Genomic DNA, 72,089 nt, shown 5'->3' on the forward strand with positions numbered 1-72,089 from the left:
TGATTCAGGATATCTGAATGAGACCTAGTTTTGGCCAGTTTTAAGTCTGTACGCGCCAGCTGATGCCTCCATCTTAACCCAAAATTGAAGTGGGGGCATATCCAGCGTGGCTTCCATTCCAGCGGTTGGTTTGCTGCTAATTCCGCTCGTTATGGCTAAGCAGGCCAATCTCTGCACCTTAGCAAGCTCTTTAGCAGCAACCTGCTTTTCTACCTTCTGCCACCACACTATGGCCTCATAGGAAATCCTAGGTCTAGTCATTGTGGTGTATATTCAGTGCATACCCCTGGGGCTTAGGCCCCAGTTTTTGCCACAAGCCCTCCTAGTACTCACTAAAGTACTTTTTGCCTTGGAGCAGATACTCTTAATATGAGGGATCCAAGTTAGCTTCTCATCCAAGGTTACCCCTAGATATTTCACTGCCCCCTTCACAGGTAGAGTTTCATCGAAGAGCTTTAGATTCCAACTTGCATGCTGAATATGTCTCTTCATAAATGGCACCTGAACATTCTTCTTAGGATTAACTCTCAGATCCTGTTTAATACACCATTTTTGCACAATTTCCAACCCTCCTTGTGCCATATTCCTGACTGTGTCAGTGAATTTACCAAGTATTACTATGACAACGCCATCTGCGTGTCCTTGGCAGAAGCATTGTCTAGAATTTAGTTCCTCAATGAGTTCGTTCACCACTAGATTCCACAACAGACGAGACAAAACTCTTCCTTGTGGGCAGCCTCTAGTGATCTTAATTACCATCTTTTCATTCATCATGGTAGCCTCTGCCTTCCTTCCACTAAGCATGGCCCTGGTCCACTTACATGTAGTGGTCCCCATGTCGTGCACCGCTGCTGCCCTTACCATGGAATCGAAGGTCGTTTTACTGAAGGCCACCTCGATATCCAGGAAGATGCAGAGGGCTATTTCTTGGAAGTGCTTCTTCCACGTTCCCAACGAGTTGGTGGAGAGCTGTCTCACATGATTTATCTGGTTGGTATGCGTGTTAGTACAGGTGGAAAGGGACCCTACTTAGCCTCCTCTCCCCAACATATACATTAACCAGTTTTTCCAATGTTTTGAGAATGAAGGAGGACAGACTGATTGGTCTCATATCCTTGGCCTTGGTATGATCAGTTCTCCTGGCTTTGGGATGAAGTCAACCTTCACTGCCCTCGAAGCATTGGGAATGATTCCTACTGCTCAGCTAACCCTGAATATCCTGCATAGGACTCTTATAAGCTTTCCTCCTGCCTGTTGCAAGAGAGCTGGAAAAATTCCATCTGGACCAGGTGACTTGAATGGTTGGAATGTTCCCACCGCCCACTGGATTTTGTTGAAGTTCACACACTCCTTGGCCGATTCCCAGTCCTCTCTTCGAGTGCCTGAGAATCGTTGTCTCTCTGGGGTCACATACTGGTTTGTGTTGTCAGGCGGAGTATATTGAGGAAAGTGAGTTTTTAGGAGCAATTCCAGCGTCTCATGTGCTGTCTTTGTATATTCCCCATCCTCCTTCCCCAACGTACCCCCTGGACTGGTTGGTACTCTAGTGAGAATCTTGTGAAATCTGGCTTGTGCAGCCGTGCCCTCCACTTCCTCACAGAATGCCTTCCAGGATGCCTCCTTTGCTTGTCTTATTGTAAGATTGTAATTGACAAGGGCCTCACGATATTTAGCCCATTGCCCTTTACGTCTCGCAATATTAAACAGTCTCTGTACCTGTTTTCTTTTGCGTTTCCAGTTTGTTATTCCACCAAGGAACACTCCTATTTGTGCACTTCAACAGCCTCTGCTACTTCCTCAAATTCTACTGGCTTCCTTATCGTGGTTTTAATTTCCGATAAGCCTAAGTCAAGGTCCCTCCTATATGTCTACCAGTCTGTTTTCCTGGGACTCCTGTAAGTCATGGTCTGTCTGATTCCCAGTTCAAGCTTGAATTTAACGTACATGTGGCCCGATGAGGATGGCTCCAAAACCACACGCCATTGTTTGACATAGCTACCCATCTTCATGGAACCAAATGTTATGTCAATTACTTCTTCCCTTCTGCTAGTCATGAATGTAGGTTCATTGCCCTATTCAGGACCTCTAAGCTAAGAGAAATTCAAGAAGGTACTCACCTCTACTGTTGGTGTCCTTGCTGCCCCATACTAGGTTGTGGGCATTGGCGTCGCATCCCACCAGCGGTTGGTCACTTTACCGATGGCAAGTCTCTACCAGTCTCCTCACCTCCAAGGGGGGGGGGGGGGGGGGAAACTGTCTTCGTAAGGAAGGTATGGTGAGGCCAAAATAATTTCCCTCGTGATACCTTCCTCAAATTGCTGCATTTTGATGGTCACTAAGTCCATAGAGCAGAAATCCATCATTAGCATGAAAGAAATGACATTTCTAACATAGATGCATGTTCTGGAGTTTCTTAGATTCCAAGTATAGATCAGCTTACCTCCAGTGCCTCCAAGGCCCGATACACCCCCTTTCTATAAGTAGGGTTCTTGTATCAGGGCCACGTCCACTTCCTGTCTCCCCAGGCTGCGGCTCAGGGCAGCAGAGGCCCCTTTACTGTGCTGCAGATTAATCTGCAGCACCTCCAGGCTCCGTCTCACTGTCATCTTTGAGAACCCTGACAGTGACCTGCGAGAACCCTAAAAACAGTGTCAGGTCCTGCTCCCGCATCGACTTCAGGGACTTCTCACCGACCTCCACCACCAGGGTTCGTCCTTTTGGAGCAACCTTCTGGTTAATCACCCTCCAGTCTTCTGTCGGGACTTTTGGATTCTGGGCCCAGAACAGAATCTTGGTAGAGACTTCCTTAAGGATATTAGGTACCCATAATGATATCTTTGCGGTCGTAAGAAGCTCTGCTGCCATCTTGACCAGCAGCTTCGCACCTTCCCATGGGGTTATCATGGGCACCTTGTCCTTGAGCCATTCTAATGAGTGCACCCCCTCACAGAATAAACTGAGTGCACCACGATCTAGATAGTCCCTCCTGAAGTTGGGACCTGGGCCAGCGTCCTCCCCCAATCTTTTCAGAGAAGGCCCTCTTTACTAGTTCCTCCTGCTGCGAGGTGATGGACACCAGTGAATAACTCTCCTGGATAACTTGAAACGTCCCCTTAGAAAAATTATACATGACTGTGCTTAAACTGACACACAATATTTTTTAGCGCAACGCAATCTGACTTTCAAAAATCCCTACAAAAGAATGGCCCTGACTAACATTAATCTATACGTTTCACAAATCACTTACCTCACAAAAATCTTCGTTACTCAAACTACTGCAATACAGCGAGCGCCAATACTGCTAGCTAAATAAAAGATTCAAACTACTGAAGGCACTAACTACTGATAGGCATAGTTAGCAAATGAAAGAATTTGATAGAGAACAAACAATGTATTTACCTTAATAGTGTTCAAAAGTCATAATATACATAGCGGTTCATGTCATCCAGTCCTACAAATTTCAAAACTCCGCCATTTCTCTCCCCACATCCACCACTGCTGGCGGCACACCTCCAACTGCGCAACGATATGCGCTGTTAACAGCCAACAGCCCAACACTACAATGGCGAATATTGCAACAATGCCACCCAGCCACAGATTGCACACAGCACACAGCCAGTGATTTTCATATAGAGCGCTACATGGCGTTACCAATATAAAAACCTAAACAGCCTACTTGCAAACCGAGACTGCAGTACCATAGGTCTGTTTCCCTATTTCTAGTCCCTTTATTTCCCTCCACTTGTTTTTAGGAAGCCATTATTTTACTTCCTTTTTCCTCTGTTCCCTGAGTAGCTCCCTCCTCTAGGCCGCAGACAAGTCTTTGACCTTAATCTGGTCTAGTTTCTCGATTACAGTTCCCACTTCTGGGTCAGGTCTAGACCCAGATTCTGTCCATGATGTTTGGGTATCTGAGGTCTCAATTTGCCCCTCAGTATCTTTTTCTGTATTTTCTATAGTGGTGTCCATGATGGTCCCTCGAGATTTGGGGATCTAGAAGGTCCACACCACGAATACTCCACTAGGTGAAAGGCAAACCACTCAGGGAGGTCGCTGGTATCTCTGAGGCTCCTTTTGCGACACATCTTCCAATGTGCCATGCATCCATCAGCACGGATTGCATCACAACTTGGGTTGGCTCAGGGAATGGGGTAGGACTAGGAGTGGAGAGGGCCAGACGGGACGTTGTGGGAAACTCTTAGTCTGATCCATCGGCAGAGGGCTTTCCGGCAGTAGGTCCTCTACCTTTGGCGTAGCCCTCAGCCTCACCCAGATACACAAGTCATTCCACTCACATGGACAGTGCTTCATCAAGGTGGTGTCCCCTACTGAATGCCCAGGAGTGATTCCAACTGTCTACTGTAGCCGCTTTAGTCTCTTATACAGAAGACAGAATGGTGCCTCTAGTATTCAATCGCAAAGCAATTATGTAACGGACAGAAGCTACTGAACTCCCAGGAGATGATCGATGGGGTGATGGTACGTCTCGTGGACAGAAGCTTCCATGGAGCCTGCAGTATTCAATCGCTACGTAATTTTTGTTTCGCAACGTCAATGTAAGCGTGCGAGGGTTCAACAGGCAGTAGACCATCGGATATAAGCTCTTGAACTCCCAAGAGAGGGTGCAACTGGCTACTGTACCCACTTTAGTCTCTTGGAGAGAAGTCGTCATGGAGACTGTAGTACTCGAACGCGACGCAATATCTGTGATGACAGGGTTAGAGTAAACGGACAGTGGTGCATGGGACACAAGCTACTGAACTTCCAGAAGAGAATCTATTTGGTGATGGTACGCACGTTAGTCTCGAGGACAGAACCTTGCATAGAGCCTGCAGTATTCAATTGCGAGGTAATTTCTGTGTCGAATCGTCAATGCAAGGCTATGAGGGCTACATTGAACAAATAGTGGTCCATCGGAAATAAGCTACTGAAATCCCACGAGAGGTTCCAAGTGGGTACTGTAGCGCTTCAGTCTCTTGGAGGGAATTCGTCATGGTGACTCTAGTATTCATTCGCGATTCAATTTCTGTGTCACATCGTCATTGTGAAGATGCAAAAGCTACAGTAATTGGGCATGGTGCAGCCGGCCGGGGTGGCCAAGCGGTTAAAGGCGCTTCAGTCTGGAACCACGAGACCGTTACGGTCGCAGGTTCGAATCCTGCCTCGGGCATGGATGTGTGTGATGTCCTTAGGTTAGTTAGGTTTAAGTAGTTCTAAGTTCTAGGGGGCAGACGACCTTAGAAGTTAAATCCCATAGTGCTCAGAGCCATTTCAACCATTTTTTTCTTGGGGGGGGGGGGGGGGGGCATGGTGCCACGGACACAAGCTACTGAACTTTCAGGACAGGATCGATGCGGTGATGGTAGACACGTTAGTCTCGTGCACAGAAGTCTGCATGGAGATGTCAGTATTCAATCGCGACGTAATTTCTGTGTCGCATCGTCAATGTAAGGCTACAAGGGTTACAGTGACTGAAGAGTGGTCAATCGGATATAAGCTGATAACACCCAGCAGATGTTCTAAGCAGCTACTGTAGCTGTTGCAACTGCGACCAGGACGGTCTCGGGGTTGAAATTGTCGAAAGCTCTGCGGATTCCGTGGAGAGGCACGCGAACAACAACACAACGGGAGAGGACGGACACGACCAACGAAGCACAGAAAGAACAACAACAAGATGGAACAACGGAGTCAGGATACCTAACAAACACGTCCACTCGTACACAGAACAAGAAAGTAAGACGTACGCGAGATTAGACTGGCTGGCTGGGCGAGAGGCAGGCGCTCTGTCGGGGGGGCGTTATTGGCCGCTGGAACCACGTGTTCCACTGTGGCGCCCTCACACTAAAAGCGGGCCAGAAAGCGCACGCCGAAATAGGAGGGGAACTTTACGGTTAAGGTATGCACAGTAGCCTCTTGGACAGATGTCTGCATGGAGCCTGCAGTATTCAATCGCGACGTAATTTTTGTGTCGCATCATCAATGTAAGGCTACGGGGGTTACATTGAACGGATAGTGGTCCATCGGATACAAGTTACTGAACTCCCAGGAGCGGTTCCATGTGGCTAGTATAATCGCTTTAGTCTATTGGAGAGAAGTCGTCATGGAGCCTCTTGTACACAACCGCGACGCAATTTCTGTGACGCATATACAAATGAGCAATGGTGCATCGGACACATGCTGTTGATCCACCAGGGGAGGATTGTTGCGGTGACGGTACGCACGTTAGTCTCTTGGATAAAAGGCAGTATGGAGACAGATGTATTCAACGCGCCGTACCTTTGTGTCCCATGGTCAATGTGAGACTACGAGTTTTACAGTAAACAGATAGTGGTCCATCGGATACAAGCTGCTGACACCCGTCTGAGGTTCCATGTGGCTACTTTAGGCTCTTTAGTCTCTTCGAGATAATTCGCAATGGACCCTCTAGTATTCAATCGTGACGCAATTTCTGTGTCGCATCGTCATTACAAATATGCGAGGGTTACACTAAAAGTCAAGTGATGCATCAGACACAAGCTACTGATCTCCCAGGAGAAAATCGGTGCAGTGACGGTAAGCACGTTAGTGTCTTGGACAGTCGTCTGCATGAAGCCTGCAGTATTCAATCGCGACGCAATTTTCTATGTCGCATAGTTAATGTACGCCTACTAGGGTTACAGTTTAGAGACAGTGGTCCAACGGATACAAGCTGCTGAACTCCCAGGTGAGGTCACAAGTGGTTACTGTAGCCGCTTTAGTTTCTTGGAGAGAAGTCGTCCTGGAGCCTCTAGTACTCAAAGTCGACGCAATCTCTCTGTAGCATTCATACTAAAAATATGCGAGGGTTACAGTAAACCGGAAGTGATGCATCGGACGCAAGTTACTGATCTCCCAGGAGATAATCGTTACGGTGACGGTACGCAAGGTAGTCCCCTAGACAGGAGTCTGCATGGAGCCTGCAGTATTCAATCGCGACGTAATTTTTGTGTCGCATCATCAATGTAAGTTTACGAGGGTTACAGTGAACAGATAGTGAGCCATTGCATACAAATTCCTGAAATCCCAGGAGAGGTGCCAAATGGCTACTGTAACCGCCTTTGTCTCATGGAAACAAGTCGTCACGGAGACGCTAGTATGCAAAGCCGACACAATTACTGTCTCGCATAGTCTTTGCAAATACGCGGAGATTACAGTAAAAAGGCAGTGGTGCATCGGATACAATCTACTGATCCGGAGACAGTACGCACGTTTGTCTCTTGGGCACAAGAGTCCTTGGAGCCTACACTATTCCATCGCGACATAATCTTTGTGTCGCATCGTCAATGTAAGGCAACTGGGGTTACAATGAACAGATAGTGGTCCATCGGATACAAGCTACTGATCTCCTAGGGGACGTTGAATGTGGCTAATGTAGCCTCTTTAGTCTCTTGAGAAAGAAGTCGTCATCGAGCCGCCAGTATTCAATCGCGACGCTATTTCTGTGTCGCATCGTCATTCAAATGGTTCAAATGGCTCTGAGCACTATGGGACTCAACTTCTGAGGTCATTAGTCCCCTAGAACTTAGAAATAGTTAAACCTAACTAACCTAAGGACATCACAAACATCCATGCCCGAGGCAGGATTCGAACCTGCGACCGTAGCGGTCTTGCGGTTCCAGGCTGCAGCGCCTTTAACCGCACGGCCACTTCGGCCGGCGCATCGTCATTATTAATACGATATGGTTACAGTAAAATGGCAGTGGTGCATCTAAAAAAAGCTACTGACCCCCCGCGAGAGGAATTTTGCGGAGACGCTACGCACGTTAGTCTCTTGGACTGCTTGGAACCTGCAGTATTCTATCGCGACGTAATCTATGTGTTGCTTCGTCAGTGTAACGATACTAGGGTTACTATGAACAAATAGTGGCCCATTCGGATAGAACGTATTGAACTCCCAGGAGAGGTCCAACGTGTCTTATGAAGCCGCTTTAGTCTCTTGGAGAGAAGTCGACATGGAGCCTCTAGTATTCAATCACGACGAATTTTCTGTGTCGCCTTCTCATTATGAATATGCGTGAGTTACAGGAAAACGGCAGTGGTGCATCTAACACAAGCTACTGACCCCCAGGGGAGGAATTTTGCGGAAACGGTATGCACATTAGCCTCTTGGACACAAGACTGCTTGGAGCCTAAAATATTCCATCGCGACGTGATTTATGTGCCGAACTGTCAATGAGAAGCTACTAGGGTTACAAAGATTAGATAGTGGTCCATCGGATACAAGCTACTGAAGTCCCAGGAGAGGTCCAATGCGGCTAAATTAACCGCTTTAGTCTCTTGGAGCGAAGTCGACATGGAGCATCTAGTTTTCAATCGCGACGCAATTTCTGTGTCGCATTGTCATTATAAATATGCATGGATAACAGGAAAACGGCAGTGGTGCATCTAACACAAGCTACTGACCCCCCACAAGAGGAATTTTGCGGGAACGGTACGCACATTAGACTCTTGGACACAAGACTGCTTGGAGCCTACACTATTCCATCACGACATAATTTTTGTGTCGCATCGTAAATCTAAAGCTACTGGGGTTACAATGAACAGATAGTGGTCTCAGGAGAGGTCCAATGTGGCTAATGCAGCCGCTTTAGTCTCTTGGAGAGAAGTCGTCATGGAGCCTCTTTTATTCAATCGCGTCGCAATTTCTGTGTCGCATTCTCATTATGAATATGCGTAAGTTACAGGAAAACGGCAGTGGGTCATCTAACACAAGGTACTGAATCCCCCCCACCCCAGAGGAATTTTGCGGAGACCGTACGCGCGTTAGTCTCTTGGATACTGCTTTGAGCCTACACTATTCCATCGCGACGTGATTTTTGTGTCGAACTGTCAAAGTGAAGCTACTAGGGTTACAAAGAACAGATAATGGTCCATCGGACAGAAGCCACTGAACTCCCAGCAGAAGTCCAATATGGCTACTGTAGCCACTTTAGTCTCTTTGAGACGCAATTTGTTTGTCGCCTTGTCATTATGAATATGCATGCGTTACAGTAAAACGGCAGTGGTGCATCTGGCACAACCTACTGACCCCCCACGAGGGAAAATTTGCAGAGACGGTACGAACATTGGTCTCATGGAAACAAGACTGCTTGAAGCCTGCAGTGTTCATTCGCGACGTAATTTTTGTGTCGCATCGTCAATGTAAGGCCTCAAGGGTTATAGTGAACGTAGCTAGTTCTCAGTCGCGACGCAATTTCTGTGTCGGCTTGTCATTATAAATATGCGTGGGTTACAGTAAAACGGCAGTGGGGGGAACTGGGAAAACCCCAAGCCCGGAGAGAAACTCTCGGACGCGGACCGCAATCGTGCAACCCGATCGCGGCCGACGTTCTGGGAGATGGACGACTGACTGCGGGAACAGGAGACGATAATTTAGGTGCCCGGGGAAGCTACAAACATGGGCAGCATAAGCGGCCAGCAAACGTTGACGCCGTAACCGCAGTGGAGGGACACTGTATGCTGTCCACAGGGCTGGTCCGGAAGGCACCAGTGGCAAGGCGTATCCCGCTGTGGAGGATTGGGTCCAGCACCCGCAACGCAGACGGTGATGCTGAGCCATAAGCCAGGCTCCCATAACCCAGCCGAGACTGGATTAATGCCTGGTAGAGCCGGAACAGCGTAGATCGGACGGTACCCCAGCTAGTGTGGCTCAAGCGCCGCAGAACATTAAGATGCTGCCAACACTTCTGTTTAAGCTGCCGAATATGAGGCAGCCAAGTCAACCGGGCATCAAAAACCACACCCAAAAACCTATGTGACTCTACCACAGTAAGAACTTCGTCGTCAAGATAAAGCCGCGGCTCCGGGTGAACAGTGCGTCGCCGGCAAAAATGCATAACGCAGGTCTTGGCTGCCGAAAACTGAAACCCATGAGCTACAGCCCAAGACTGCGCCTTACGGATAGCGCCCTGTAGCTGACGTTCAGCAGCTGCAATGCCAATAGAGCTATAGTAAAGGCAGAAGTCGTCAGCATACAGGGAAGCGGAGACAGAATTTCCCACCGCTGCAGCGAGCTCGTTGATTGCAATTAAAAACAGGCAGACACTGAGGACAGATCCCTGTGGTACTCCGTTCTCCTGGACTCGGTAGGAACTATGGGAGGCCGCGACGTGCACGCGGAAGGTACAATACGACAGAAAATTTCGGATAAAGATCGACAGAGCGCCATGAAGACCCCATCCATGAAGCGTAAAAAGGATGTGATGACGCCATGTCGTATCGTACGTCTTCTGCAAGTCGAAAAAGACAGCGACCAGGTGCTGACGGCGGGCAAAGGCAGTACGGATGGCCGACTCCAGGCTCACCAGATTTTCGGCGGTGGAGCGGCCTTTACGGAACCCACCCCGAGACGGAGCCAGAAGGCCCCGAGACTCCAGTACCCAATTCAAGCGCCGGCTCACCATCCGTTCAAGCACGTTGCAAAGAACGTTGGTGAGGCTAATGGAGTGGTAGCTGTCCACCTCCTAAGGATTCTTGACCGGTTTCAAAACGGGGATAACAATACGTACGTTCCCGCCATTGCGACGGAAACTCACCCTCGACCCAGAGACGGTTGTAAAGGTCGAGGAGCCGTCGCTGGCAGTCCACTGAAAGGCGTTTCACCATCTGACAGTGGATGCGATCGGGCCCAGGAGCGGTATCAGGGCAAGCGGCTAGAGCACTGCGAAATTCCCACTCACTGAATGGAACATTGTACGATTCTGGATGGTGGGTGCGAAACGAAAGGCTCCGACGTTCCATCCGCTCTTTAATGGAGCGGAAGGCCAGGGGGTAATTCGCAAAAGCGGAACTCATAGCAAATTGCTTTGCGAAGCGGTTTGCAATGAAGTCGGAGTCTGTACAAAATGCTCCACTCAGTGAGAGCGCAGGGACGCTGACAGGGGTCCGATAGCCATAGACGCGTCGAACCTTGGCCCAGACCTGCGATGGAGTGACTTGGAGGCCAATGGTGGACACATACCGCTCCCAGCACTCATGCTTGCGTTGGCGGATAAGGAGGCGGGCTCGTGCACGCAGCCGTTTGAAGGCGATAAGGTGTTCTATGGAGGGATGTCGCTTGTGACGCAGGAGCGCCCGCCGGCGATCTTTAATCGCTTCAGCGATCTCAGGCGACCTCCAAGGCACAGTCCGCCGCCGAGGGGACCCATAAAAACGCGGAATGGCAGATTCTGCGGCAGTAACGATTCCGGTGGTGCCCGATTGAACCACCGCATCAATCATTAGAGAGGGGCTCAATTGCGGCATTGGAGGAGAACAGGTCCCAGTCACCCTTATTCATAGGCCATCTGCTAGGGCGCCCAAAAGAGTGACGCTGCGGCAGTGACGGAAAGATCAGAAAGTGGTCACTACCACACAGGTCGTCACGCACTCTCCATTGGAGAGACGGTAAGAGGCTAGGGCTGCAGATCGAAAGGTCGATGGCGGAGTACGTACCATGCGCTACACTGAAGTGTGTGAAGGCACCATCATTTAAAATCGAAAGATCGAGCTGTGCCAATAAATGCTCAATGGTGGAGCCTCGACCTGTAGCCACTGACCCACCCAACGGAGGGTTATGGGCGTTGAAGTCGCCCAGTAACAAGAAAGGTGGCGGCAATTGGGCTATCAGCGCAGCCAGGACATGCTGCTCGACATCACCATCCGGTGTAAGGTAAAGACTGCAGACAGTAACAGCCTGTGGCGTCCACACCCGAACAGAGACAGCCTCTGCAGGTGTTTGTAGAGGGACAGACTCGCTGTGAAGAGAGTGAAGGACATATATGCAGACGCCACCAGACACCCTTTCATAAGCTGCCCGGTTCTTATAATTACCGCGATAGCCACGGAGGGCGGGGGTTCGCATTGTGGAAACCAAATTTCCTGAAGAGCAATGCAGAAGAAAGTGTGAAGTCTGATAAGTTGTTGGAGCTCAGCTAGATGGTGGAAGAAACCGCTGCAGTTCCACTGGAGGATGATATTGTCCATGCCTGAGAAAGCCGTGACGAAACTGGGAAGGCAGATTACGCCACTGGGTCACCTGCTGCCTCCGATTGAGCACCTGTGCTAGTGCTATCCATGGTGTCTGAGGGACCGGCGAGATCGAGGTCCTCAGCAGACGCCAGAATCTCCACCTCGTCCTGAGACGCAGAGCTGGAAGGTTACGGTGGGGTGGCTACTACCGCGAGTTCTTTGGGCTTAGAGTTCTTCTCCTTGGGTTTCTCACGCTGCTCCTTGGGTTTCACTCGCTGGGAGGGCTTCACCGATTCAGTCTCCGAGATGGAGGAGGATCTCGAAGCCCTATGACCAGCTGATTGTGGGCACTTACGCCACTGTCGGTCGTCAGCCTTCCCGCTGTTCAAAACCTGGGAAGGGAGGGACCCAAGGGACCCCTTGCGAGCGTGAGAAGTCGAAGAAGTTGGACACTTCTCCGGCTTAGAAGCGGGGACGAACATCCCCGATGGGTGGGATGGTGTTGCTCCTGAGGTAGGTGGCGCAGGAGCAACTGGGTGGGTAGAGCCCCCCACTGTCAAGGGGGCAGGAGGAGTTATACTACTCATCGATCCGGCCGGAATTCGAGAAACTGATGGGGCTAGCACAGGTGTTGTAGCAGCGGCGTAGGAAGATGTCATTCACACAGGATGGAGTCGGTCATATTTCCTTTTGGCCTCAGTATAGGTCAGTCGGTTCAGGGTCTTGTATTCCATAATTTTACGCCCTTTCTGGAAGATTCTGCAGTCTGGCGAGCAAGGTGAATGGTGCTCCTCGCAGTTGACACAGATGGGAGGCGGGGCACATGGAGTATCGGGATGAGATGGGCGTCCGCAATCTCGACATGTGAGGCTGGAAGTGCAGAGGGAAGACATATGGCCGAACTTCCAGCACTTAAAGCACCGCATCGGGGGAGGGATATAGGGCCTGACATCACATCGGTAGACCACCACCTTGACCTTTTCCGGTAATGTATCACCATCGAAGCCAAGATGAAGGCACTGGTAGCAATCTGATTTTCCTTCGGACCCCAATGAACGCGTCGGACGAAATGTACACCTCGGCGCTCTAAATTGGCGCGCAGCAAAAGAAGGTCCTTATGGTAAATAACTCCCTGGACCATATTTAAACTCTTATGGGGTGTGATCGTAACAGCAACATCCCCCAACTTGTCACAAGCAAGTAACCGTTGTGACTGGGCAGAGGATGCCGTTTGTATCAGGACTGACCCATAGCGCATTTTGGACAAGCCCTCCACCTCCCCAAACTTGTCCTCTAAATGCTCGACGAAGAACTGAGGCTTTGTGGAGAGAAAAGACTCCCCATCAGCTCTCGTACAAACTAAGAATCGGGGCGAATAACTGCTATTGCCATCCTGAGACTTACGTTCCTCCCACGGTGTGGCCAGGGAGGGGAACGTTTTCAGATCGTACTTCTGAGCATTAAATTGAGCCTGAGAACGCTTAGAGACTGCTGGCGGCTGGCCACCATCGAGAGACGATGTACTACGCTTCATTGCGGGTCATCCCCCCTGATGCCACCTACTCCGACCAAGGGCCCTCCCCACAGACGCCACCCAGCCGCAGCAAGAGCCACCTGGCAGGATGGCCGTTGCCGGGAGTCCCGTTACCCCAGGAGGATAGGCATCTACTCCTTGGCATACGTGGGGAGTTAACGGCGCAGGCATCAGTAGAGCGATCCCTGTGTGGTCAGGGGGCTACAACCAACATGGCAGCCCCACCACAACGGACTGGCTACCGTGCTGGATGTTAGGTAACATGTGGTCCATGGTCGCCATCAGTGCAGAAAGGGGCACCGCACAGTGCAAGGTGTAATCTGCACGCAGGAACGTAGTCATGCCCAAGAGATGGAGAGTGGGCAGGACTGCGATTCAACGACGAATAAGTCGGTGAAAGGTTTGATCGCAAGATCGACACAATGCACCAAGTAAGGCGCCCTTCCTCAATCGGCTCGCTCTTCCGAAAAATTTTGAGAGATGGAGGTCAAACCCAACAGGGGACCATCACATAAGGCCAAAAAGTTTGAGACTCCTTTTAGTCGCCTCTTACGACAGGCAGGAATACCACGGGCCTATTTTTACCCCCAAGCCCTCACGGGGATGCTAAGTAGGGAGCTATTGTATCAGCGTAATCTGAAAGGAACCTAATCGGTATAAAATCTGGACCTGAAGACTTGCCCGTATCAAGCGATTTGAGTTTCTTCGCAACCCCTAAGGTATCTACTTCTAAGAAACTCATGCTAGCAGCTGTTCGTGTTTCAAATTCTGGAATACTCCATTCGTCTTCCCTGGTGAAGGAGTTTCGGAAAACTGCGTTCAATAACTCCGCTTTAGCGGCACAGTCGTCGGTAACAGTACCAACGGCACTGCGCAGGGAAGGTATTGACTACGTCTTGCCGCTTGAGTACTTTACATACGACCAGAATTTCTTCGGATTTTCTACCAAATTTCGAGACGATGTTTCGTTGTGGAACGTATTAAAGGCATCTCGCGTTGAAGTCCGTGCCAAATTTCGCGCGTCTGTAAATTTTAGCCAATCTTCGGGATTTCGCGTTCTTCTGAAGTTCGCATGCTTTTTCCGTTCCCTCTGCAACAGCGTTCGGACCTGTTTTGTGTACCATGTGGGATCAGTTCCATCGCTTACCAATTTATGAGGTACGAATCTCTCAATTGCTGTTCCTACTATATCTTTGAATTTGAGCCCCATCTCGTCTAACTTTGCATAGTCAGTTCGGAAGGAATGGAGATTGTCTCTTAGGAAGGCTTCTAGTGACACTTTATCCGCATTTTTAAATCAAATTATTTTGCGTTTGTTTCTGGTGGATTTGAAGAAACGGTATTGAGCCTAGCTGTAACGACCTTGTGATCACTAATCCCTGTATCAGTCATGATGCTCTCTATCAGCTCTTGATTGTTTGTGGCTAAGAGGTAAAGTGTGCTTTCGCAACCATTTACAATTCGCATGGGTTCGTGGACTAACTGCTCGAAATAATTTTCGGAGAATGCGTTTAGGACAATCTCGGAAGATGTTTTCTGCCTACCACCGGTTTTGAACAAGTATTTTTGCCAACATATCGAGGGAAGGTTGAAGTCCCCATCAACTATAACCGTATGAGTGGGGTATTTATTTGTTACGAGACTCAAATTTTCATATTCTTATGAATATGCATGTGTCACAGTAAAAAGGCAGTGGTGCATCTGACACAAGCTACTGACCCCCCCACGAGAGGAATTTTGCGGCAACGGTACGCACATTAGTCTCTTGGACACAAGATTGCTTGGAGCCTACCGTAATCCATCGTCCGTGATTTTTGTGTCGAACTGTCAGTGTGAATCTACTAGGGTCACAAAATACAGATAGTGTTCTATCGGATACAAGCTAGTGAACTCCCAGGAGAGGTCCAATGAGGCTCATGTAGCCGCTTTAATCTCTTGGACAGAAGTCGTCATGGAGCTTCTAGTATTCAATCGCGACGCAATTTCTGTGTCGCATTGTCACTGTGAATGTGATAGGGTTACAGCAAAACGGCAGTAGTGCATCTAACACAAGCTACTGACACCCAACGAGAGGAAATTTCCGGAGACAGTACGCACGTTTGTCTCTTGGACACAAGAGTCCTTGGAGCCTACAGTATTCCTTCGCAACGTAGTTTTTGGGTTGCATCGTCAATGTGAGGCTCGTAGGGTTCCAATGAACAGATAGTTGTCCATCGGATAGAAGCTCGTGAACTCCCAGGAGAGCTTCAATATGGCTACTGTAGCCGATTTAGTCCCTTGGAGAGAAGTCGTCATGAACCTATAGTATCCATTTGCGTAGAAGTTTCTGTATTGCATCTTTATTATTAAAATTCCTAGGCTTCAGTAAACGGCCTGTGGTGCATAGGACCCAAGGTACTGGTCCCCCTGGAGATCAACATTGTTCAGATTGTATATACCAAAGTATCTGCGACAGAAGTCTGCAAGGAGCCTTCAGTTTCCATTTTCGACGTAATTTCTTTCTCGAATCGTCGATGTATGGCGACTAGGATTGCAATGAACAGATAGTGGTCCATCGGATAAAAGCTACTGAACTCTCAGGAGAGGTTTAATGTTGCTAATGTAGCCTCATTAGTCTCTTGGAGAGAAGTCATCATGGATCCTCCGTTATTCAATCGCGACGCAACTTCACTGACGCATTGTCATTATGAATATGAGTGGGTTATGGTAAAACGGCAGTGGTGGATCTAACACAAGCTGCTGACCGCCTAGGAGAAGAATTTTGCATAGACGGTACGCATGTTAGTCTCTTGGCCATAGGACTGCCTGGAGCCTCCAATATTCCATCGCGACGTAATTTTTGTGTCACATCGTCAATGTAATGCTATTGCGGTTACAATGAACAGATAGTGGTCCATAGCATATGAGCTACTGATCTCTCACGAGAGGTCCAAAGTGGCTAATGTAGCCGCTTTAGTCCGATGGACAGAAGTTGTCATTGAGCCTCTAGTATTCAATCGCGAAACAATTTCTATGTCGCATTGTCATTATGGATTTCCGACGGTTACAGTAAACAGAAAGTGGTGGGGAGCGCACAAGGTACTGACGTCCCAGGAGAGGATCCTTGGGGTTAAGGTACGCCAGTTAGTCTCATGGACAAATGTCTGCATGGACCCCGCAAATTGCAATCACGACGTAATTTTTGTGTCATATCGTCAATGTAAAGCTTCTAGGGTTACACTGAACAGGTAATGCTCCGTCGGATACATGCTAGGGAACTCCCAGGAGTTGTTATAAATGGCTATTGTAGACGCTTTAGTTTCTTAGAGAGAAGTCGTCGAGGGGCCTCAAGTATTCAATCGCGACGCAATTTCTGTGTCGCATCGACATTATGGATTTCCGACGATTACAGTACACAGAAAGTTGTGGATCTCGCACAAGGTACTGATCCCCCAGGAGAGGATCCTTGGGGTGAACACACGCCCGTTAGTCTCATGGACACAATTCCACATGGAGCCTGCAGTGTTCAATCGCGACGTAATTTTTGTGTCATATCTTCAGTGTAAAGCTTCCAGGGTTGCAGTTAACTGGTAATGGTCTGTCGGATACATGCTACTCAACTCCCAAGGTTTGTTATAAATGGATATTGCAAACGCCTTAGTTTCTCGGAGAGAAGTCGACAAGGGGCCTCAAGTATTCAATCACGACGCAATTTCTGTGTCGCATGGTCATTATGGATTTCCGGCGGTTACAGTAAACAGAAAATGGTGGATCGCGCACAAGGTACTGTTCCCCACGAGAGGATCCTTGGGGTGAAGGTACGCCCGTTAGTATCATGGACACAATTCCACGTGGAGCCTGCAGTGTTCAATCGCGACGTAATTTTTGTCTCATATCTTCAGTGTAAAGCTTCCAGGGTTGCCGTTAACTGGTAACGGTCCGCCGGATACATGCTAGTGAACTCTCAGGAGTAGTTATAAGTGGCTGTTGTAGACACTTTCGTTTCTTGGAGAGAAGTGGTCAAGGGGCCTGAAGTATTCAATCGCGCTGCAATTTCTGTGTCGCACCGACATTATGGATTTCCGACGGTTACAGTAAACAGGAAGTGGTGGAGCGCGCACAAGGAACTGATTCCTCAGGAGAGGATCCTTGGGGTGAAGGTACACCGGTTAGTCTCATGCACAAAAGTCTGCATTGAGCCTGCAGTGTTCAATCGCGACGTAATTTTTGTGTCATATCTTCAGTGTAAAGCTTCCAGGGTTGCAGTTAACTGGTAATGGTCTGTCGGATACATGCTACTCAACTCCCAAGGTTTGTTATAAATGGATATTGCAGACGCTTTAGTTTCTCGGAGAGAAGTCGACAAGGGGCCTCAAGAATTCAATCACGACGCAATTTCTGTGTCGCATGGTCATTATGGATTGCCGGCGGTTACAGTAAACAGAAAATGGTGGATCGCGCACAAGGTACTGATCCCCCAGGAGAGGATCCTTGGGGTGAACACACGCCCGTTAGTCTCATGGACACAATTCCACATGGAGCCTGCAGTGTTCAATCGCGACGTAATTTTTGTGTCATATCTTCAGTGTAAAGCTTCCAGGGTTGCAGTTAACTGGTAATGGTCTGTCGGATGCATGTTACTCAACTCCCAAGGTTTGTTATCAATGGATATTGCAGACGCTTTAGTTTCTCGGAGAGAAGTCGACAAGGGGCCTCACGTATTCAATCACGACGCAATTTCTGTGTCGCATGGTCATTATGGACTTCCGGCGGTTACAGTAAACAGAAAATGGTGGATCGCGCACAAGGTACTGATGCCCCACGAGAGGATCCTTGGGGTGAAGGTACGCCCGTTAGTATCATGGACACAATTCCACCTGGAGCCTGCAATGTTCAATCGCGACGTAATTTTTGTCTCATATCTTCTGTGTAAAGCTTCCAGGGTTGCAGTTAACTGGTAACGGTCCGCCGGATACATGCTAGTGAACTCTCAGGAGTTGTTATAAATGGCTATTGTAGACGCTTTAGTTTCTTGGAGAGAAGTCGTCAAGGGGTCTCAAGTATTCAATCGCGACGCAATTTCGGTGTCGCATCGTCATTATGGATTTCCGACGGTTACAGTAAACAGAAAGTTGTGGACCTCGCACAATTTACTGACCCCCCAGGAGAGGATCCTTGGGGTGTAGGAACGCTCGTTACTCTCATGGACAAAAGTCTGCATGGAGCCTGCAGTGTTCAATCGCGATGTAATTTTTGTGTCATAACGTCAATGAAAAGCTTCTAGGGTTACACTGAACAGGTAACGGTCCGTCGGGTTCATGCAAGTGAACTCCCAGGAGTTGTTATAAGTGGCTATTGTAGACGTTTTAGTTTCTTGGAGAGAAGTCGTCAAGGGGCCTCACGTATTCAATCGCGACGCAATTTCTGTGTTGCAACGTCATTATGGTTTTCCGACGGTTACAGTAAAGACAAAGTGGTGGATCGCGCACAAGGTACTGATCCCCCACGAGAGGATCCTTGGGGTGAAGGTACGCCCGCTAGTCTCATGGACTCAAGTCTGCATGCAGACTGCAGTACACAATCGAGACCTAATTTTTGTTTCTCAATGTCAATGTAGTGCCTCTAAGGTTCCATTGAACAGGTAATGGTCCGTCGGATAGATGCCAGTGACCTCTCAGGGGTGGCTATAAGTGGCTATTGTAGACGTTTTAGTTTCTTGGAGAGAAGTCGCCATGGATCCTCTAGTATCCAATCGGGACGTAATTTCTGTGTCGAATCGTCATTATGAATATCCGACGATTACAGTAAACGGTCAGTGGCGCATCGCACACAAGGTGCTGATCTTTTAGGAGAGGATACCTGGGGTGAAGGTACGCCCGTTAGTCTCATGGACTCAAGTCTGCATGCAGACTGCAGTGTTCAATCGAGACATAATTTTTGTGTCTCAACCTCAATGTAAGGCCTCTAGGGTTACAGTGAGCAGGTAATGGTCCGTCGCATACATGCTAGAGAACTCTCAGGAGTGGTTATATGTGGCTATTGTAGACGATTTATTTTCTTGGAGAGAACTCGTCATGCAGCCTCTAGTATCCAATCGCGACACGATTTCTGTGTCCCATCGTCATTATGAATATCTGACGGTTACAGTAAACAGTCAGTGGTGCATTGTACTCAAGGTACTGATCCCCCCGGAGAGGGTTCTTGGGGTGAAGGTATGCCCGTTAGTCCCACGGACACAAGTATGCATGGAGCCTGCAGTGTTCAATCGCGACGCAATTTTTGTTTCGCATCGTCATTATAAATATCCGACGGTTACTGTGAACGGAAAGTGGTGCATCGCACAAGAGGTACTGATCTCCCAGGAGAGGATCCTTGGGTGAAGGTACGACCGTTAGTCTCATGGATACAAATCTGCATGGAGCCTGCAGTGTTCAATCGCGACGTAATTTTTGTGTCTCATCGTCAATTTGAGGCCCCTAAGGTTGCAGTGAACTGGTAATTGTGCGGCGGATATATGCTAGTGAACTCTCAGGAGTTGTTATAAATGGCTATTGTAGACGCTTTATTTTCTTGGAGAGAAGTCGTCATGGAGCCTCTAGCATTCAATCGCGAGGCGATTTCAGTGTCGCATCATCATTATGAATATGCGACGGTTACGGTAAATGGAAAGTGATGCATCACACACAAGGTACTGATCTCCCAGGAGAGGATCCTTTTGGTGAAGGAAGTTACGCCCGTTAGTCTCATGGAGACAAGTCTTCATGGAGCCTGCAGTGTCAATCGCGACGTAATTTTTGTGTCACATCCTCAATGTCACTTGGCGGAAGCAGCGGCCAGTGCCCCTCGCGGCAGGTAGCGCCTGACAAAGGAACAAACCAGTCTGCCACCCTACTCCAGGCTGCTCAGCGGAACGCCTCAGAGCTTTTAGCAGCTCACTGCAACATCCAATCTTTTGCTGCACATTACGAAGAACTTAGCCTCCTCTTCAACCAACTAAACTACCACGTAATCCTCTTATCTGAAACTTGGTTGAAACCACACATATACTTTGCATCTATTCATCTCCCAGGGTACACATTTCAAAGCGCAGACAGATCAAAAAAGCGAGGTGGCGGGGTCGGCGCGTATATACGAACAGATCTCAAAGCGAAAGTCTTATGTACGTTAAATCCCGCTGAAGAAAAAGAGGCTGAATTCATGTTCATTGAAATAAATATGCAAAGTCGGAACTTCTTGACTGGCGTCGTGTACAAGCCGCCAAAAATAAGCTCAGTGAGTTCCTTCCAGTCGGAATTACATTCACTTCAGTGTCAATACAAACATGTCATCGTAACGGGTGACTTGAACATAGACCTGCTAAGAGACACTCCCTCCGCAATAAACCTAAGAAGACTGTTTTGTTGCAATAGCATGAACATTCTTCCATTACAACCTACACACCATACGGCGCACAGCCATACTCTTATAGACGTAATCGCAACGAAACAGACTGACAAAGTAAGAGATGTTGGTCAAACATCGGCCCCTGGCCTCTCAGCACATGATGTAATATTCGTGGCCTAGTCTGTGCAGCCCCCAAGGATCAAATCGCGTTACATAACTTGTAGGAACATGAAACGTATTGACCTTGACGCTCTAACAACCGATTGCTCAGAAATCTCATGGCATCAAATAATCAGAGAACCTACAATCGACGGCAAAATTAATTAACTTGGTGATAAACTCACTGCCCTCTATGACAAACATGCTCCTGTGCGCACAATCCGTGTAAGAAAATCTCCTGCTCCATGGCTGACAGCTGAATTACGTCAAATGATGACTAATAGGGATGCTGCCTACAGGCGTTTCAAGGCAGATCCGAAACCCGAGCGTTTCGAAGAATACAGAAAGCTACGGAGAGAGTGAAACAATGCATTCGCAATGCTAAAATCAGGCACGCTCGCTCCCTTGTATGCAGAGATCTGACGCCCACGACTCTATGGAAGAATCTCCGTAGCTTGGGGGTCGGAAAGGCAAAATCGGAAACTACTTTTCATGTGTCAGCTAACGAATTAAATGAATTCTTCTCTGCACCTCTGAATACCAGCACGGCTGATAATTACCGTTCACAAGAATCCCCAAACAGGATAACTAACAACGATAGCTTCCATCTAAAACATGTAACAACAAATACGGCAAGAAAAGCAATAATGAGAATCTCTTCTGATGCAATAGGCAACGACAGTATCGGTATAACCATGATTAAGAATGTTGTCGATATCTTAGTACCCGTCTTAACTGACATATTTAATTTTTCCCTCGTGAACGGAATACACCCCACTGCATGGAAAAGAAGCATAATTCAACCCATCCCTAAGATCGAAAACCCGCCACTGCCTAGTGATTATCGACAGCATACTGCCTGCTGTTTCCAAAGCACTTCAATATTGTTCATGACCAAATCACTGAACACTTGCATGAATTCAGCCTACATGACAAATTTCAATCCGCTTTCCGTAAACATCACAGCACAAACACCGCTCTAATTAAAGTAACTGATGACCTGAAGTATGCCATCGACAATCGAAAGGCAACAATATTGACGCTACTGGACTTCAGCAAAGCTTTTGACACTGTTAACTTTGACATATTGCTCAGAAAAATGCAACAGCTTAATTTCTCTGATAGTGCAATGAGATGGTTTGAAAGCTACTTAAAAGACAGACAGCAATGTGTTGTCTGCGTAAATGAAAAATCTTCCTGGAAACATGTTTCCTCGGGAGTGCCACAAGGATCAGTCTTAGGACCACTTTTGTTTTCTTTATATGTCAACGATATTTCGTCGGTTCTGTCCTCCTGTAAATATCATTTCTATGCCGACGACCTCCAGCTCTACCTAAGCGTCAGACCTGAAGATGTAAACACTGCAATCGCTCAGATGAATGATGATCTGTCTTCAGCAGTGACATGGGCGAAAAACCTGGGGCTTAAACTAAATGCAAAAAAGACGCAAGTAATCTTAATAGCCCATCAGAAATTAATAAGTTCAGATTTCCGCGAACGGCTACCTCCTATTGTGCTCGACGGTACTCCAATACCATACCAGAAAACAGTGAAGAACTTGGGTGTAACTTTGGATGAGCATCTCAACTGGGCGGAGAATACAGTCGCAGTGTGCCGAAAGACGTCTGCTTGTCTCTATGCTCTCAAAAAGTTTCGGAACATATTTCCACAGGACTTGAAACGCCAGCTCGTGCAAGCACTCGTTGTACCGAACATCCACTATTGTGATGTGATTCAACAAGGCATGAGTAGTGAAAACAAAAGACGGCTAGAGCTAACCATGAATGCCTGTGTGCGTTACACCTGCAACATTCGCCGATATGATCGTGTTAGTGCTTCATACGGCGAACTAGGGTGGCTGCGGCCGGACAAATTCCGTGACTACCACACTCTGTATCTACTTCACCGACTCCTCGTCGTGCAAGCACCCCAGTACCTTGCTTCAGAGATTAAAAACCTGCCATGCCATCATAATCGAAACACGAGATCACTCTTATTTGGTATCCTAACTGTGCCCACTCACAAAACAAAAACTTTTGCAAACTCCTTCTCAGTTACCGCTGTCCGCCACTGGAACAAACTGCCCCTTACCTTGCGCAAAATTCAATCTCCTGCTGCTTTTAAGAAGAAGTTGAAGCATTTCCTACTATCATCCTCATAACGTTCTCCACAAAATTAATGTATAAGGCCAATCATCTCATCTGTCAAATAGCAAAGATAACGTCTACTATCTTGCTCCTGAGATGCCTTCCTCTTCATCTATCTCTATTAGCCGCGCAATCTTCTTTTCCTTTATATTTCCTTAATTGTGTTTCAGCATGTCTCTCTATTCTCCTCCTCCCTTCCCCATGAGTCTCCCTCATACTCCCTGCTGCCAGCACTCCTATCTAAAATCTATCTCTTCAATGATGTCTGATTATAACAGTACCTATGATCTACAAATATAAACTCTATATGTATCTATTTTTCCAGGTGTACCTTTCTAATTGTTTATTTCACTTTTTGTACTAGACGTAGTTTAACATGCCTACTAAAACATACGAATGTAAAATAAGTACAATGCCTGGTTAGATGTAAGAGAGTGCCTGATGGCCCTAATCTTGCCAGGTTCAATAAATAAATAAATAAATGTAAAGCCTCTAGGGTTACAGTGAGCAGGTAACGGTCCATCGCATACATGCTAGTGAACTCTTAAGAGTGGTTATATGTGGCTATTATAGATGCTTCAGTTTCTTGGAGAGAAGACGTCTTGGAGCCTCTAGTATTCAATCGCGACGCAATTTCTGTGTCGGATCGTCATTATGAATATCCGACGGTTACAGTAAAAGGAAAGTGGTGCATCGCACAGAAATTACTGATCTCCCAAGAGAAGATGCTTGGGGTGAAGGTACGCCCGTATGTCTCATGGACACAAGTCTGCATGGAACCTGCATTGTTCAATCGCGACATAATTTTTGTGTCTCACCGTCAATGTAAGGACTCTAGGGTTTCAGTGAACAGGTAATGGTCCGTCGGATACATGCTAGTGGACTCTCAGAAGTAGTTATAAGTGGCTATTGTAGACGCTTTAGTTTCTTGGAGAGAAGTCGTCATGGAGCGTTTGGTAATCAATGGCGACGCAATTTCTGTGTCGCATCGTCCTTATAGATATCCGACGGATACAGTAAACGGAACGTGGTGCATCGCACATAAGGTACTGATATCCCAGGAGAGGATCCTTGGGGTGAAGGTACGCCCGTTAGTCTCATGGACACTAGTCTGCATGGAGCCTGCAGTGTTCAATCGCGACATAATTTTTGTGTCTCATCGTCAATGTAATGCCTGTAGGGTTACAGTGAACAGGTAATGGTCCGCTGGATACATGCTGGTGAACTGCAAAGAGTGGTTATATGGGCCTATTGTAGACGCTTTAGTTTCTTTGAGAGAAGTCGTCATGGAGCCTCTAGAATTCAGTCACGACGCAATTCCTCTGTCGCATCGTCATTACGAATATCCGACGGTTACAGTAAACGGAAAGTGGTGCATCGTAAACTAGGTAGTGATATCCAAGGAGAGGATCCTTGGACTGAAGGCACGCCCGTTAGTCTCATGGACACAAGACTGCATGGAGCCTGCAGTGTTTAATCTCGACGTAATTTTTGTGCCTCATCGTCAATGTAAGGCCTCTAGGGTTACAGTGAACAGGTAATGGTGCGCTGCATACATGCCAGTGAACTGTAAAGAGTGGTTATATGGGCCTATTGTAGACGCTTTAGTTTCTTTGAGAGAAGTCGTCATGGAGCCTCTAGAATTCAATCACGACGCAATTCCTCTGTCGCATCGTCATTACGAATATCCGACGGTTACAGTAAACGGAAAGTGTTGCATCGCGTAGAAGGTACTGATATGTCAGGTGAGGATCCTTGCGGTGAAGGTACGCACGTTAGTCTCATGGACACAAGTCTGCATGGAGCCTGCAGTGTTCAATCGCGACGTAATTTTTGTCTCTCATCGTCAATGTAAGACCTCTAGGGTTACAGTGAACAGGTAATGGTCCGTCGGATACGTGCTAGTAAACTCTCAGGAGTGGTCATAAGTGGCTATTGTAGACGCTTTAGTTTCTTGGACAGAAGTCGTCATAGAGCCTGTAGTAGTCAAACGCGACGCAATTTCTGTGTCGCATCGTCATTATGAATATCCGACGGTTGCAGTAAACGGAACGTGCTGCATCGCACACAAGGTACTGATTTCCCAGGAGAGGATCCTTGGGGTGAAGGTACGCCCGTTAGTCTCATGGATACAAGTTTGCATGGAGCCTGCAATGTTCAATCGCGACGAAATTTTTGTGTTTCATCGTCAATGTAAGGCCTCTAGGGTTATGGTGAACAGGTAATGGTGCGTCGAATACATGCTAGTGAACTCTGAAGGGTGGTTAAATGCCGCCATTATAGACGCTTTAGTATCTTTGAGAGAAGTCGTTTTGTAGCCTCTAGTATTCAATCCCGACGCAATTTCTGTGTCGCATCGTCTTTATGAACATCCGGCGGGTTAAAGTAAACGGAAAGTGGTGCATCGCCGGCCGAAGTGGCCGTGCGGTTAAAGGCGCTGCAGTCTGGAACTGCAACACCGCTACGGTCGCAGGTTCGAATCCTGCCTCGGGCATGGATGTATGTGATGTCCTTAGGTTAGTTAGGTTTAACTAGTTCTAAGTTCTAGGGGACTAATGACCTCAGAAGTTGAGTTCCATAGTGCTCAGAGCCATTTGAACCATTGTGAAAGTGGTGCATCGCACACAAGGTACTGATCCCCCTGGAGAGGATCCTTGGGGTAAAGGTACGCCCGTTAGTCTCATGTACCCAAGTCTGCATGGAGGCTGCAGTGTTCAATCGCAAAGTAATTTTTGTGTCTCATCGTCAAAGTAAGGCCTCTAGGGTTATGGTGAACAGGTAATGGTGCGTCGGATACATGCTAGTGAACTCTGAAGAGTGGTTAAATGCCGCCATTTAGACGCTTTAGTATCTTTGAGAGAAGTCGTCTTGGAGCCTCTAGTATTCAATCACGACGCAATTCCTCTGTCGTATCGTGATTATGAATATCCGACGGTTACAGTAAACGGAAGGTGGTACAGCGCTAACAAGGTACTGATCCCCCTGGAGAGGATCCTTGGGGTGAAGGTACGCCCGTTAGTCTCATGGATACAAGATTGCATGGAGCCTGCAGTGGTCAATAGTGACGTAATTTTTGTGTCTCATCGTCAATGTAAGACCTCTAGGGTTATGGTGAACAGGTAATGGTCCGTCGGGTACATGCTAGTGAACTCTCAGCAGTGGTCATAAGTGGCTATTGTAGACGCTTTAGTTTCTTCGAGAGAAGTCGTCATGGAGCCTCCAGCATTCAATCCCGATGCAATTTCTGTGTCGTTTCGTCATTATGAATATCCGGCGGGTTGAAGTAAACGGAACGTGGTGCATCGCAAACAAGGTACTGATCCCCCTGGAGAGGATCCTTGGGGTGAAGGTACGCCCGTTAGTCTCATGGACACAAGTGTGCATGTAGCCTGCAGTGTTGAATCGCGACGTAATTTTTGTGTCTCATCGTCAATGTAAGGCCTCTAGGGTTACAGTGAACAGGTAATGGTCCGTCGGATACGTGCTAGTAAACTCTCAGGAGTGATCATATGTGGCTATTGTAGACGCTTTAGTTTCTTGGAGAGAAGTCGTCATGGAGCCTCTAATATTCAATCGCAACGTAATTTCTCTGTCGCATCGTCGTTATAAGTATCCGACGGTTACAGCAAACAGAAAGTATTGCATCGCACACAACGTATTGATCTCACAGGAGGGGATCCTTTGGCTGAAGGTATGCCCGTTTGTCTCATGGAGGCGAGTCTGCATGGAGCCTGCAGTGTATAATCGCGACGTAATTTTTGTGTGTCATCGTCAACGTGAGGTCTCTAGGGTTACAGTGAACAGGTAATGGTCCGTCGGATACATGCTAGTGAACTCTCAGGAGTGGTGATAAGTGGCTATTGTAGACGCTTTAGTTTCTTGGAGAGAAGTCGTCATGGAGCCTCTAGAATTCAGTCGCGACGCAATTTCTGTGTCTCATCGTCATTATGAATATCCGGCCGTTACAGTAAGCGGATGTTGGTATGTCGCTCACAAGCGACTGATCTCCCAGGAAAGGATCTTTGGCATGAAGTTGCGCCCGTTAGTCTCATGGACACAAGTCAGCATGCAGTATGCAGTTTTGAATATCGACGCAATTTCTGTGTCGCAGCGTCATGATCAATATCCAAGGGATACAGTAAATGGGCAGTGGTGCATCGCACACAATGTACTTATATCCCAGGTGAGGATCCTTGGGGTGAAGGTACGCCCGTTAATCTCATGGACGCAAGTGTGCATGTAGCCTGCAGTATTCAATCGCGAAGTAATTTTTGTGTCAGATCGTCAGTGTAAAGCCTCTAGGGTTACAGCGAAAAGGTATCGGTCCAACGTATACATGCTACTGAACTCCCAGAAGAGATTTGGTGTGGCTACCGTAGCCGCTTTAGTCTCCTGGACAGAAGTTGGCATTGATTCTCTAATATCCAATAGGGGCCCAATTTCTGTGTCGCATCTTAAATATGAATATGCGAGGGTTACAGTAAACGGGCAGTGATGCATCGGCCACTAGCTACCGATCTTCCAGGAAATATTCGTTGCGGTGTCGGTACGCCAGTTAAGCTCTTGTACAGAAGTCTGCATGGAGCTTTCAGTATTCAATCACGACGTAATTTCAGTGTCGCATGGTCAAGTTAAGGCTTAGATAGTGGTTCACCTGATACAAGCAACAACTCCCAGGAGAGATCCCAAGTTTGTACTGTCGTCGCTTTAGTCTCTTGTAGTGAAGTCGCCATGGAGCATTTAATATTCAATCACGACGCAATCTCTGTGTCGCGGCGTCCTTTGATATCGCGAATGTTACTACACTCCTGGAAATTGAAATAAGAACACCGTGAATTCATTGTCCCAGGAAGGGGAAACTTTATTGACACATTCCTGGGGTCAGATACATCACATGATCACACTGACAGAACCACAGGCACATAGACACAGGCAACAGAGCATGCACAATGTCGGCACTAGTACAGTGTATATCCACCTTTCGCAGCAATGCAGGCTGCTATTCTCCCATGGAGACGATCGTAGAGATGCTGGATGTAGTCCTGTGGAACGGCTTGCCATGCCATTTCCACCTGGCGCCTCAGTTGGACCAGCGTTCGTGCTGGACGTGCAGACCGCGTGAGACGACGCTTCATCCAGTCCCAAACATTCTCAATGGGGGACAGATCCGGAGATCTTGCTGGCCAGGGTAGTTGACTTACACCTTCTAGAGCACGTTGGGTGGCACGGGATACATGCGGACGTGCATTGTCCTGTTGGAACAGTAAGTTCCCTTGCCGGTCTAGGAATGGTAGAACGATGGGTTCGATGACGGTTTGGATGTACCGTGCACTATTCAGTGTCCCCTCGACGATCACCAGTGGTGTACGGCCAGTGTAGGAGATCGCTCCCCACACCATGATGCCGGGTGTTGGCCCTGTGTGCCTCGGTCGTATGCAGTCCTGATTGTGGCGCTCACCTGCACGGCGCCAAACACGCATACGACCATCATTGTCACCAAGGCAGAACCGACTCTCATCGCTGAAGACGACACGTCTCCATTCGTCCCTCCATTCACGCCTGTCGCGACACCACTGGAGGCGGGCTGCACGATGTTGGGGCGTGAGCGGAAGACGGCCTAACGGTGTGCGGGACCGTAGCCCAGCTTCATGGAGACGGTTGCGAATGGTCCTCGCTGATACCCCAGGAGCTACAGTGTCCATAATTTGCTGGGAAGTGGCGATGCGGTCCCCTACGGCACTGCGTAGGATCCTACGGTCTTGGCGTGCATCCGTGCGTCGCTGCGGTCCGGTCCCAGGTCGACGGGCACGTGCACCTTCCGCCGAGCACTGGCGACAACATCGATGTACTATGGAGACCTCACGCCCCACGTGTTGAGCAATTCGGCGGTACGTCCACCCGGCCTCCCGCATGCCCACTATACGCCCTCGCTCAAAGTCCGTCAACTGCACATACGGTTCACGTCCACGCTGTCGCTGCATGCTACCAGTGTTAAAGACTGCGATGGAGCTCCGTATGTCACGGCAAACTGGCTGACACTGACGGCGGCGGTGCACAAATGCTGCGCAGGTAGCGCCATTCGACGGCCAACACCGCGGTTCCTGGTGTGTCCGCTGTGCCGTGCGTGTGATCATTGCTTGTACAGCCCTCTCGCAGTGTCCGGAGCAAGTATGGTGGGTCTGACACACCGGTGTCAATGTGTTCTTTTTTCCATTTCCAGGAGTGTATAAATGGACAGTGGTGCATGGGATACAAGCTACTGATCGCCCAGGGGAGGATCCTTGGGGTGAACGTACGCCCGTTAGTCTGTTTTACAGAAGTCTGCATGGAGCCTGCAGTATTCAATCGAGACGTAATTTCTGTGTCGCATCGTCAGTGCAAGTCTACGAGTGTTAAACAGGCAGTAGTCCATTTGATATAAGATACTGAACTACCTGGTTACGTTCCATTCGGTGACTGTAGGCGGCTTAGACTCTTGGAGTGAAGTTTGCAGGGAGTCTGCGGTATTCAGTTGCGACGTAATTTCTGTGTCGAATCGTCAATATAAGGCCTCGAGGGTTACAGTGAACAGATTGTGGTCCATTGGATATAAGCTACCGAACTCCCAGGAGAGGTTCCAAGTGGTTACTGTAGCCGTTTTAGTCTCTTGGACAGAAGTCTACATGGAACCTGCAGTATTCAATCGCTACTTAATTTCTGTGTTGCATCGTGAGTGTAATTCTGTCAGGGTTAAACAGGCAGTGGTCTTTCGGACAGAAGCTACTGATGTCCAAGGAGACGTTCCATACCGTGACCGTAGGCACATTAGTGTCTTGGAAAGAATTCTGCATGGAGCCTGCAGTATTCAATCGCAACGTAACTTCTAAGTCGCATCGATAATGCATCTTTGAGGTTTACAGTAAACAGGTAATGGTACATCGGATACAAACCGTTGGGACGTAAGTCTCTTGGTCAGAAGTCAGCATCGAGCCTGCAGTTTTCAAACATGACATAATTTCTGTGAGAGGGTTACTGTAAACAGGCAATTGCCAATCTAATATAAACTATTGACCTTCCAGGACTGGCTCCATGCGGTGGTGGTAGGCACGTCAGTCTCTTTGACGGATGTCTGCATGGGACCTTACGTATTCAATAGCGACTCAATTTATGTGTCGCACCGTCAATGTAAGGCTCTGAGGGTCACAGTAAACAGGCAGTGTTACATCGGATATAAGCTACTGATCTCCCAGGAGAGGTTCCATGCGGTGACTGTAGGCACGTTATACTTTGGGGAGAAGCCTGCATGGAGCCTGCAGTACTCAATCGGTATGGGGCCTGTAATATTAAATCACAACGTAATTTATGTGTCACATCGTCAATGTGATGGTGCACGGTTACAGTGAATGGGCAGTTGTGAATCGCCTTCAAGCACTGGGCTCCCAGGAGAGGTTTCATGCGGTGACTGTAGTCTCGTTAGTCTTTTGGAGAGAAATCGGCATGTTGACTGTGGTATACATTCATACCGAAATTTCTGTATTGCATCAGTAGTAGGGCAACAAGAACTCCAGCACATTTTGTTAGTGTGGCTTGCCTGCATCAGTGGCAGGTATGCACTCAGGATCAAACTTATTGTTCTCCTTTGATTGACAGGTACTTAACCAATTGTTCTGTTAAGTGGTTTTCAGTGTCACCCCCATTTCCTTTAGATGGACAACCACTTATCCTAAATTCCCCCTTTCCCTTCCCTCCCCAACCCTCCTTCCACCTTCGCTGCTACAGGTACACTTTAAAGTCTGAGTTATTGGAAGCAGCCCTCATGTCGCTCTTATCTTTTTGATTGACTGCTGAATGAAATTGATCAATTAATTAACCTCTGACCCACTAGTAAACGCCCTCCTCTTCCTGTCCCCTCCCCTCCCCCAGAAAAAAGCGGGAAGTCTAAATTCCATCAGCATAATTGAACATACCATGGCTACCTATACTAACCTAAGAAAAAGAACTACACCCTCCCCTTAACTGCTGTACCACTAACACCACACTGATATAAAAAATGTATGCAAATTAATTAATTCGATATTCTTCGCAGGTATGGGGTTGTTTCTCTAATTCACAGCATCCTATTGGTCAGTGAAATGGATGGAATATAGTTTGAACAAAAGATCGGTAATAAAAAACACATCCTGCCACTCAAGCTTGACGCTGATGCGGCTGTCAGCTGCCAATCCACGCACAGATGTCTGTTCAGGTCCGTCAAACATGAGGTGATGGCATCCCTTTCATACTTTACACCTGAGAAATTGCTCTCGAAATACGTGATCACCTAGGCGTCATTGCTGATGCCACCGGATGGGAGTGAAGACTTATTTGCAGAGCGCAGACACTCCAAGGGCGCGCACTTGTCAACGCCACTGCGAGACACCACCAGACGCGAGCCAGCGTGAGCCAGCGTGAGCCATCCCTCTCAAGCCACTGCTGCCTACAGCGAGCAGGTGAAAGTTGGGTCTATATTCGGGTATACAGTTAGAGTTCTTAGAGTGTTATACTGACGTCACAGGATTACAAGGCGTGCTCACGCCGGTCCCATTACGTGAGATGGGTCTGGTAGCACGTATTTTTACCGTTACTGATGCGATACCTGCGAATACTGACGTCACGGAATAGCACAGTGTGCATTGTTCCTAGCGATCCTAACAGGGCATGCGAGCTGCGTCAAGCAGTGCACACTTACCCAGTGTGACTGATGCATAGCCCGAAATATTCGTCCTGCTATCAATATACGTCTCAGAAACGTTAAACGTCCTCACTGCTAAAAGCCTGTGCACGCTCGCGAAAACACCATTAATCATAAAAGCATTCTTGTTGTTTGGAAGGAGAGCACTCTCTAAGTACAGACGGGAGGAAATCAGAACAATGATGCAAACAGAATTCAAAGCACTGTCTTACAGAAGAGAAAAAAGTGCCGGGATTTTCGGTACCCTACACCTACAGGTCTGGAGATGACCTAATGCCACAGTGGCGGATGAGTGACGGCATCCCCACCAGAGATGCATGGTCTCCTTCAACTTGTCTTCAAACACTTGTTTTCTCAGTACTTTCCATACATAAATTGCCGCCATCTTGTTCGAATAAGTTTATAGACGCTCCTGTGTCCCGGCACAAAGGATATCTTGTGAATGAATAGAGCATTATTATTGTATTTTGTGAAGATCACCAAATTGCACCGACAATTAAACCCTGCAAAGTGGCCTACAGATCCTCAAATGCAGAAGGACCTTTACTCAATTACACTGCTCTTCTATTAAGGACACGAGCTTGAATATTATAGCGCAAAACAGATCTCCAACCCAGCAATATACCACCGCGTACCGTGTCGATGTAGTAAACATACAATCTGTATCCTGCATAATACAACATCAGCCCTTTTACATCATTCATACATATACAGCGAAGACAGACAGCACTGTGTACGCTCCTCGCAGCACTACATATTTCCCTACGAGGTCGACGGTTGTCCACCCCCAACAGGTGACCAGAGCGCCCTCTGTGGACCAAAGTCACTCTCAGAACTGTTCTACAAATTTGGGCTTGTTCCTCCTCGGTACAAATGCATTACTGTTTCTGGTCCGAAACGGCTTGCTTGCTTGCTTTACTACAGCCATCACCAGACTCTGGCATTACAATGAAACATGTATTTCCGCATGGTTTACCATGATATTACACCATTTTTGCGATACTTCTCGATATTAATCACACAGCAGTATCCTACCGATCGCTCGTGCAACATGATTCAGAAGATGTAGACTGGAAACTATTTCTCTACAGACCCAAAACTTTAGCTAGGTGGACTTGCTGTATACCACTGACTAACTAGGAACTAGTCACTTCTCCGAAGACATTTTCGCAGAAGATCGAAAAAGATAGAGAAAACTGATATTTCCACTCACTAATACCGATGTCAGTGATTCTTCCCTATAATTTACAAGGTCAAGTAAGCTGTTTCTCATGTCTAGACAACTGGCAAACGTGTCTTCCATATGCTAGATGCACACACCACAATCGATCTTCTCTCAACTAAATAAATATGTGAAATGTGCAGAAGCAGTCAACCGAACAGTATACACGGAAGGAATAACAGTCCAGGGCAAACACAACTCCATATTCACTCTTCTCAAATCTCCCCTCCATCACGAAAGCTATCCAACACATACTAAGTATTAGTTCGCTATTTGTTCGTATAGAGGACAACACGTTATGTCATCTAGATTCCTACACTCCAACAGACCTCTCCATTTGGACAGCTCCCTGCACAGGTCACCGGCGCTGCACGCCAAGCACGCAAGTGTAGATTCATCATCCTAAGAAATCGGTCACATATATGTTTTATCCCTGTACTTACAACTAAATGTTACGATCGTGGTCTCAGTTGAACGAAATTCGACAATGAACTACGTATCGTAAATACACCCAGTTGACGGCTGAGGCTCAGGAAATTATATATCAGTACCATTATTATGACTAGACATACTCTTCCCTGAGGTCAAATCCATACCTTTCTTACGAATCGACATAGTCATTTCCTTTGCACATTTGGAACACAGACACATCCTTTATAAGCCTGATGCTCAAGGCGAACCTATCACACATCCCCTACTACTAAGTATAATACCTTGTCAGTAGCTGATCGCTGGCAATACGAAATAATACTGACCAAAAATCAGCAATGGGTGGACATGTCTCATAAGTTTTTCTTGCGAGTGTTGCCTCTGTGTCTTAGAAAGAGAGATGTGATCGTCTTACAAACCGCCAGATGTTTAAAAAAAAAAAAAAAAACGATCCCAACAACTACCGTATGTTACTGTCACAAGCAGTCTTGGTTCTACATGTGCTCACAAGAATCCATGTTAAAAGCTACGTTAACTTACCAGTGGTTTTACCAGTGGGTGCGAGGTGAATTAATGGATCAATTTAATTCAGTAATCAATCACGTTCTTAAGAGTGAGAGAGGTCAATTCCAATAACTCACAATAGACAATCCATGCATACTTCTCTCCAAGTGTCTATACAGTCATCACATGGAACCTCTCCTAAAAGTCCAGTAGATTGTATGCGATGCATGACTACCTGTTTACTGTACACTCTCACCCTAACACTGACAATGTGAGACAGAAATTCCATCGCGACTGTAAACTACAGGCTCCATGCCGACTTCTGTCGCCACATGGAACCTCTTTTGGGAGTATCTGTAGCAGTGAGGGAGGGAGGGGGTTTGGGGGAGGGGGAGGGGGTGGAGGGACAATAGCATAAGTTTCTGTCGATCAAAAGGAAACGCGGTAGACATGGAAAACCACTTAACAGAACAATAGGTTAAGTACATGCCAATCAAAGGAGAACAACAGGTTTGCCAATGAGTGCATACCTGTCCCTGATGTAGGCAGCCTGCCCTAACAAAATGGCCTGGCATCCTTGTCGCCCTTCTAGTCATATCGTCATTGTGAAGGTGCGAGTGATACAGTATACTGGCAGTGGTGCATCGCACATAAGCTACTTCACTCCCAGGAGAGATTACATGTGGTAACCATAACTGTGTTAGTCTCTTGGAGAGAAGTCGGCATAGAGCTTTTAGTTTTTTGTTTTGATGGAAGTTCTATGTCACATCATCAATGTGAGGGTGCAAGGTTTACAGTAAACAGCCAGTGTTGCATCACTGGATTCCCGGGAGAATTTCCATGGGGTGACCGTAGCCGTGTTACTCTCTCGGAGGTAAGTCGGCATGGTACCTGTAGTTTTCAATCGCGATGCTATTTCTGTGTCGCCTCGTCAATAAGAGGGTGCGAGTCTTATGATAAACAGGCACAGTCCATTGGATACTAACCACTGGACTCCCAGAAGAGATAAAATATACTGACTGCAACCAGAAAAGTCTCTTGGAGAGATGTTGGCATAGAGCCTGTAGTTTTCAATCGAGATGCAATTTCTGTGTCGTACATCAGTGTGAGGGTGCAAGGGTACAGTAAATTGGCCATGGTACATCGGCTGTAAGCTACTTCTGGGAGGGGTTCTATGCGGTTAGTGTAGGAGGATTAGTCTCTTGCAGGGAAGTCGGCATGGAGACTAGTTTTCAATTGTTATGCTATTTCTGTTTCACATCGTCAGCGTGAGGGTGCGAGGTTTAGATTAAATGGCTAGAGTTACTCCGGGTATAAGCTATTTGACTCCCAGGAAAGGTTCCCTACGGCGACTGTAATGACGTTATTCTCTTTCAGAGAAGTCAGCACGTAGCCTGTAGTATTCAATCGCGACGCAATTTCTGTTTCGCATCGTCAACTAGAATGTGCAAAGGTTACAGAGAAATGGCAAGTGTTGCTTCAAATACAAGCTACTGGACTCCCAAGAGAGGTTCCATTCAAAGACCATAGTCGCGTTAGTCTCTTGGAGTGAATTCAGCATGGAGGCCTAGCTATTGAATTGCGACACAATTTCGGTGTTGCAACGTCAATGTGAAGGTGCGAGAGTTGGAGTAATAGGGCAGAGGTGCAGCGGGTATAAGCTACTGGACTCCCAGAAGAGGTTTCATGTGGTGCTGGTGTCACATTAGTTGCTTGGAGAGAAGTCGTTATGAAGCCTGTAGTATACAATTGTGATGCAGTTTCTGCACCGTCAATCTGTTGGTCAGAGGGTTACAGTGAGCCATGCGCGGTTTGCAGTCATGATGTTTATTGCTCGTCATCTTGTTTTTATGGTTCTGTCGCCTCGTTTTTCTTTTAATTCGATTTACTGGCGACACTAGGTTGCTGGTTTTCTTGCCCGTGATTGGCAGCAGCAGCGCTAATCGATAAGTCACTGTCGTTGTCTCTGGAGCGACCCCTAGTATTTTCGGGTCGTTGTGTTTTTGGAGTTCAGTCGGGACAGAGCGCCAGTGAGGTGCAGACCGCCAGTACTCGCCGACCGCTGGCGACACACATGTACTGTCAGACGGAAGGAGACTGGAGGGGTTGTTCGTTCGGTCGGTCGCGTCATTGGGCGACGTGTATTTGGTCTTTTGACCGTTTCTGGGGCTCGTCAGTTGGTCATCTAGCCAGACTGGGGTCGGTTCCTTCCTTGTGCAGAGATTTCTGGACGCCAATGGGCAAGAGTTCCCTCTGCATTGGTGGGTCCGGGCCAGTGTGACCGTGTCTCTGTGTCTCCGAGATCCGAACGGACATCGAGTCGGGTTGCAGCTTCAGTTAGCTCCAGACAGCCATGACTCGCCTGACCGCTGCCGACACACATAACTTAAGTGGGGACGACCTTGGTTGGTCGTTCGGTTGGATTTTTCACGCGACGACGTGTATTTGGTCGCCAACCGCTTATGGAAACTCTGTGTGTGTCAACTTGTGATTCGTCCTTGTTATTCCACTTTGACAGGTTTTAGGACTGTCGGACTGCTTGGTGCAAGTGTCTACGTGGAACTGCGTGTAGTTAGTGTGATTTCCACTGAGCAGTTATGAATGCTGTCTGTGTACCGGAGTAGGTAGTTGGTCAGTTGCGACAGAGCAGCGAAGAACTCTTGGCGGTGTGAGTTCAGTCTGGGGTTGCCGGCAACGTGCACTCGCGGTCGGATATAAGGGAACTGGTTAGGTTGTTGGTTGGTTCTTCAGCCATCCCTAGGTCATGCTGCCACCCAATTATTTAGTGTTACGCTTGGCTGTCTGTCTCACCTAAATTGTTGTTAGAGTTTCCTCGCCTGGCCGACCCTTCGAACGCTTCTGAGCACCACTGCTCACTTCTTGGTGATTCTGATTTTCTTTTCTCACAAGTACTATGCCAGGCCCTTAGCTGTGTATTTTTATCTGCTCTATGTTCAGTATTTGGCCCTCAGATGAACCTTATGTGAAGTATTATAATATTAAGCCTTCAGCCGTGTATTATTTAAAATTCTTGTTTGCTCTCTATTTAGGCCTTCAGACGCATTAGTTTTAAAATCTGTGGCTTCCAGCCATAATGTGTACATTCCTGTCTGTAAGGTTTCTCTTTAATTAACTTTAATTCTTAAAATGGCCTTCAGCAGTACTGTGCAAATGGTTATCCTAAGGTTTCTCTTTAATTCTTTTCAATAATTGTTTGGGCATCCAGCCATCAAGATATTTCAAGTTTTCTTGAAATTGTTTTCTGTTGTACTGTGTAAATGCTTGTCTTTATAGGTTGCCTTTTATTATGATAAACAATTATTGGGCTTTCAGCAGAGGAATTAATTTATATTTTCCTTAATATGGCTTTTAGCCGAGTTTTGCAAATGCTCACCGTTTAAAGAATTTCCTTTGCTGATCTGAAATATTATTTGGGCCTTTAGCCAAGACGATATTTTAATTTCACTTAAGTAAAGTCTTCAGCCATTTGTCTAAATTCTGGCGATTTATAAGGAATTATTTAAGGATATTTTAATTTTAATTGACTAAGGCCTTCAGCCATTTCTCTAAATCCTTGAGTTTTAAAACGAATTATATAGACCTTACTATTGAGAAGTTACTTGGGCCCTCAGGCGTGAATTGATATTTGTTGTTTTAAAGAGAAAACTGTGCATTGGTTTTCGAGCAATAAAGTTGTGTTTTTGTGCAACTAACAGTAACTGATCTTGGACCCATTCCACAACCTGATCCGCTCTGTCCTACAAAACCAGATTTCATACAGTAAACAGCAAGTGGCCCATCAGATATAAGCTAATGGACTCACAGGAGAGGTTACATATGGTGACTGTAGCCGTGTTAGTCTTTTGGAGAAAAGTCGGCATGGAGCCCATAGTTTTCAATCGCGATGTAATTGCTGTGTCGCATCGTCAATATGAGGATGCGAGGGTTACAGTACATGGACAGTGGTGCATCTCACACAAGCTAACAGGCTCCCAGAAGACATTCCAGGCGGCCACCATAACCTCGTTAATCTCCTCGAGAAAAGACACATGAAGTCTCTAGTATTCAATCGTGATGCAATTTCTGTATCCCAGCGTCAATGTGAGGGTGCGAGGGTTACAGTAAACATGCCGTGGTGCATCGCATACAAGCTACTGGACTCACTGGAGAGGTTCCATTCGGTGACCATAGTTGCGTTAGTCTCTTGAAGAGAATTCGGCATGGGCCTGTAGTATTCAATCGCGACGCCATTTCCGTGTCGCGACGTTAATGTGTAGGTGCGAGACTTGCAGTAATAGGGCAGTAGTGCATCGGGTATAACATACTGGACTCCCAAGAGAGGTTCCATGAGGTGTCTGTTTAAACTTTAGTCTCTTGGGGAGAACTCGGATTGGAGCCTGTAGTATTCAATCACGATGGAATTTCTGTGTTACATCGACAATGTCAGGGTGCAAAAGGTTACAGAAAACGGGCAGAGGTACATCGGATACAAGCTACTGGACTCCTAGGAGGGGCTCCACGTGGTCACCATAGCAGCGTTAGGCTCCTGGAGAGAAGTTGGCTATGGAGCCTGTAGTTTTATTCGCGATGCAATTTCCGTGAAGCGTGGCCAATGTAAGGGTGCGAGGGGTAAAGTATACAGGCACTGATGCATCAGATATACGAAATGGATTCCTTGGAAAGGTTTTGTGCAGTGAGTGTAGCCGCATTACTCTCTTGGACAGAGGTCGGCATAGGGCATGAAGTTTACAATCGCGATGTATTTTCTGTGTCGCATCTTTAATGTCAGGATGTGAGGGTTACAGTTAACAGGCAGCGGATACAAGCTACTGGACTCACAGGAGAGGTTCCATGCGGTGACCGTAGCCGTGTTGGTCTCTTGGAGAGAATTTGGAGTGGAGAATGCAGTTTTCAATCGCGATGCAATTTTTTGTCGCATCGTCAATGTGAGGGTGCGAGAGTTACAGCAAACGGGCAGTGATCCATGGGATACAAGCTACTGGACTCTGAGGAGACGTTATATAAGGTGACCGTACGTGCGATTGACTCTCGGATTCTGTGTCGCATCGTCAATCTGAAGGTTCAAGATTTATAATAAACGGGATGTTGTTCTTGCGTACAAGCTACTGCACTCCGAGGAGAGGTACCATGCACTGACCGTAACCACGTTAGACTCTTGCAGATTAGCCGCCACGGAGCCTGTAGTTTTCAGACACTGTGCAATTTCTCTGTCGCATCGTCATTGTCAGGGTTCGAGGGTTACAGTTAACAGGCAGTGGTCCATCGGATACAAGCTACTGGACTCGCTGGAGAGGTTCCATGTGGTGACCAGAGCTTCGTTTGTCTCTTGGACAGACGTCGGCATGATGCCTGTAGTATTCAATCATGAAGCAATTTCTGTGTCGCATCGTTAACGTGAGGTTCCAACGGTTACAGTAAACGGCCAGTGTTCAATCGTGTATAAACTACAGGACGCCTATTATAGGTTTCCTTTGGTAACCGTAGCCGATTTAGTTTCTTGGAGGTAAGTCTTCATGGAGCCTGTAGTATTCAATCCCGACGCTATTTCTGTATAGCATCGTAAATGTGAAGGTCCAAGATTTACAGTAAAGGGCATGTTGTGCATCGTAGTCAAGCTACTGAACTCCCAGGGTAGCTACCATGCGGTGACCGTAACCGCATTAGTCTCTTAGAGAGAAGTCGACGTGGAGCCTATAGTTTTCAGTAATGATGCAAATTCTGTGTCGCATCGTGCATGTGTGTGTGCGAGGGTTCCACTAAACAGACCGTGGCGCATCGTGTATAAGCTATTTGACTGCCAGGAGATATTCAATGCGGTGAGTGCAGCCGCATTGGTCTCTTGGTGAGAAGTCGTCATGGAGACTCTAGTTTTCAATAAAGATGCCCTTTTTGTGAAGCATCGTTAATGTAAGGGTGTGAGGGTTAAAGTAAATGGGCAGTGGTGAATCGGGTATAAGCTACTATACTACCAGGAGAGGTTCCATGCAGCATCCGTAGACGTGGTCATCTCTTGGAGAGAAGTCAGTATGGAGGTTGCAGTTTTCAATAGAGATTCAATTTCTATGTTGCTTCGTCAATGAGAGATTGCGAACATTACAGTAAACGGACAGTGGTCCATCCGACAGAAGCTACTGGACTCACAGGAGAGGTTCTATGCAGTGCTCGTAGCCGCGTTAGTCTCTTGGAGAGAAGTTGGCACGAGCCTCTAGTTTTCCTTAACAGTGCAATTTCTGTATCACATCTTCAATGTCAGGATGCGTGGGTTACAGAAATTGGGCAGTGCTGCATCGGATACAAGCTGCTGGACTCAAAGGAGGGGATCATGAGTAGACCGTATCCGTATTAGTCTCTTGGCGAGCAGCTGGCATGAGCCCGCAGTTTTCAATCACGATGTACTTTCTGTGTCGCATCTTCAATAAGAGCGTGCGAGGGTTAAATGGGCAGTGGAGCACCGTATACAAACTACTGAAATCATAGGAGAGGATCCATGTGGTGACTGCAGCCACGATAGTGTCTTGGAGAGATGTTGGTATGAGCCTGTAGTTTTCAATCCCACGGCAATTTCTGTGTCGCATCTCCAATTTTGTGGTGCGAGTGTTACAGTAAATGGCAACTGCTGTATAGGATACAAGCTACTGGACTCCAAGGAGAGGTTTCATGCGGACACCATAGCGTCGTTAGTCTCTTGGAGAGAAATCAGCATGGAGCCTCTAGTATTCAACTGCTGCTCAATTTCTGTGTCGCATCGCCAATGTGAGGCTGCGAGGTTTACTGTAAACAGGCAATTGTGCATCGGATACAAGCTACTAGACTCCAAGAAAACGTTCCATGTGGTGACCATAACCGTGTTAGTCTCTAACAGTGAAGTCAGCATGGAGCCTGTAGTTTACAAACACGATGCAATTACTGTCTTGCATCGTCAGTGTGTGGGTGCAAGGGTTACAGTCATCAGACTGAGCTGCATCGGGTATAAGCTACTGCACTCCCAGAATAGGTCCGCGCGATGAGCAGAGCCACGCTGGTCTCTTTTGAAGAAATTGGCACAGAGCAAGTGGTTTTCAATCACGATGCAATTTCTATGTCGCATCGCCAATGTGAGGGTGCGAAGGTTACAGTGAAGGGGCAGTGGTGCATTGGATACCAACAACCGGAGTCTGAGGAGTGGTTCCAAGCGGTGATCGTAGCCGCGTTAGTCACTTGGAGAGAAGTCTGCATGGAGCCTGTAGTATTCCAAAGGCGATGCAATTTATGTGTCGCCGGCCGGCATGGCCGAGCGGTTCTAGGCGCTGCAATCTGGAACTGCGTGACCGCTACGGTCACAGGTTCGACTCCTGCCTCGGGCATGGATGTGTGTGATGTCCTTAGGTTAGTTAGGTTCAAGTCGTTCTAAGTTCTATGGGACTGATGACCTCAGAAGTTAAGTCCCATAGTGCTCAGAGCCATTTGAAGCATTTTTCTGTGTCACATCGCGAATGTGAGGGTGCAAGGGTAACAAAAAATGAGCAGTGGTGCATCATATACAAGCTATTGGACTTCCAGGTGAGGATCCATGTAGTGACCATAGTCGGGTTAGTCTCTTGTACAGAAGTTGGCATGGAGCCTATAGTTTTCAATCGCCATGCAATTATTGAATCGCATTGTCAGTATAAGGGTACGAGGATTACAGTTAGCAGGTAGTGGAGCTACGTGTATGACCTGCTGGACTCCCAGGAGAGGTTTCATGATCTGCCTATAGTCGCCTTAGTCTCTTGGCGAGATGTCGGAATGGAGCCTGTGGTTATCAACACTGATTCTATTTCTGTGTCGCATCGACAATATAAGGGTGCGAGGATTACAGCAAATGGGGAGTGGTGCATCGGATACGAACTACTGGACTCCCTGGAGAGCTTCAATTCGGTGACTAGCAGCGTTAGTCTCTTGGTAAGAAGTTGGTATGAGCCTGTAATTTTCAATAGGTATACAATTTCTGTGTCACATCTTCAATGTCAGGGTGCAAGGGTTACAGAAAATCAGCAGTGCTGCATCGGATACAAGCTGCTGGATCCCAGGAGTGGATCATAGGGGGATCAGATCCGCGTTAGTTTCTTGGAGAGAATTCGACATTGACACAGTAATTATCAATTTCAATGTCATTTCGGTGTCGCTTCATCAATGTGAGGGTGCGAGGGCTACAGTAAATGGGCAGTCGTGCAACGAATATAAGCTACAGGACTCCCAGGAGAGTTTTCGTGATGTGGCCATAGCTGCGTTAGTCTGCTGGAGAGAAGTCGGTATGGAGGTTACAAGCTACTGAACTCTGCGGAGTGGTTGCATGTGGTGAACGTAGCCGCGTTCGTCTCGGAGTGAAGTTGGCATACAGCTTGTAGTTTACAATCGCGATGTACATTCTGTGTCGCTTCATTAATGTGAGGATGCGAGGGGTAAACGGGCAGTGATGTAGGGAATACATGCTACTGGACTCCCAGGAGAGGTTCCATGCAGTGACCATAGCCGAGTTACTCTCTTGGAGAGAATTTTGATGGTGCTTGTAGTTTTCAATAGCGATGGAATATCTGTGTTTCAACGTCAGTGTGAGGGTGATAGGGTTATAGTAAACGGGCAGTGGTGCATCGGGCATAAGATACTGGACTCCCAGGAGAGGTTCCATGTGATGACTGAACCTGCAATAATCTCTTGGAGAGAAATCGGTATGGAGCAGTAGTTTTTAATGCCGATCCAGTTTCTGTGTTAATCGTCAATATTAGGGTATGAGGGTTCCATTAAAGAGGAATTGGTGCATCGGATACAAGCTACTGGAGTCACAAGGGAGGTACCATGCCGTGACTGTAGCCGCATTAGTCTCTTGGAGGGAGGTTGGCATGCAGCATCTAGTGATCGATCGCGATGCAATTTCTACGTTGCTTCGTCAATGTGAGGGTGCAAGGGTTACAGTAAATGGGCAATGGTGCAACGGATATAAGCTACAAGACTATCAGGAGAGTTTCCATGCGGTCACTGTGGCCACGTTAGTCTCTTGGAGAGAAATCGCCATGGAATCTGATGTACTGAATCGCGGTGCAATTTTTGTGTCGCTACATCAATGTAAGTTTGCGAGGGTTACGGTAAATGGGCAGTGGAGCTTCGGGAATAAGCTACTGAACTCTGAGGAGTGGTTGCATGCAGTGACTGTAGGCGCGTTAGTCTCTTGATGAGAAGTCGGTATGGAGCTTGTAGTCTAGTGTTCAATTGCAATGCAATTTCTTTGTCGCAACGTGAGTGTGAGGTTACAAGGGTTGCAGTATCCAGGCAGCAGTGCATCACTTGCAAATTACTGTATTCCCAGGAGAGGTTTCCATGTGGTGAACGTAGCCGCGCCTGGGACATAGATGTACACTAGCAAAGTCACTCTGACAGTGTCCTCAAGTCTTGTGCAATAACCCGTAACGCCCCCAAAGGGTAAAATCTCCAGAAGGCGGCATTGGCCTCTTGATTGGAAGCCTGCATGGAGCTCTTGTATACAGTTGGGAAGCAATTTATGTGTCACATCGTCAAGGTGATGTTGCTAGCGTTGCAGTGAGCGTCCAACGGTGCATCAGTTACAGACACCAGAGGTTACATGCACCTCGTCCAGATCGTAGATGTACACTAGTAGAATGACTCTGACATTACCCTCGAGGCTTATGCAGTAGTGCAGCACTCACCTAATGGGGAGACAACGCCTAAGGGCAATCTCAGTCTCTTCGAGCGAAGTGGGTATGGACAGTGTAGAAATACAGAAGTTCAAAAAATGTCCGACAGATGGCACTTCATCTGATCAGAATAGCAATAATTGGCACAACAAAGTAAGACGAAGCAAAGATGATGTTCTTTACAGGAAATGCTCGATATGTCCACCGTCATTCCTCAACAATAGCTGTAGTCGAGGAATAATGTTGTGAACAGCACTGTAAAGCATGTCCAGAGTTATGGTGAGGCACTGTCGTCGGATGTTGTCTTTCAGCATCCCTAGAGATGTCGGTCGATCACGATACACTTGCAACTTCAGGTAACCCCAAAGCCAATAATCGCACGGACTGAGGTCTGGGGACCTGGGAGGCCAAGAATGACGAAAGTGGCGGCTGAGCACACGATCATCACCAAACGACGCGCGCAAGAGATCTTTCACGCGTCTAGGAATATGGGGTGGAGCGCCATCCTGCACAAACATCGTACGTTCCAGCAGGTGTTTATCAGCCAGGCTAGGGATGATGCGATTCTGTAACATATCGGCGTACCTCTCACCCGTCACGGTAGCAGTTACAAAACCAGAATCACGCATTTCTTCGAAGAAAAAAGACCCGATAACGGTAGATGTGGTAAATCCAACCCATACCGTGACTTTCTCGTCGTGCATTGGAGTTTCCACGACAGTTATAGGATTTTCGGTAGCCCACATTCTGCACTTGTGGGCGTTGACAGACCCTCGGAGCGTGAAATGAGCTTCGTCGGTCCACAACACGTTACTCAGCCAATCGTTATCTTCCGCCATATTTTGAAACGCCCACACCGCAAATGCCCTCCGCTTCACTAAATCGTCAGGTAACAGTTCATGATGCAGATGGATTTTGTACAGATAGCATCGGAGGGTACGCCTAAGTGCCAACCAAACAGTAGTGTATGGAATGCCGGTGCGACGTGCGACTGCACGAGCGCTGACTTACTCGTGCATAGACGAACCCGCTACAGTCTCCATTTCTTCCTGAACTGTCTCAGCAGCATTACGCCTTGTGCTCGGTCGGCCACTACGGGGTCTATCGTCTAAACAACCTGTGCCTTCGAACTTCGAAATCATTCTCGCCACAGCTGCATTTTTCAACGGACTTTTACCAGTTCGAATCCCCTTCCTATAGCGATAGGATCGTAATACAGATTCACTAAGAGCACCTTTTCATGTAACGTCAACATGCTGCGACTGCTGGCGCATCTTCTCCTCTCTCTCTCATTACAGCTCCTTTTATACGCGATTGCCATGCGCAGTCACTAACGGTTTGATGTCCCGCTCCATCTGTCGGACATTTTGTGAACTTTTTTTCCCCCTAATAAAACCCCATGTCAGTCCAAGCATGTGTGTCAATTTTTATCTCTCTATCTACATTATTCCGTGGTTTATTAAGTTTTCAAATTTATACTGACTTTTTGATCACCCGGTATGTAATCATGATGCAATTTTTGTGTCTCATCATCAGTATAAGGGGCGAGGGCTACAGTAAACGATCTGTGGTGCATCGGATACAAGCTACTGGACTCCCAGGAGAGGGTCCATCTGGAGAATATAGCCTCGCCAGTATCGTAGATGTACACTAGCAGAATGACTCCAACAATGTCCTCGAGTTATGGAATAGAACACCACCTTCCTAATGGTGAGAGAGCTCCTGAGGGCGGCATCAGGCTCTGGGAGAGAACTCGGCAGGGAGACCGTAGGATGCAATTGCGAAGAAATTTCTTTGTCACATGGTGAATGTGAGGGTCCGAGTGCTACAGTAAACAGACAGCGGTTACAAGCAATTGGACTCACAGGAGAGGTTCCATGTGATGACCTTAGCAGCTCCAGGATCGTAGATGTACACTATCAGAATGACTCTGACAATGTCCTGGAGGCTTATGCAGTGTAACCCAATGGCGGGTGCTGTGGACATTATTTTTAAGTTCTTGGAGAGAAGTCAACAGAGGGTCTATAGTATGGAACTGTGAAGCAATTTCTATATCGCATGGTGAATGTGGCGTTGCGAGGGTTACAGTAAAAGAGCACTTGTGCATAGGATACCAGCTACTGGGCTCTCAGAATAGTTTCCATACGGTGACCACAGCAGCGCCACTGTCACAGATGTACACTAGCAGAATGACTCTGAATATGACCTCGAGGCCTATGCAATAGTCCAGCACCTGCCTAATGCTGAAGCAACACCTGAGGGTTGCATTACTCTTTTGGAGAGAAATCGGCAGACAGCCCGGATAATGCAACACGAAGCAGTTTCTATGTCACATGGTGAAAGTGAGGGTGCATGGTTCACAGTATATGGGGTCAGTTCTTTGGTTACAAGCTACTGTACTCTCAGGAGAGGTTCGTTGCAGAGATCATAGCAGCGCCCCGATCTTAGATCAAAACTACCAGAATGACTCCGAGAATGTCCATGAGGCTTATGCAGTATCGCAGCACCCACCTAATGCCGAGACAGCTCTTGACGCCAGCATTAGTCTCTTGGAGAGAAACCTGCAGGGAGCCTCTAGCATGGAATCACAATGCAATTTTTGTGTCGCATCGTAAATGTGAGAGTGCGATGGTTACAATAAACAGGCAGTGTCCATCAGCTAAAAGCTACTGCATTCACAGGAGAGGTTCCATGTGGTGACCATAGCGGCGCCAGTGCCAGACATGTACATTAGCAGAATTCCTCTGACAAAGTCCTCGAGGCCTGTGTAATAGCACCGCACCCACGATATGGCGAGGTAAACACTGAGGGCGGCATTAAGCTCTTGGAGAAAAGTCGGCATGGAGCCTGTAGTAGGCAATCGTGATGCATTTTCTGTGTAGAGTAGTGAATGTGAGATTGTGATGGTTACAGTAAATGGCCAGAGGTGCATCAGTTCAAGCCACTGCTCTCTCAGGACAGGTTCCATCTGGTGACCGTAGCACCTCCATTATATTAGATGTACAATAGCAGAATGACGCAGACAATGTCCTTGAGACATATGCAATACCCCAGCACCTGCCTCAAGGCGAGACAACTCTTGAGGGCGACGTTAATCTCTTGGAAAAAACTCTGCATGAAGCCTGTAGTATTCAAACGTGAAGCAATTTCTGTGTTGCATGGTGAATGTGAGGGTGTGAGTGTTACAGTAAACATGCAGTCATGCGTCGGACACAATGTACTGGGCTCCCAGGTGAGGTTCCATCACTGTCCATCAGTATCACAGATGAACACTAGCAGAATGACTCTGACAATGCCCTTGAAGCTTATGCGATAGCCCAGCAGCCATCTAATGCTGACAAAACTGCTGAGGTCGCCATTTGCCTCTTGGAGAAAACGTGGAATGGAGCCTGTAGCATGGAATTGCGAATCCCTTTCTGTGCCACATCGTGATTGTGTGGGTGCGAGTGTTACAGTAAATTGGCAGTGGTGCATTGGATGCAAGCTACTGGACTCCCAGGCGTGGTTCCATGCGGTGACCATAGCCGCGCCTGTATCATAGATGTACACCAGCAGAATGACTCCGGTAATCTCCTCGGGACTTATACAGTAGCCCAGCACCAGCCTAAAGGCGAGACAAATCATGAGGACGACATTAGTGTCTTGGAGAGAACTCGGCATGAAACCTGCAGTGATGTTACAGTAAGCGGGCAGTGGTGCATCGGTTACAATCTACTGGACTCTCAGGGTAGGTTCCATGCTATGACCGTAGCAGCGTCAGAATCATAGATGTACACTACCGTAATGACTCTGAGAATATCGTCGAGGCTTTGGCAAGAGGCCAGCACGTGCCTAATGGCGAGACAACTCATGCGGTTGGCATTAGTCTCTTGGAGAGAAGTCGGAATGGATCGTGTTGAATGCAATTGTTCAGTAATTTCTGTGTCACATAATCAATGTGCGGGTGTGAGGGTTGTACAAATGGTTCAAATGGCTCTGAGCACTATGCGACTTAACTTCTGAGGTCATCAGTCGCCTAGAACTTAGGACTAATTAAACCTAACTAACCTAAGGACATCGCACACATCCATGCCCGAGGCAGGATTCGAATCTGCGACCGTGGCGGTCGCCCGGTTCCTGACTGCAGCGCCTAGAACCGCACGGCCACACCGACCGGCTGAGGGTTGTACAAAACGGGCTGCTGTGCATCCTTTAGAAGCTACTGAACTCCCAAGGGAGGCTCCATGCATTGAATGTAGCCGCGCCAGGATCATAAATCTACACCAGAAAAATGACTCCCACATTGTCCTCGAGGCTTATGCAGCATCGTTGTACCTGCCTATCAGTGACACAACTTCTGAGCGTTAGATAAGTCTGTGGAGAAAAGTCGCCGCAGAGCCTGTACTACTCAACCCTGAAGCAATTCCTGTGTCGCGTCGTCAGTGTGGGGATGCGAGGGTTACAGTAAAAGGGGAGCGGTGCAGCGGATGCAAGGTACTGGACTCCCAAGAGGCGCTCCATGCGGTGTCCATAGCCGCGCCTGGATCATAGATGCCCACTAGCAGAATGACTCCGACAATGTCTTCGAGGCTTATGCAATGTCCCAGTACCGGGGTAATGGCGAGACAACTCCTAAGGACGCCAATAGTATCTTGGAGAGATGTCGGGATGGAGCCTGTAGCATGCAATCAGGAAGCAATTTTTGAGTCGCATCGTCAATCTCAGTGTGTCACAGTTACACTTAAGGTGTAGAGGTGCATTGGGTACAAGCTACTGGACACCCAGGGGACGTACCATCCGGTGAGCGTAGACCCGCCATCATCATAGATGTACACTAGAAGAACGACTCCGACTACATGGTCGAGGCTTATGCAGTACCGCAGCACCCGCCTAATGACGAGACAAATCCTGATGCCGACAATAGTCCGTGGAGTCAGCAAGGAGCCTGTTGTTTGCAATCTCGAAGTAATTTCTCTGTCGCATGGTGAATGTGAGGGTACAAGGGTTACAGTAAACGGGCAGTGGTGCTTTGGACACAAGATGCTGGAGTCTCAGGAGACGTTTCATGCAGTGACCGTAGCTGCATCCGGATCATAGATGTACACTAGCAGAATGATTCAGACAATGTCCACGAGGCTTAAGTGAAGGTTAGAAGAGGAGAAGGTACTGTGTCTGGTCATTTAATATTAAATCATAATTGTGGATAGGATGCTTGTTGGCTTCCACGACTTCTAACAGGTTAAGCTTATGGCTTTTATTTGCTGAGTGGAGCGTTTTGGGCGGTGGCTGATAGTTGTGGCGTGCGCTCAGTACACGTTCAGCAAATGTGGAGTCAAAGTTCTTCGACGTCAAGCAGCATTCATGTTCAGACAAACGAGACGTTATGTTTCTGCTTGGTTGACTAGCATAAAACTTAAGACAATCAGGCACAGTAATTTTGTGTACGCCATTGTTACGATTTACTCCATTATATTTATTTACTGTTGAATTTTTTAAATTGAATTACCGCTCCACTGTCAAAGATGACTCTACTCCGCGTTCGTGTCTGTCTCTCTCTCTCTCTCTCTCGATTAGTAACATCAGTTTTGATGTTGTTCACGAATATTCTACCTCCTTTGACGACGACTGTCAGTTAAATTGTGATTAAGGCCTTCGAAGACGAAAACATGTTACCAAATTAAACTAATTCTGTAGAACATACACAATTTGCCTTTTAGCTGCATTTCTAGAAAGCTCTTTTTCCTTGTGTAATCCTTTGCTACTATGCCTTCGTCGTCCTTTTTCATGTTCTACTTCCTAGAGAGGAAAACTGGTGCACTTCTTCACAGTTCAGCCACCCAGCATGTCGGCCTGTTACGCACATCGCCAGCTGTGTTTCCTCTGTGTTTCTGTACTGATCATGGCCACCAGCCAGCAAGCTTTCCATTCCTTTAAGCATTCGACTCAGTTCAAGTTGACTCTCAGCGACTACTGCCATGCCGCCGGTGAACCGAGGCATGGTGATTTTCTGTCCGTGACAGACAACTGCCTCATCAAGATAATGCTTCATTTCCCTCACTGCCTCTTCAGCGTTCATTTTGTATATCGGTGGTGATAATGAGCAGCCCTGCCTCACAACTTTCCTGATTTTCACCTTTCACTCACCTTAGGTCAACGGAGTAGTATTCTGTCTCTCTATTTGATACCAAATTGCCTACAAAAAATAACACATTTTATCTCATTGTACATTATCTAGTGCCTCCTCAAAATCTACGAATACATTACATGTTTCCTTGTTTCCTTTCCTACATCTGGCCAGTGTTGAAATTGTTTCTCGCGAGTGCCCCTGCTGATCCTAAAACCAAACTTCTCCTCCTCTTTTAATCCACTTTCATTTCTCCTCCCATTCTTCGATAAAGTAGGCATCGTTTTGATTATTTTTGATACAAATGTTACTTGACTGTCTCTCCAGTGATTCTCCCATCTGTTCGCTCTTACTTTCTTACAAAGTGTAATAATTATATTGTTTGCAGAAGCTGATGGAACTTCCCCAGTTTCATTAATTTAATCAAAGAGCTTGTACAGTTCTCATTCTGGTGTTTTGCCAGATTTCACAAATAAGTCCTTGGCCTAATTTCTTCTGGGCACTGATAAAGCTTATCCAGGGATTGCCTCCATCTCTTTCCCTTACTTCCTACTTCCATTGCCCAATCAGATTTTTGTCCATAATTATTGTCCTCCTTGTTCCGTGATCCGTAAAATGATTGTTTATTTGTCTGCGTACAACAGCTACGTTATCTGTTTCAATTTTAGATGTATTTCGTGATATCAACTTTCCTACATCCATTCTTCTTCAATTTCTATACATTCCCGGATAATTTTGTGAACTAGTTTGTCTCAGTTACTTTAAATTTTTTTTTTTTTTTCGATTTTCGTAGCATCATAACTAATTCCAGTACGTCATCTGTCTGCACCTGCCTCTTTACAGCGCTTTTGATTCCTCATACTTTTTCAGCTTTATTACGTAATTTTTTAGGGGCATTCCACCGATTTTCCACACCAATGTCTCGTTAGGGCGTCATTATTTCTTTTCTCACATGTTCCTCCAAGACAATCTGAGTTCTTAGTTTCTTGAACTTGTGTACGTTTTCTCTTTAACTTAATGAATTACAACTCGCATTTTATAAATACTAGATTATGATCACTATAATCTCATTAAATCGATATCTGTTGGAGTCCTTAATCTAATTCCTGATCCTTGTTTTACGAAAATATACCAGACATGCAGCTACTCAGGTATAGGAGAACCATTCGCAACCGCGTCGTAGAATCGACTCGAATGTGTACAACATTTACCACATCTGAAAACATGCGTTGCACATTGAAAAACGGTACAACAATGCGCCAACAACAGGAGATACCAAAACTCAGAACAAGTACACAGAACAACTACACAGAACAGCTACACTGTATGAGAAGTTGGGCCGTCACGTGTGAAATTCGCAAAGTAACTGAGGATAAGCAATTCGGCATCCCATGCTTACAGGAACAACAGACGAGAAGCGAAAAAATACTTGGAATCGCGGTCACAACTCAGGTCATGACACACGATTAAAAACCTATGGCAACCATTGTATTATTCAATAAGAAAATCGCAGCTGTAGAAACAGTACAATACTGGAATGAACACATGACTTGTGTCGAGGTTCTGGTAGCCACAGGGTGTTTGATTCTTGTCTCAGTGTATTTTCAGTTCTGTCGGACCACAGATAAGTACGTAGAGCAATTCAAACACATCAGTTACCTTGACGAAAGCAAACCATTCATCTATACCGTGGACGCGAACGCTAAGTCACCAATATGGATCAGCTCAGTGGAGGATAGAACAGGCACTATACTGCAGGAACCCATAATGGAATTAAATAGGGAAATGGCGAACAGAATTGGAAATCCGCCCAAATATAAACGTAGGGCTGATTCACAGTCCAATATAGACGTCACAGCAGTTAACGAACGTGCGGTCGAAAAGACCAGAACCTGGGAAGCTGAAAATGGCCTCACCACGAGGGACCACATCATCATTATTTTCACTGTTGACACCTGAAAAAAATGAACTCAGTAATGATGACGCATCAAACGTTTTTTACTAGCTACTACATAAGGAAAGGCGATTGGGACCATCTGAGGAGTATTTTCTGCTGTCCAGACGAGGTGGAAATATATGAGAACGTAGAGAAGAGAACCCATGAACTCGTCACTGCAGAATACCAGCAATAAGAAAAACGGGCTGGAGTTCACAAGTATGATGGAACGAGGATCTCGAAAGATAGGGGACAGAAGTCAGAAGCGCAACAGCTTTCTACCAGAAGGGCCGCACTGCGGAAGAAAGAGATCGCAGACTGGGCAGATACAGAGATCTCAACTAGGAATTTAAAGACCACCTGCAGCAGGATAGATCAGAGAAATGGAACCGATTCGATTCGCAGATTGAATCTTGATCCATGGTGTAAGCCTAATAGAATCGTCTGCTAAAAGATAAACTCTCCAACAATGTTATCAATTGTAAACCGAGCAGGCGGCAGCATGACAGAAAACTGGCGCCAGTCCGCATATTTACTGATGGACACTCTGTTCCCAGACGATAAAGCAGAGGACGAATTTGATGAACACAGATAAGTGCGGAACAAAAGTAGGGAAGCATACTGTGGAGATAGGATGGTGTGTCTGTGGTGTCACCGCCAGACACCACACTTGCTAGGTGATAGCCTTTAAATCGGCCGCGGTCCGGCAGTATACGTCGGACTCGCGTGTCGCCACTATCAGTGATTGCAGACCGAGCGCCGCCACACGGCAGGTCTAGAGAGACTTCCTAGCACTCGCCCCAGTTGTACAGCCGACTTTGCTACCGATGGTTCACTGACAAATTACTCTCTCATTTGCCGAGACGATAGTTAGCATAGCCTTCAGCTACGTCATTTGCTACGACCTAGCAAGGCGCCATTACCAATTACTATTGATGCTGTAAAACATGTACCGTCAAGAGCGATGTTCACCAATTATGGATTAAAGTTAAGTATTCCAGAAGCTACGTACCTTTTTTGCTAGTCTCAATTCCTTGTCCTGTTCCTAAAACGCGTGCCTTTCGGCTTCCTATTAGTGGGTTGGCTGTCTTGCCAATCCACAACAGTGTCCACTGTCAAAAGATGAGGTGAGAAATGAAATACTGAAACTGAAAAGGAGTAAGTCATATGGCAATGACGGCATCACTGCTGAAGTTGTACAGGCTCTTCATTTGCACATTACTTTATATATACGCCAACTCTACAACAAGTGTCTATCGCAGGGAAGAATACCAGATACATGAAAGAAAGCAAATGTGATAATCGTGAAAAATGGTGAAGACAAGAATCCCCTAGCTTCAAAGTCCTATAGACGGATCTGCCTTCTCGATACCTTAGAGAAGTTCTCGAGAAGCTGCTATGCGGTAGACTATAAGAAAATGGTTCAAATGGCTCTCAGCACTATGGCACTCAACATCTGTGGTCATCGGTCCCCTAGAACTTAGAACTACTTAAACCTAACTAACCTAATTACATCACACACATCCATGCCCGATGCAGGATTCGAACCTGCGACCGTAGCAGTCGCGTGGTTCCGGACTGAGCGCCTAGAACCGCTCGGCCACCGCAGCCGGCCCCGACTACAAGAGAAAAGACTTCTTCATGAAATAAATTCGGAAAGTATGGTCTCAGAAGCGGGAAGTCACTAGAAGACGTTGTAAAGGAAGGGATAATACCTGTGAAAAACGCTCCGCATAAATATGTCGCAGCCATAATGGTGGACATAGCCGGAGTGTTCGACTACTTATGGTGGCCAGTACTTTTTGGCCGCCTGAAGAACTCGCGCTGCCCCCGAGCGTTACACAGCTGCTTTAAGAACTGCTGTGCAAACAGAGAAGCAACACTGTCGCGCCCTGGATAGACCCTATAAAGGATTTCAAAAGGCTCCCCACAGGGATCCATAAGCAGCCTTGTTTCCTAGGATCTAGTACTCGACGCGGTATTAGGAAAGCTACAGCGCAATGAGGTGGTTTTAGGAGCAGTGGCCTATGCCGGAAACCTGACGAGTCTTGTGAAGGAAGCTTCGGAAGCAACATGGAAGATGTAGGTAATATAATCCTTCAAGAAATACACCGCTGGTGCCAAAGAGTCAAACTGTCTGTTGCGCCTCAAGAGACCATGCACATGCTGATAAAAGGGGATTTTCTAAGATACTCGATCATCAAATTAAGTGGCAGGTCCACAAAGAGAAAGTCCATCTCTCCAGATACTTGGACGTCTTCTTGGACGAAAGACAAAACTATGGTGCACCGATCAAAGAAATGAGGAAGAGAGCCAGGAACACGATGAACAAATTTATTAGTCTGCCCATGCAAACAATAAGAACGTATCATAAATCTATCTCAACTGCGATCGTGGGATACTGTGCAAGTGCTTGGAGCCACAGACTTTTGGTCGTAACACCAGCACAGACAGTTAACAGGGTGCAGCGTGGAATACTTGGGCTGACGGGGGCTTTTGGCACTGTGTCAGATGAGCCGTTGTAAGTAATACTTGCAATATGTCCACTCGATCTTCAGATACGGAAAAAGGTGACGATGTATTGGCTGAAGAAAGAACAATAGAAGTATCATAGAGTGCTGAATTTAATAGGAGTACTGGCCACAAGCAAGCAGCAAATTCAAAATCATATTCTCCACCTATGGCAGAAACGTTGCGATGTCCAGACAACGAGGCGCACCTATGGTTATTTGCCAAAGGTAACTGGAGACTGGGAATGAAGCACCCCAATGCTTCAAGAGGCCTGACACACTGCCTGACTGGTCATGGGCCCTGCGGCGCCTACTGGCATCGAACTGGTGGACGCCAGACCTGCTGGTGTGCCTGTGGTGAAGAACACGCTGTCTGGGAACGTCTGTTGTATGCCTATGTCGCTGATATAGGTCGGCAGGAAACTGAATCGGAACGAAAGAATCGATGTCAAGGAGATACGGCGATCCAAAACAGAATGGCAGATCTCGGACAAGATTGCTGACGCTATTTCAAGAAAGGCTTGCGTAGCACTTTATCCCATAAACCACCCCCGTCTACTGCACTACGAGAGCTTGTGACGACACATCGAGACGCAAGGCAACGAAGGAAGCTGAGATCAACAGCTGCGGTTGAAGAATTGCCAGTGCAGTAGGCGCAGCCATCCTAAAGACACCAGAGAAACAAGCAGCCGTGGGCCGTGTCTCGACACCCAACGAACCAGAACCGGGTTGATGTGGGCCCGCACGTCTCTATGTTCATCACCGGCAACGACGGAAGAGGCGGATGCGACCACAACGCCCTCCAGGCGCCCGAGGAACCGGCAGGGCACGCCTACGGTGCGGGGAGAGATGGAGCGCACTGTGGAATGTGATGGACAAAAGCTGGAGTCGTCATATCAGTAGTACACGTGGATTTCGCAATTAGAGTAGTTTTATTAATAATAGAAGTATTTTTAAGAGCTTTTTAATTTTGATAATGATGGAAGCTGAAGAAATGAATTAAAATTTGTGCTCTATCTGGGACTTGGACCCGATCTCCAGTTTACCATGCAGACATGCTAGCCATTACACCACCGTAGCAGTACAGCTAACCCACCTGAACGACTCCCCTAGCCCAGTGCCGCCTCTAACACAAACTTCTGTTCACGCCAGCAGTCTATTTTCCCCTTCTTAAATCCTCAGCATTGTCGAGGTTCTCCAGTCTCCGAATAGTACACAAGCTTTGTACGCCATGGGGAATCTTATGGAATTAAATTTCCCTTGATACGTATGAGTCTGAACTTTATCTTCTGTAATGAATTCTATCAGCTCAATGGATCACCTGAACCTGAGAAACAAGCAGGATTACCGCACTACCTACACAGCTGGGGCTCTGTTCCAGTACTGTAGAGCATTGGCAGTAGTGACGTTTTAAGAAGGGAAAAATGGGCTGAAGGTGTGAACTGAAGTTTGTGTTAGGGATGTCATTAGACTATGGTAGTCCACGTACCTGTGTTAGATGCTACAATGCTGTAATGCTTAGCACAGTTATGTATTTAGAAGGTGACCTGGGTTCAAGTCCTTGCTATAGCACAAGCTTTAATTCATTTTTTCAGCTTCCATCACTGTTGAAAATAAAGTTGAGACTCTTAAGTGTCAAGAAAAATTTAATTGTACTAGTTTTTTTTATTATAATTATTTTTAGTAGTACTACTATTAGTAGCGTTAATAGTACAAAAAGTTATGGTGATGTGAGGTAGGATTGAATAGGATAAAATAATTTCTGTAACAGCCTGTGTTTAAATTGTGGTGACAGGCTACAATGGAATGGAGTAAACAAATAAATAAATTTACGAAAATATAGTCAGTTCGTGAATCACTCGCGTCTTATCTCAGTACCCGTTTTTCTAGGAGCATTAACAACGTCTGATTCATGGCCATCACAGAATTCTGAAAAACTACCGCTGTCTTCTCTCATTCGACTTTCACTGACGACCAAATTCCAGTGCCACATAACTCTTAAATTATCATCCCGATCGACATTTTTTATGAACTCACAAATATGATCATATACTTCTTCGGTATCACTGTCATCTCCATCGGTCGTTGGCATATTCATATGTAGGTCAGCGGGATTTCCATTCAATTTCATCAGTAATACCGTTCCCTTTTCCTGCGATAACCCTTTGCCCTTCTGCCAATTTCTTTGTTCATTGTTGTTCCTGTGACTGCTCTATAATTATCTGACCCACTCCAAATATCCCCTACTTCTGGCGATAGCGTCTCACTAACGGCTATAATATCCAACTGCATCGTTCCCAAACGTACGTTTTGATTTTCTAGGATTCCGCAATGCGTTCACGTGGCTGTACTGTCATTATCTCATCATTCCTCCCCATCAGTACCTAACTGGACATAACTCGTGGGACTCATTTACCTCCGAACATTTTTCCTCAAGATAAAGCCATTATGATATTTTTAACAGAGAACAGAATGTACTAGTGAAATTTGATGTGGTGATTTCCGTTTGCCTTCCATGTCACAATACCTCGGTCGTCCAAGTCTTCAGGACGACGCCTGCCCATCTGCAGGAGCAGTCGTTGCTGCCGTACCAGTCTCGTTGGTTCGAGCCAACCGCGACTACCGGAGGACCTTGCCCCATCCACCCCCCCCCCTCCCACCCCCCCGCCCAATCGACTCTAACAAACAGGGATACTGCCTGCTCTCTGTGCTCTGTGAGCCGTGTTCTTGATGGCGTCATCTCATTCGTGACTAACATTGTTGCAGTCTTCACTGTTAACTCTCGTAAGAAGCGCTTACAGAGATGCCTGTAGAATAAAAGTTTCTTAAGCAGGTATACAATTCCTCATACCTCCTTTAACCTGGTCTGTGGCAGCCACAGAATGACTTTCGTGTAGGTCAGCCTCTGCGATCTACAGCTACACTCAACAGATCGACATGCAGTTAGCCGCATCATAGTCCAACTTACTGCCGACCACACGCTACAGCTGTTGAGATATGGAGAATACAAATAAGATAACCTTTTATCTGTAATTATTCATCCGTGGTCATTTAAAACACATTTAAAACGACAAGAAATGAATAACTGTTAGTGTAGCGTCAACTTGGTGTTCAGTCTAGAAGCGGCCTAAGCTGAGGCTGCACAAGTAAGGCTGCGGTCGCCGTGGCACCGACATAGGTGGGTTCCGCCGACGTCCGACATCGTCCCAAGTCAGTCAAGTCAGTGCGCCACTACGTTCGCGGTCACAATGTTGCCGATCTCATCGCCCGATCAGTTTGTTTTTTCGGTCATAATGACTGACAGGACACAAAAATGGACTGTGGGAAACTGATAAGTGTACTGGCATCATGAGAATGAAAATATCATAATCGGAATATAGCTCGGAAACTTATGGACTGAAATCGCAGGTTTACTGGAAATCACAAAACGCAAAATCCTTATCGGAAGTTTTAGGTGTGGATTGTAATCTCGAACAATAATTTGTTCAAGTGACAAGGATGGTGTAACTTATGATTAGAGTTACTGTAATGGATCTTTTTGGGTTGAGGCAGGTGGACATCAGCTGTCTACAAGTTATTCTGTGCCATGAAGTGGTAGGCAAATGTGGCACAGCTATGTTTTTCTACTTTGCAGTGCTTCAGGTGTTCGAGTATCTTATTGCAGATTTTGTGTTTGTCTTTCACACATACACTGAATGACACTCATTGAAGGTTAACTGACATACGTCTGCACAGCTTCCAACAAATTCAGCAAAACAGATTTCGAGTGCTTGCGTAGAGGTGTGATTTGAGCTGTATTAAAAAATCCGACACTCAAACTAAAGATGAAATTCCGACTGAAGTAAAAGTAGAAGTGACACTTCGAAATTTGACATCTGGCGATTACATCTTGCCAATGATTAGGCCTATACCGCGTTCTGAAAAGTACAGTTTCAGTGTTTTTGTGCGTTATGGATCTTTTTTACCATGCCCTAAATACCAGTTTCGTAGTTCATATTCTTCTTCTTGCACGTCAAAGACTACGAAGTTTTTTTCTTATTCTGTATCGAATTTTGGAGCTATGCATCGTGCAAGTGCCCTGAAACACACTGCAATATACACTATGTGATCAAAAGTATCCGGATGCCCCCAAAAACACACGTTTCTCATATTAGGTGCATTGTGCTGCCACCTACTGACAGGTACTGCTTATCAGCTACGTCAGTAGTCATTAGACATCGTGAGAGAACTGAATGGGGCGCTCCGCAGAACTCACGGACTTCGAACGTGGTTAGGTGATTGGGTGTCACTTATGTCATACGTCTGTACGCGAGATTTCCACACTCTACACATCCCCTGGTCTACTGTTTACGATACGATAGTGAAGTGGAAACGTGAAGGGACACGTACAGCACAAAAGTGTACAGGCCGACCTCGTCTGTTAACAAACAGAGACGGCCGACAGTTGAAGAGGGTCGTAATGTGTAATAGGCAGACATCTATCCAAACCATCACACAGGAATTCCAAATTGCATGAAGACCCACTGCAAGTACTATGACAGTTAGGCAGGAGGTGAGAAAACTTGGAATTAATGGTCGATCGGCTGCTCATAAGCCACACATCACGCTGGTAAATGCCAGACGACGCCTAACTTGGTGTAAGGAGCGTAAACATTGGACGGTTGAACAGTGGAAAAACGTTGTGTGGAGTGACGAATCACGGTACACAATGTGGCGATTCGATGACAGAGTGTGGGTATGGCGAATTTCCGGTGACGTCATCTGCCAGCGTGTGTAGTGCCAACAGTAAAATTCGGAAGCGAAGGGGTTATGGTGTGGTCGTGTTTTTCATGGAGGGGGCTTGCACCCCTTGTTGTTTTGCGTGGCACTATCACAGCACAGGGCTACATTGATGTTTTAAGCACCTTCTTGCTTCTCACTATTTAAGAGCAATTCTGGGATGGGGATTGCATCTTTCAAAACGATCGAGCACCTAAACATAATGCACGACCTGTGGCGGAGTGGTTACAGGAGAATAACATCCCTGTAACGGACTGGCCTGCACAGAGTCATGACCTGAATCCTATAGAACACCTTTAGGATGTTTTGGAATGCCGACTTCGTGCCAGGCCTCACCGACCGACATCGATACGTCTCCTCATTTCAGCACCGTGATGAATCGGCTGCCGTTCCCCAAGAAACCTTCCAGCACCTGATTGAACGTATGCCTGCGAGAGTGGAATCTGTCATTGGGCCAACACCACACTGAATTCCAGCATTACCGATGGAGGGCACCACGAACTTGTAAGCTGTTTTCAGCCATGTGTCCGAATACTTTTGATCGCATAGTGTAGTTGATTTTCTTTATTAAAAGCTACACTCAATCTGGAATAATACTGCCACCATAAATTTTGTTACGTCCTTTCTCAAATCCCCTGAGCAAGTGTTTAAAGTGCAGTGAAGTTTTCAGTACTAGAATCTGATTATCTGAGTATACCTACTGCCACTATTGCATTAATATATACAGCTTTCAGAATAAAGTGAACTTTTCATTAATTAAATAGTACTTGCTTACTGACAAACAAATTTTACCCATTCAGGATGCAATAGTAACATCTACTTTCACCACATAAATTAACCATTCATCTATACTCCGAAGTCGCCACTGTAGCATAATAAACCATAGTCTGAACAACCTATTTTGGAGAGATCCTTAGCAAGGTGTATCACTGAAACTACATATTTTCGTAATGCACGGGTATTTCGTAAAACTTGTCTGGTAAATCCAGTAACTGAAGACAGGTTGTACAGTATTCGAAACGTTCTTTGCGAGACAAACACCGCTCACGTGGCACCTTTTTAATAGCAAACACCGCATTGTAGCACTCGTCTCCAACCAAGGAGGCTAAAATCTAACCTACAGTGTCTAGGAATCTTGAATACTTGGTTCACTAGACAAACGATCATACAAGTCGTATTAATGAGTTTATTACTATAAGAAAATTACAGATACTCAACTTCGGTAATCACACAGATGTGTCGCAACCAAAGGGCGACACACGAAATAATGTCTTCGCAGTGACTGCTGATCTCTAACTGACGAAAGTGTTTATTGAAATGCTATCAGAGTCGCTAACACTGAAGCTGCTACTCAATTCGCTAATCTTGAAGCTGCTATCGAACTGGGCCGCCACCAGTCTATCGCGGCACTTATGTGCTCTCGGCATAGGGGCCGCTGCAGTCGCGTTGTCGTCCTGCAAGGGAGGTCTGGTCGGCGTGCCATTGGCTGATGTCGTCTTACGGCCTTCTGTTTCCCGTAGTTCCCGACTGGCGTGCCTGCACTTGACTTTACTCCGTGACATAACCTACTTCATACACAGACAGTTTCTAACCTAACTTAAGGACCGAGCGAGGTGGCGCAGTGGTTAGCACACTGGACTCGCATTCGGGAGGACGACGGTTCAATCCCGAGTCCGGCCATCCTGATTTAGGTTTTCCGTGATTTCCCTAAATCGCTCCAGGCAAATGCTGGGATGGTTCCTTTGAAAGGGCACGGCCGACTTCCTTCCCCGTCCTTCCCTAATCCGATGAGACCGATGACCTCGCTGTTTGGTCTCTTCCCCCAAACAATCCAATCCTAACTTAAGGGGACATTAAGACACCAACTCACAATTTTCATAATTATTGAATGCATCCTCCTAGATACAATGAACTAGAATTTTATTAAAATTGTATTGTGAGGCATGTTACCTTTTTTTTTTTTCGAAGAGACTAACTTTTTCACAGAATTTTTTAAATAAAAGAACATAAAAACGAAACAACTCAGGATATTTTAGTTATTCTAGTTCCATATGTGTTGAATCTCACACTTGGCATGCTGTGAAAATTTCATGTCGCGACCATCAGTAATTTTTTAGAAAATGGGTCATTTATTGCAATAAATGTACACTACTGGTCATTAAAATTGCTACACCACGATGATGACGTGCTACAGACGCGAGATTTAACCGACAGGAAGAAGATGCTGTGATATGCAAATGATTAGCTTTTCAGAGCATTCACACAAGGTTGGCGCCGGTGGCGACACCTAAAAGGTGCTGACATGAGGAAAGCTTCCAACCGATTTCTCATACATATACAGCAGTTGTCCGGCGTTGCCTGGTGAAACGTTGTTGTGATGCCTCGTGTAAGGAGGAGAAATGCGTACCATCACAGTTCCGGCTATGATAAAGGTCGGATTGTAGCCTATCGCGATTGCGACTTATCGTATCGCGACATTGCTGCTCGCGTTGGTCGAGATCCAATGACTCTTAGCAGAATATAGAATCGGTGGGTTCAGGAGGGTAATACGGAACGCCGAGCTGGATCCCAACGGCCTCGTATCACTAGCAGTCGAGATGACAAGCATCTTATCCGCACAGCTGTAACGGATCGTGCAGTCACGTCTCGATCCCTAAGTCAACAAACTGCGACGTTTGCAAGTCAACAACCAACCATCTCCACGAACAGTTCGACGACGTTTGCAGCAGCATGGACTATCAGCTCGGAGACCATGGCTGCGGTTACCCTTGACGCTGCATCACGGACAGGAGTGCGTGCGATGGTATACTCAACGACGAACCTGGGTCCACGAATGGCAAAACGTCACTTTTTCGGATGAATCTAGGTTCTGTTTACAGCATCATGATCGTCGCATCCGTGTTTGGCGACATCGCGGTGAACGCACATTGGAAGCCTGTATTCGTCATCGGCATACTGGCGTATCACCAGGCGTGTTGGTATGGGGTGCCATTGGTTACAGGTCTCGGTCACCTCTTTTCGCATTCACGGCACTTTGAACAGTGGACGTTACATTTCAGATGTGTTACGACCCGTGGCTCTACCCTTCATTCAATCCCTGCGAAACCCTACATTTCAGCAGGACAATGCACGACCGCATGTTTCAGGTCCTGTACGGGCCTTTTTGGATATAGAAAATGTTCGACTGCTGCCCTGGCCAGCACATTCTCCAGATCTCTCACCAATTGAAAACGTCTGGTCAATGGTGGCCGAGCAACTGGCTCGTCACAATACGCCAGTCACTACTCTTGATGAACTGTGGTATCGTGTTGAAGCTGCGTGGGCAGCTGTACCTGTACACGCCATCCAAGCTCTGTTTGACTCAATGCCCAGGTGTATCAAGGCCGTTATTACGGCCAGAGGTGGTTGTTCTGGGTACTGATTTCTCAGGATCTATGCACCCAAATTGCGTGGAAATGTAATCACATGTCAGTTCTAGTATAATATATTTGTCCAATGGATACCCGTTTATCATCTGCATTTCTGCTTGGTGTAGCAATTTTAATGGCCAGTAGGGTAGTTTAGAGACATTGAGGTTTAAAACTTTTTTATTACGAATTCTTATACAGACTTACATCTCTGCGTCTTTTATGCACTAGAAATGACTCTGAGCACTATGGGACTTAACATCTATGGTCATCAGTCCCCTAGAACTTAGAACTACTTAAACCTAACTAACCTAAAGACAGCACACAACACCCAGTTATGCACTAGAACTGCCCTCGCCCATAGTCTGTCTTCTTCAGTGTCACAATAGCCCATTGCTTGCCGCCTCCTTTACTTTCTTGCTTCTTTCGTCATTTGCTGAGCAGCTAACTCTGCTTCACGCACACGAAGCTCATCCAGTTCCCACAGTCCTTTAGCTGTATTCTGTCCAAATCTTACCCATAACTTCTCCAGAACGTTAAGTCTTTCATAGTTCCAACCATTAAAAGTTATACAGCATCAGACACTGCTAACTTTAGAGTCTTAAGGCCAACAAATACATTTTTAGGCACACGGCACCACACGACAATACTGAAGGACTCATTCACATTCTGGGTCTTTCCATGTAAACACTTCTTCAGTAGCTCAGGATTTGCCAAATCTCTGTAAATAGGTTTGATTGCCTCCATTACTGCCAAAGGAAGCGTAAACCTGTTTCTCAAATTGCTTTCCTTTCCGATGCACTAGGGGGCATAGTCACTTCAGAAGCATTACCGTGGTTTCCTTCACTGCTAGCACAAGTGTTTGCAAGTACTTCAGAAGAAAATGCAGGTCTCACATATCTGTTACCCGAAGATTTGCGTTCCTTGAAGTTACTTTTAAGCTTAATCACTTTCTTTACGTATAAAAATCAATATAAGTTAGCTTACTACAAAAATAGCCGATAATCGCACTACTTTCAACGAAAACTAGTATCAGAAACGAAGAACTAATTTGTTCATTTTGTAATGCGAATTTCTGAGACGTAGCAGTAGGCACAAAACGAAGCAATTCACAGCCTCCTAGACTATGTAGTTCCCAAGTTTTAACAGCTCAACTGTGGCAGTATATGTGTAGCCACGAAATTTGACAGTTACACGTCAACATTGAAAATATAATTTCAAGGTCTCAGAATTGTCTGATTTTAATGCATTATATACCAAAATGTTCAGGTAAGTCCAAAGTATATTATGAAGTAGAAAACAGAAAATGTCAAGTTTTAACGAATTTCACGCACATGTCGGCTTAACCTTCTCGACCCCGCCAAAAACTTGCCAGTGAGATCGATTGCAGTGTGACGAAGCTGTCTTCCGATGTTATCAGTCGACCTCTGTTGACGGCATCTAACCACCGTTGTTGGTGCCACTGTAACGCAGCCTAACTTGTATGGGACTTCTTTTAACAGAGAATCTTGGCATTCGCCTAAAGTGGTCTGAAAAAACTACAATAAAACTGAAGTAGATATGTCACGTGAAGATGTGATCGCATTGCCTCCTGCACTCAGAGGAGCCTCCGAAACGTGTGGTATTACCAGAGCACCGTGAGTGCGGCGGAGACCGGGGCACCGCGCTGCCAACGAGGTGGGCAAACAGTCGGCCAGGCTACAGAATCAACATTAGTTAAACCGACAAACTACAGGGACGGGTTCCCGTCTGGAAATGGAGGAAAACCAGTCCTATCAACATGTGTCTGCAAATGCACAGTTGCACGATAGATGGCGTAGACGAATGAGGGTTTCTCTAGCCACATATCGTGTTCTCCTTGTGTGTTGTAGGCTGTGATTGACGCAGCGTTCTGTAACAAGCGGAATGGTCCGGTTATCATCTCGGGAACAAGTCGAGATGGATAGTTTTGTGTTAGCAGAAGAGCCAACACCATGTTACGAGTGGAGGCCGAAATGCACGCGTTTCAGCTCACGCAGGCTGGCGTGAGGAGGGCAGAACTATACTGACGTGAGATCTGGAGCATGACAAGGAATGAGAGTTCAGAAAACGGACGTAATTATTTCGATACTTAACTTTAATCAATTAATGATGAACGTCGCTCTCGACGGTACATGATTCACTATATTATCTGTTCAGAATACATTCTTGAAGTAATTATAGTAACTGAATATGGCGCCTTGCTAGGTCGTAGCAAATGACGTAGCTCAAGGCTATGCTAAACTGTCGTCTCTGCAAATGGGAGCGTATGTAGACAGTGAACCATCGCTAGCAAGGTCGGGTGTACAACTGGGACGAGTGCTAGGGAGTCTCTAGACTATACCTGCCGTGTGGCAGCGCTCGGTCTGCAATCACTGATAGTGGCGGCACGCGGGTCCGACGTATACTACCGGACCGCGGCCGATTTAAAGGCTACCACCTAGCAAGTGTGGTGTCTGGCGGTGACACAACAGATTGTGTGTACTGTGAAGCAGGTGTGAACGTCGAGAGACAGCAGGACTGTGCCAAAACAAGCACCCTCACAGACTCCAACCACATCACACAACATTTCAAGCCCTTTTACGGCGTTTGTGTGAGTACGAATGCTTTCAGAGAGACGAACGTGCGGGGAGGCTGTGGACTGTGCGCACACCAGGTTCGGAGGGCCGGGCTTTACAGAGCGCTGAGACGGGCCCTAGTACAAGCTCCACGTAAGTGGTCCACCAACATGATGTAAGCCGAAGTGCGATTATGTGTGTCCTGCATGACAATCGCTAGTATCCCGATCTCCTGCAAAGAGTGCAAGACTTATAAGCAGCGGATTTCTTTCTACGTAAAGGATTTTGTCGATGGTTTTTGCACCAAACCATCACATTATGGGATTTCTGTCATTTTACCTTGAATGTCGCCTTGTGCGCACTCCATAACTTTGTGTGGGTCCGACTGTGACGGTATCAGAAAAATACCACGTACTTCTGCGCAGCAACGTAATGGACCAGCAACAACATAACAAATCGCGGTCGTTCAGGCGTTTCCCGCCTCACAAGACGTACCCTTCACCACCTCCTGACATCGATGTGCAGCTCTCCGTATAGGTAACAAACGAATGTTTCTGCCCTCTGCTACGTACAAAAGACGTACTGAAAAATGTAAACGGATGGCCCAAGGGCTAACTATGGAATCGGATGCCCGTCAGACAGTACAGGGTGGCGCAGTTGAATGCGGCGCGCCTCGCCTCTGAAACCGAATGCAATATTTTGACTTGTAAAATAAACAGTCTCTACAATTGACAGTTGCCGGCCGATGTGGCCGAGGGGTTCTAGGCGCCTCAGTCTGGAACCGCGTGACTGCTACGGTCTCAGGTTCGAATCCTGCCTCGGGCATGGATGTGTGTGATGTCCTTAGGTTAGTTAGGTTTAAGTAGTTCTAAGTTCTAGGGGAGTGATGACCACAGCTGTTAAGTCCCATAGTGCTCAGAGCCATTTGAAGGAAACTCGCTAAAATTTCGGGGTCGGATATCCGGATAGAGGAGTACCAGTAAAGAGGGCAATACAGAACCTGTATAGAAATTGGTGCACCTACAGATCTGCGCAAAATGTAAAACGACAAAATTCCTACACTTCGCAAGCCAGAAGATACTGCGAACAATTATTCAGAGCCCAAAGAAGTCCGTCCACTAGTAAACTGGCCCAGCAGGCGCGCGTGAGTAGGAAGAGTTCTCAGCAGATATCGGAAAGTCTTAATTTTTATGCCGTGTAGCGTGACGGCTGTGCAGCAATTATTGGAGGGTGACAGTCAGAAACGTGTAGATTACTGCACGCGGCTTTTGAATAACATCAACGTTAGTTTGTTATCTCTTTCCATTACCTCATAAGCGATGAAGGGTGGTTCCGTCATTCCGGTCATGTAAAATCATAGAACACGAGGTGCTGGGCAACGGAGAACCCCAGCACTGTGTGTCAGCAACCACTCCATGACGCAAAAATCGGCGTTTGGTGCGGTGTAACAGGAACGTGCATTATTGGGCCAGTATTTTTGATTCTACCGTCAGCACGGTTGTATATATGTAAATTTTTGATACATTTTGTGCTCAGGTCACTGAATATGAAAGACAACACTGCTTCTTCCAACCAGATAGGACATGTCACACGTCCATAGTATCCCTGGAACGAGTCCATGATGTCTTCAATGAGGAACGAACAACCGAAACATTTACGGCCACCGCGTTCGCCGCATCTAAAAACACACCATTTTTTTTTTACTGTGGAACACTTGAACAGCATGGTCTATGAAAAAAATACACACACAATACAGGGACTGAAAGACAATATCAGCCTTTAAGTTGCCGCCATCGCTACCCGCACTTTACGCCGGGTATAACAGAACACGATTAGATGTGCACAGCTCTGCTTTGATGTTGCAGAGGTCCCCTTCCAGAATCATTTATAAACGTATTTTTCACTGTATTTTTCATTTTAAATATATGGTAAGTCCTTTCAGCTATTCGTTTCTGTAATTTCACTGCATTTGCTTTACACTTACAAGGGCTACTTTGATCTGCGCCACCCTCTACTTTCGCAATGAAATTACTTCATCTATTCCTTTATTTAACTTCACATAATAAGGTCTTACTCTTACATCGGATGAGAGTTTCACACATTTAAATCTTTTGAAATCACAATTTGATTAGTTATTATAATATGTAAAATATTACAATAAATGATAATAACGCTAACTGAAAGGATGACTGTTTGTACCAGAGGCTATCAGAAATAAGATTACTTTGTAGGAGGTAATCATAGTTGCAAAGGGTACAACAAATGCTAATGATAATAATTACAAAGATAATACTAGTAGTGACAGAGGATAATGCAGATGTAATCAGGTTGTGTTGTTGTCGTCTTCAGTCCTGAGATGCAGCTCTCCATGCTACTCTATCCTGTGCAAGCTTCTTCATCTCCGAGTACCTACTGCAACCTACATCCTTCTGAATTTGCTTAGTGTATTCATCTCTTGGTCTCCCTCTATCATTTTTACCCTCCACGCTGCCCTCCAATGCTAAATTTGTAATCCCTTGATGCCTCAAAACATGTTCTACCAACCGATCCCTTCTTCTAGTCAAGTTGTGCCACAAATTTCTCTTCTCCCCAATCCTATTCAATACCTCCTCATTAGTTACGTGATCTACCCACCTTATCTTCAGCATTCTTCTGTAGCACCACATTTCGAAGGCGTCTATTCTCTTCTTGTCCAACTATTTATCGTCTACGTTTCACTTCCGTACATGGCTACACTCCATACAAATACTTCCAGAAACGACTTCCTGACACTTCAATCGATACTCGATGTTAACGAATTTCTCTTCTTCAGAAACGCTTTACTTGCCATTGCCAGTCTACATTTTATATCCTCTCTACTTCGAACATCATCAGTTATTTTGCTCCCCAAATAGAAAAACTCATTTACTACTTTAATCGTCTCATTTCCTAATCTAATTCCCGCAGCATCACCCGATTTAATTCGACTACATTCCATTAGCCTCGTTTTGCTTTTGTTGATGTTCATCTTATATCCTCCTTTCAAGACACTGTCCATTCCGTTCAACTGCTCTTTCAAGTCCTTTGCTGTCTCTGACAGAATTACAATGTCATCGGCGAACTTCAAAGTTTTTACTTCTTCTCCATGAATTTTAATACCTACTCCGAATTTTTCTTTTGTTACCTTTACTGCTTGCTCAATATACAGATTGAATAACATCGGGGAGAGGCTACAACCCTGTCTCACTCCTTTCCCAACCACTGCTTCCCTTTCATCCCCCTCGACTCTTATAACTGCCATCTGGTTTCTGTACAAATTGTAAATAGCCTTTCGCTCCCTGTATTTTACCCTTGCCACCTTCAGAATTTGAAAGAGTATTCCAGTTAACACTGTCAAAAGCTTTCTCTCAGTCTACAAATGCTAGAAACGTAGGTTTGCCTTTTCCTAATCTTTCTTCTGAGATAAGTCGTAAGGTTAGTATTGCCTCACGTGTTCCAACATTTCTATGGAATCCAAACTGATCTTCCCCGAGGTCAGCTTCTACCAGTTTCTCCATTCGTCTGTAAAGAATTCGCGTTAGTATTTTTGCAGCTGTGACTTATTAAACTGATAGTTCGGTAATTTTCACATCTGTCAACACCTGCTTTCTTTGGGATTGGAATTATTATATTCTTCTTGATGTCTGAGGGTATTTCGCCTGTCTCCTACATCTTGCTCACCAGATGGTAGAGTTTTGTCATGACTGGCTCTCCCAAGGCTATCAGTAGTTCTAATGGAATGTTGTCTACTCCCGGGGCCTTGTTTCGACTCAGGTCTTTCAGTGCTCTGTCAAACTCTTCACGCAGTATCTTATCTCCCATTTCGTCTTCATCTACATGCTCTTCCATTTCCATAATATTGTCCTCAAGTACATCGCCCTTGTATAAACCCTCTATATACTCCTTCCACCTTTCTGCCTTCCCTTCTTTGCTTAGAACTGGGTTTCCATCTGAGCTCTTGATATTCATACAAGTGGTTCTCTTCTCTCCAAAGGTCTCTTTAATTTTCCTGTAGGCAGTATCTATCTTACCCCTAGAGAGACAAGCCTCTACATCCTTACATTTGTCCTCTAGCCATCCCTGCTTAGCCATTTTGCACTTCCTGTCGATCTCGTTTTTGAGACGTTTGTAATCAGGTATGGAGACAGAAAACTGAAGCGTGTTGTAGCGACTTCTAATTCAGAAACACTCTCCCAGCCACGAAAGTTAGGAAATGATAAACGTCTAGCGGCAAACGACGGTACATGACTATAATAAAAAATTATTTAATTAAAGGACTTTCTAATACATCACTTTTTAAAACGAACTAAAAAGTGTAAAATTATTTATGCTAGCTCCATACAGATTCCTAATCCCATACAGACAGTCCAGAAAATATGTGCTTGTGAATTTTTTATAGCTATGACGATAACTTGAAAAATTTAAAACAAAAATGCGGTGCGATTGCAATAGATAGCTGATGCATGAACTGGTGAACTAACTGCACTGCAAATGATGTCAACTGCTGCGTGATTCTGCTCAACCACCTCCCCTACTACATTATATACTGCGTGCACTCCATGTTTTTCGTTTTCAGTTTTACACGTATTGTCATGGCTATAAAAAATCACAAGCAATAATTTTCAGGATTATGTGTATGGGGTTACGAATCTGTAGGGAGCTAGCACAAATTATTTTACACAATTTACTCCGTTTTAAAACCACATTATTTTAAAAACCTTTTGATTTTAATAATTATTTTCCGCTTTATAGTCTGGTGTAGGTGAAGTTTTTCAGTCGATTTCAAACATTTTGACAGATTGCAACAGAGGCATGTGGTAAATTTCAGGTTTATTTCAGTTTCTCTCCACGTGGACCAACCAATATATTGCTCGTATACATCGCAAAAACACCGTGAAGGTAAAAATTAAAGAGGTCCCACCTCACACAGAACGTCATGAGCAATAGAGCTGGCCGCGAATCGTTTGTGACTGGAATAAGAAACGGAGGAAACAGCAGTGGTACACGAAGTACCCTCCACCGCACACCGGAAGAGCAACTGAGCTAATGCTGCATTGTCACCCACGTATGAGCTATGTTGGAAGTTCACGTCTCCAGCTCATCCACAAGTTAGCTTAATATCAGTTCCAAAATTTTTGCCGAACAGACAAACACACAAGAAAGCGACCTCATAAGAAAATCATAAACAAGGTATTCTTCACCTCACAACACACACGAAAGTGAGCAAATATTGCATTGTCATCCAGTACTTTCTTACGTTGAAAGTTTCAAGTCTCAAGATTACTGGGAAAGTAATTCCAAATAAACTGCAAAATTTGTACCAGAAAAAAAAAGTGAAGTGCCGTCCACCACATATCACTCAAAAAAGACAGTTAACATTGCGCTGTCATCCAGTTCTGCGCAATATTGAGAAACTCAAGTCTTAATGTGATCGGGAAGCTAGTTTGGTACCGATTGCAAAATTTGTACAGAAGAGACAGACCGAAAGACAAAGTACCCTCTGCCATGCATCAGACAAGAAGCGCATTAATATTGCACTGTCATCAAATTGTGAGCTATACTGCAAGTTACAAGTCTCTAGCTCGTCGTTAAGTTAGTTTAAAATCAGTTGCATAATTTGTACAGAACAGGCAACCACACAAGAAAGCGACCTAATAAAACGGATTAAAATGTTGAGTACAGAAACGAGGACGAGAACCATCGCTGTTTTATGAGATGTCAGTAACTAGCCGCCTTTGAAGCTAGACGCATGATCAACTTCTCTGATACTTTGGAACAGATCATTCCAGTCAGTTCCAGCGACAGAAATGCGTATAGAGAGAGTGTCTCTGGCGGTGTAAGACTGGACGGACTTCACTTTGATTGGTACTGGTATTAACGTCGAGGAAAGATGTGAGGGACTATATGAGGTGGTCACACGGTAACGGGGATAAAATTGTACGGAGATACCTGCGCTTGTTTGCAAGCAGCCCCGATAACTGCACACCAGGTGGCGATAAGTGATGGAAAACATGAGCGTGACAGGATTCATCGTACACAGGCACCCGTCGCCAGTTCCACGTAGCGTGAACTTTCCTGAGAAAGACCCCGCAGGATAACATCGCAATAAATTAACAGTCCCAATTACGGGAGTTTGTACAACTTCCTTTTTCAGGTCCAATGGGAAGACTTTTTTTTTACGTTTTAGTAGGGCATGAAAAGATGCTTTTTATCTTCTTGCAATTTGTATCTGAGTGTACAGCCCATTTTAAATTTTCGTCTCATATTACTGTCAACCATCCGCTAAGAATAAGAAATGTACGTGGTAATGAAATATTTTTAAAACGTCAGTACAGATAAATGGCCAAGAACGGTAAAGAGACTGTATTTAAAAGACACATTCTCAAAAGTTTTTTTGCAATGTTCGTAAGAGTTCTCCGTATGTGCGCACCCTTCATCACACGGCACACATCTGCTCTATAGTGCAATTCTGCCCATAACCGGCCCAGCATAACAGGAGTGATGGTAAGAAAAGCTGCTGCTGTGCGGTGTCGCAAGTCTCTGATGATCTGTGGTGGAGGTGGAACGTAAACGCTGTCCCTTGATTTGACCCCACAAGAAAAAATGGCAGGCCTTCAAGTGTGGTGACTGCGGTGCAGGAGGGCCGTTCAGTTCTGCAGACATTGCGGGACTTCGCAACATCACGTCCTTCGAACGATCCACTGTCTGCTCTGACATGCCTGGTTGCGTCACACAAACTACCATTGACGTCGAATTTCTTTTACCACTTCACTACGCTGTTGCAAACCGGCTGTTGTTGTTTTTAGGGTGTATGGGCTCTCAACTTAAACGAATTAAACGAATTTGGGGCAAAGGGCTAAAAATGTTGGCCCACTCTCTCAGTCCATCACTCACTAACTCCTACCTCACACGCCTCGACCCACATAATTGCTCCATGTCAGACACCATAAAACAAAGGAGAAAGAGCGAAAGGTACTTCATCCTTGCAGTAAACAGAAGGAAAACGATAGATGAGCTAAAACAACACCACAGGGATA

Source organism: Schistocerca serialis, chromosome 8, assembly GCF_023864345.2.
Source record: "Schistocerca serialis cubense isolate TAMUIC-IGC-003099 chromosome 8, iqSchSeri2.2, whole genome shotgun sequence".
NCBI lineage: Eukaryota > Metazoa > Arthropoda > Insecta > Orthoptera > Acrididae > Schistocerca > Schistocerca serialis.